Source organism: Myodes glareolus, chromosome 23, assembly GCF_982192425.1.
Source record: "Myodes glareolus chromosome 23, mMyoGla1.1, whole genome shotgun sequence".
Taxonomy (NCBI): Eukaryota; Metazoa; Chordata; class Mammalia; order Rodentia; family Cricetidae; genus Myodes; species Myodes glareolus.
Genome location: NC_142048.1, coordinates 50,332,592 through 50,393,539, shown reverse-complemented (window position 1 = coordinate 50,393,539; position 60,948 = coordinate 50,332,592). Strand labels below are relative to the sequence as shown.

Here is a 60,948-nt window from a genome sequence, read left to right as displayed (position 1 = left end):
TCCATAGATTGAAATTGCCTCTATAAGAAAGTCTGGTTTTCCAAATCTTTTTTTATTTTTTATTTTTTTCTGAGACAGGGTTTCTCTGTGTATCTCTAGCTGTCATGGAACTCACTCTGTAGACCATGCTGGCCTCAAACCCACAGAGATTCACCTGCCTCTGCCTCCCTGAGTGCTAGGATTAAAGACATGCAGCACCACCGCCTGTCTCCAAATCTTTTCTATACTCCTCTGGGCCTATTCTGTGCTTTCAAACTCCAGAAGACTTCCCTCTCTCTGAACTCTCCCTCATTGCTGATCCCCAAAACTCCTTTTTCAGGGTCCTTGGTCATAACCATCATTTTTCACTGGTGTTTTAGCTGTCTGTGTCTCCACTGCAATTGTGTAGATCTGTAAGGTGAAGGGGCTGGGAGAGAAGAAAAAATGGGGAAAGGAAGAGGGAGGAGGAGACAAGGAGGAGAGGAAAGGAGAAGGGAGGGAACAGGAAAGTGGGAGAGAGGAGGGAGGAGGAGGGAGAAGAGGGAGAGGCTGAGAGGAAAAGAGAGAGGGGGAGGAAGGGATGGGGATGAAGGGGAAGGAAACGCTGGATTTACCCCTCACAGTCTTCTGCTCACAGCAGGCTTTGCTGGGCTCTTTAACGGGAACAAGAGGTTCTTCCTGTAACTTGAACCTTGTGCCCTTTATGCACATCACATGGTTCCGTACCTCAATCTGCCAGGGCAACTGTGGGTAAAAGCAAGAATGAAAACTCAAGCTGTACTCAGCCATCAGGAGGCAAGGGGCCCCAAATTCAAGGCTAGCCTGAGAAATACAGTGATACTGTACCAAAAGTACTAACCACAGGTTCTGGTAATTAAGAAAAAAAAATGGTCCATCCTTTCTTCCCAGCCTGTGATGTCGCATCTCTCCTGCTCTTTCTACTTTTCCTTTGCTTACTCTAGGCTAGCTGGCCTGTGAACCGCTGGGCAATGCTCCCGCCTCTCTCTCCCATCTCTTACTAGAAGTGCTAGAATTACAGAGGAGAGCTACTGCACTCAGCTTTTTAAGTGAATCCCAAGCATCAGTCAGAGCTCTTCAGGCTTGCACAAGTGTCTGTACTCGATAAGCCATCACCCCCAAGCCCTATTTTTGAAAAATAGGCTTTTAAGATCTATTTATGTATTTTACATATATGGGTGTTTTGTCTGCCCATAAGGAAAGGTCATTGGATCCCATTGAACTACAGTTGTAGATGGTTGTGAGCCACTATGTGGGTACTGGGAATTTAACTCAGAGCCTCTCACTGGAAGAACAGCCAGTGCTCTTAACTGCTGAGCCATCTCTCCGACCCCTACTTTTGAAACTTTTATTCTTCTCTACCTGACTGTTGTTCATCTCTTAAAGTCTCCGGGTAGCGGCTGCTTCACTCCACGTTACTCATAACCAGTGAACCAGGTTGGAAGCAACATGCTTGTTGAATGAAAAACAGAGGTAAAGGCACTGGGTCTGTGAAGGTGAGCACCCCTTTCTTCTCCATGGTGACCCTGACAACTGCGTGCTCCATGGTAACACACAGAGACACACAGAGACACACACGCAGACACACACACACACACGCAGACACACACACACACATGCACACACACGCACACACATACATGCACACGCACACACACACGCACGCACACATGCACACACAGAGACACACACAGACACACATGCAGACACACACACATGCACACGCACACACACGCACGCACATGCACACACATGCACACACACAAATGCTGGATTTTCACTGTCAAAGGGAGAATGAGCAACAAAACATAAAAGTGATCAAAACCAGAGTTTAACTCAATTCATGCCGTGAGTCTGAAGGCGAAATGATGCTGGGAGAACAGATCTTTTGCTGAAGTCTTGAGGTAGCTAGCTAGAACCTTGTGGGCACGTTTAGGTTTTGGGAGATTTAAAAGAAAGGGTATTTTCCAGCTATGCTACTAACTAAAGCTCCTGCCAGAGCAGAAAAAAATCGAAGGTATATGCTGTTCAGGGGGAAAAATTGTTCTGCTGGCCTGAGTTTCAAGAGAACAAAATTTCATTTTAAAAAATCAAACTTTTAGTTTTGGGAATACAAAATCACCATATGTGGTATATCAAGTAATAGAGGAATCCTCCTGTTCCTCTAAATGACTCCTAGCAAAGGCTACCAGGAGGTGCTGGAGTCTGACCTAAAGAAGGGTCAGGGCTGCTCTGATGAAGCCATCAAAAAGCACACAGAAAGTGAAGTTAAACATCCCACACCAAGGCTGGAGACACATCTGGGGGCTCATGTGCAGAGGACTTGCACCAAACAGGACAGCCACCGGCCTCACTTGTCAGACAAGGGGCTTAGCATCGGGTTCTCCAGAGGGTGATTCAGTCACAGCAACCACCGCTCAGGAAATGTCCCCAGGAGTTTCCATACAGAAAGACTTGGGGAATGACCCACGCCCAAACAGGTCCCTGTCTACAGAACAGCTTGTGGGCAAAGATTGTTAGATTGCAGATCAAGCAGTATTTCTCAAATTATCCAGAAATTTCACAGTAACTTATAAGTCATTAAACACTGAATTGACAACTCCGTCTAGACTTAAAAGTCATAATAAAAAATATTAAGAGGCCAGTGAGATGGTTCAGTGGGTGAAGTGCTTGCTGCTCAATCCTGGTGGGTCTGGGTACAATCCCCAGAATCCAGGCGGAAGTGGAGAGAATGTATTCCACAAAGTTGTCTAGTTTTCTCCTTCTCCTTCTCTTTCTCCTTCTCTCCCTTCTTCTTCTCCTCCTCCTCCTCCTCCTCTTCCTTCTTCATTTTTGCATTTTTGAGACAGGGTTTCTCTGTAATTTCGGAGCCTGACCTGGAACTAGCTCTTGTAGATCAGACTGTATTGCAGGGAGCGCTACTTATTTGTTCCCGGCCGTCCAGCTAGCTTAGACCCAAAATAATGACACAGAAACCATATTATTTAAATTACTGCTTGGCCCATTAACTCTAGCTTCTTATTGGATAACTCTTACATATTAATTTAACCCATCTCCATTAATCTGTGTATCGCCACTTGGCAGTGGCTTACTGGCAAAGTTTCAGCATGCCTGATTCTGGCTGCGGCTCCATGGCATCTCTCTGATTCTGCTTCCTTTCTCCCAGGATGCCATTTAGTTCTCCCCACCTACCTAAGTTCTGCCCTATCAACAGGGCAAGGCAATTTCTTTATTCATTAACCAATAAAAGCAACACATAGACAGAAGGACCTCCCACACCAAGGTTGGCCTCGAACTCACAGAGATCCTAGTTCTGTTTTTTCTACAGTTTCAATTCCTTTTATTGTGACTTGTTTTTTTTTAAATCTAGCCATCCTATTTAATGTAAACTGGAATCTCATTGTAGATTTGAATCTCATTGCAGTCTCCCACAGAGCTAATGATGTTGAACATCTTTTCATATGCTTGTTGCCCACCTGCTTCTGCCTCCTGAGTGCTGGGATTAAAGGCGTGCATTACCACCACCCAGTTTACAAAGTTATCTTCTGACCTCCACATGCACTCTGTGGCACCTCTCTCTCTCTCTCTCTCTCTCTCTCTCTCTCTCTCTCTCTCTCACACACACACACACACACACACTAATGATGATAATAAAATAATACCAAGTGTCTAGTCAAAGTGAAGTAAAAATGGGGAAATACTTGATTGTGGTGTAAAGAGCTAGCGCAGGCTAAATGGAAGGTGTGTTGTTGGGACTGGGTCCTGGACCATTCCTTGGAAATATGGTGAGAGCTTCCTGAAGAACACGGTGGCCTGCAGGAGCAGCTCAGGCTGGGACAGACAAAGGACTGGGTGCTCTGTACAGGAGAGACTGTCCTATACCAAGGGGAGCAGAAGGGTTTAGGAGGAGAGCAGAGTGAGATCACAGCTTCATAAACTGTGGCTGGCAACTCCTTGTGGGATCATGAAATGGGGTCTGAATCTGGTGACTGCAAATTAACTTGAAAGCCAGTGTGTAGTGAGCCCAAGGTATTGTTCACAATACCAGGTGTTTGTGTCACGCTGATGTCACTGCAGGCTAACCCTAAACACGTGTGCCCTTTTCACAACACATGCTGTCCACACAATGACAACACTGCCTGAGACAGGCTCAGACCTGACTGTTGCATGCGATGAACCGCACTGCTGCTCTGTGCACGTAAAGTTTTCTGCCCTTGTAGAGACATGCTGGCTTAATCACGGAGAGAAAAGGCTTCTAATCTTTTTCTATCATCATTCCTCAGCATGTATCAAATTAGTATGTTTTTGATTGTATTGTGTTAGAATGTTTGATTTTAAAGATTACTGTTTGAAGTGCTGACTTGAGTTTCGAAAAATATTGTTAAATGAATTTTGTCTTGGGGGGTAGGGCAGAATTTTCAACACTTTTCTGAAATGGCCCTAAACGTATTTCTGCCATTTTGTATTACGTGTTTACGTCAGTGTTGATTCTAAAATCAAACTATGGATCAACTTGAGAAAACACTGAATATGACCCTTTAATTCTGAAGTACCAAATATTCAGCCAAGATTTAATTATATCAAAATAAGTATATTTGATGACATATTTAATCGTTGACAAAATTAAACATGTGCCAAAGAATCATTTTAAAAGGTAGCAGTGTAATAGCTCAGCTGGTAAAAAAAAGGTGCCTGTTACCAAACCTGCCAGCCTGAGTTTGATCCCCAGGATCTATATGATGGGAGAAGAGAATCAGCTCCTGCAAGCTGTCCTGTGACCTCCACATGTGTGCCAGGGCATTCATGTCCCCACCACCACACATACACTGAAAGCTTAATATAATCCAAAGAGTAACCGGAAATCCCAAAGGATTGCCTTAAAGTAAAATCCTTCATTACTTATTGTCAGTAAAAGTTTGATTTGTATACCCATCTTATTCCTATTGTCTTTGTCAGGGTTACTATTGTTGTGATGAAACACTGTAACCAAAAGTAGTTTGGGTAGAAACGACTTTATTTGGCTCCCATTTCCACATCACTGTTCTTCATTGGAGGAGTCAGGACAGAACTCAAACAGGGCAGGATCCTGGAGGCAGGAGCTAATACAGAGGCCATGGAGGGGTGCTGCTTACTGGCTTCCTCCTTACAGCTTGTTCATCCTGCTTCCATATAGAACCCAGGACCAACAGGCCAGGGATGGCACCACCACAATGGGCTGAGCCCTCCCCATCAATCACTAATCAAGAAAAAGACCCACCAGCTTGTCTACAGCTCAATCTTACTGAGTCTCTGCCAGCACACCTATTAAGATGGCTAGCGTATAAACTGTTGACAGCAAGCTGAACACTGGCAAGCCTGCACCCATTGCTTTTTTTTTTCCTGTGGATATAATGTGACCATCTGCTTCAGGCTCCTGTTGCCTTGACTTCCCAACTGTGGTGGACTGTACCTTGCACTGTTAGCTAAAACAAACCTTTTCTCCCTTGAGTTGCTTTTGAAGGGTACTTTTCATAGGTACTTTTGACAGAGGTGTTGACAACTACTGCCAGTCATCAAATCATGCATAGCATGGATGCTAACGATGAGGAACAGAGAAGGCTTTTAAAAACTTCCTCATTTTTATTTTTTTATGTATGGGTGCTTGCCTACATTTATGTCTATGCTGGGACTTGAACCTAGGTCTATCTGGAAGAACATGTCAGTGTTCTTAACCACTGAGCCAATTCTCTAGCCTCAGAGAAAGAGAGAGACAGAGACAGAGAGAGAGAGAGAGAGAGAGAGAGAGAGAGAGAGAGAGATTGAGATTGATTCAGAAGGAACATGGTGGAAGTTGTAGGTAGTAGTGGTACATTCTGCTATGAACCTTACTTTTTTTCTAAACACTCCAGGTTTAGATGTCTGGTAGGAAGATTTCTTTTATAAATGGTAGCAACTCAAGAGAACTACTCTGTGCATCAGAGAGCCAGCATCAATTATCAGAGCATCAGAACCCACAGCTGAGAATTAGACGCAGGCAAAAACACCTGAGTAGCAGGTGTGGCGGAGAGCAGCCACAGCTGGAGACTTCCAAGAATGAACTTAGCCTTTCCTGAGTCGGTTGCAGGTTGCAGGGAGTTATGGTCAGTCTTCTAGTGGAGACCCCCTACAGTGTTGTGCAAGCAGAGGAACTGGAGCAGATAAGCCTGGGCATGCTCTTGCTGGGAAGAAAAATAATGCGAAGTGATGTAGGTGGGCCTTCTCTCTATGTGTTATTTTCATTGGTTAATAAAGAGACTGCCTTGGCCCTTTGATAGGACAGAAAATTAGGTAGGCGGAGTAAACAGAACAGAATGCTGGGAAGAGGGCAATAAGGCAGATGCCATGGAGCCTGCCACCAGGTCAGACATGCTGAATCTTTCCTGGTAAACCACCACATCATGGTGCTACACAGATTATTAGAAATGGGTTAATCAAGATGTGAGAGTTAGCCAGTAACTAACTCTCTAGAGATAATGGGCTAGGCAGTGTTTAAATGAATACAATTTGTGTGTTGTTATTTCCGGAACTAAGCTATCCGTGCGGGAGCCAGGCTGGATGAAAAGCAGCCTGCTGCTCCTTCTACAGCAAAGGTGGCGGCAGAGTACAAGGCTGAGAGGAAGAGCTTGCCAGCACAGACTGATAAACTCACCCGCCTCCATCTTGGATTTGAAAGCCATATTATAGTAAAGACAATCTAGGTTCATTACTATTTACAATTAAATCTGTTTCATAAGGATTGGGCTATGTCTCACCTGTCACCTTAATTTACAACAAATGGCTCTGTACTGCCTGCCTGCCCTAGAGAGAGCAGCCATGCTTTTGTTTCAAGAGATTGTTATAACCACCTTGCAGCCATGATTTTGTTTCAAAAGGTAGTTATGACTAAAAAGTCAACTGAGGCCAGAGGTCATTTGGAAGCAGAAAGAATTTTTTTCGGCGGTTTCATCTAACTTGAAGATGGAGCGTGCTGGAAACAAGAAGCTAAGCAGCACAGGAGAGCCGAGAGGAGAGGAGTGCCAGATGTCTGGTCAGCCAAGAACATCCACTGTGAAGACCCCCGCAAAGGGGAAAAGACAGACAGCAAAAGAGAACAGGTGTAGACCAAAAGAGAAAGCGGGAGATGCTGAGACTCCAAGACCCAATCGTAGGAAGGTACCAGTTCCTCCTCTGCAGGTTCATCTGCCCCCCTACCAGTTTAACCTGATTGACTGAGATGTTTTGTGGGCATGGTGCCAGGAGATGAAGCTGAGCAGCAAAGATCAGAAATTAGAGGCTTATAAACGACCCCCTGCAGGGGCTTTCCCCAACCAAATGCCTGATTTTAAAAAATGTTCCTGACATACCAAAAGAGGTCAGGGTGAAAATATCTCAGAAAAAAAAATGAAGACAGAAACAAAGGAAGGGCAAGTGCCTTGTCCTCAGGTGACAGTTCCCCTTCAAGTGGTCCCTGTACCCGAGGAGCAGGTACTTGCTCTTACTGAACCTTCTGTCCTCTTTGAAGAAGTCAGCACCACTGTTGTGAGAACTGCCTCTGAGGCAGTGTTGGCGTCTGGGGCCAGAACTGCAGCCAATGCTAAGAACAAGGCCCTGCAGTCCATGGCAACACCAGAGACCTATGGGGAATTGTGGTGTGTGGTCCACGGCGGCAGCCTTCCTGCAGACTCAAGTGGTTGAGTTTGACTGCAGTTCCATGCTGGACGAGCCTGGGTACCTGAGAAAAAAAGGAAAGTGATTGCCCTCTTCCTGCTTCCAGCCTGCACCCTTCCAGCCCATACCTGGAGGACAGCGTGCTGTGCCCCAAGTGTGTTCACAGGAATAAAGGCTTGAATAAAAGCCTCCAACTATAAGGGAGGATCTCAGGCTTGGGCTAGCTGCTGTCATCACCCACTCTTGTGGCGTGGTCTACGGAACTGTAGCTAAGACTGAGACTGATGGAAATTCACATCTGTGTCCTTAAAGGTGCCCGTATAACCCAGAAACTATGGGACCTCGTTAGTCGTTGCTGTAGTACAACCAGCTTGGAAACAAGCCAGTGAAGCCACCAAAATGCAACAGGTCCACCTCTGCTCATTGTGGGGACTGCATACTCTTAAGTGGCTATGCCTCCTACTATTGTGTGAAAACAGGAAAGTGTCCGACCATAGGCTTTGCTGCCAGGGGTTCCTGGGGCGGGAATATGGCATCTCCAGATGTAGTACCTGTTTGTCCTGTCACCGCCAATGGGGTCATAGATACTTCTGTGGTCCACTCTAAAGATTTAGTTTATGCCTGTAGCCTCTGCATTTCCTCTTTCCGGGGTTGCATTATGTTCTTAGTGTGTAGTGCTTGGGTTTGTTTTCTGTTGTTGCAAAATATTAAACCAAATCTGGTTTGTGAAAGAAAAAAAAGGTTGCTATGACCAACTTGTCATGCTTATGTTCCTTATGTTCTACTTCTGCGATCCCTGCCTATTTGCCTAATAAATTTCCCATTTGGAACCCCCCAGTTTCCATATTATATTAGCTATATATTATTATATTGTATATTATCTATATTAACTATTAAAATCTAAATATTTATAGCTCAGGATATCTGAACTATTAAAACCTTATCTTCCTCACATCCAATGCTGACCACCTAACCCCAGCCTTAGTGGAAGACAGCCCATGTACAGGAATAAAAAATGATCAATTTTATTGGCCTCATTTGGGCCAGTGGGCTTTCTCCTTGCATCTGTGGGATTAACATGACAGTATGTGTTCAAATACTACAAGATGAAACAGTCTGATGTTTTTCTAGAGAATGAAAAAGTCTGTGTGGAGCATCACTGTTGGAAAAGCAGCAAGGATGAGAGCTCACACAGGCTGTGGAGAGCCGAGTGGTGTCCTAAGGGGCTTGTCTTAGTGAGGGATCGCTTCTGTGCTAAGATCTTAAGGCCACTCTAGTACAAGAGGAGAAGGTCATGTATTATGAAATATCAGTAACTTCCATGTAATGATGTTGCTGGCGGTCAACGGGATGCCTCAGAGCATGATTTCCTTCCTGACAGGCACACAGGCTGTTTCTCTCTCTCCAAGCTCGTCTCTTCTGGCCTTCTGTGGCATTTGTGGTTTGGGTTTGCATGGCCCTGTTCATGACTTGGAGTCATGTCCCTACTGAGATCCAGTGCTTAGCTGTGTGTGGCCATCAACGGTGTCTCAGCTGGCCCAGGACTTAATCACCTTGGATCCAGTTACCCAGGAAGAAGTGATTCTTTAGAACAGGATGACTGTAGTGCTGCATTGCTTGGCAGTGCCTTTAGAATGCCTTCCAAAAGAAGGCACACGGACAGAGAAAACACTCCATTAATGTCTCCCAAGTAGGGATTAGCATTTTAGGTGTGCAGCAACTGACCTGTCAGACTGAGTCAACTTCTTCCAGGAACTTCATTCCCAGAAGATAAAGCTGTTTGCCAAGGGCTTAAGTAACTCCCAGGAAAGCACGTCTTCCTAGAGTGCAGATTTCCTCTCTGGTTTGGTCAATGTGTTTTTATGGACTTACTTGCTGTGCATTGGTCCAGGCTACAGAAAGACAGTAAGAGCAAAATAAAGTTCTTCACGAGGATTCTCCATTCTCGCCATCATGTCACACAGAAATTATGCAGTAAGACAGAAGAAGAATAGGGGAGTTTATAATGGTGCTAGGTAGGACTGCAGCAAACTAAAACCTAGAGTAGGGATAAACAAGTGAAATTTTGATTTTTCTTTTTTAAGTTTCAAGAATCCTGAAGGCATAGATATGATACTCTGCCTCACAAATTCTAGTTCTAGGCTGAAAAGATGACTCAGTAGGTAAAAATTCATGAAACCGTGAGAAGATGGGCGAGACCTGACTCCATGAAGTCGTCCTCTGACCTACATACACATATTGTAGCATACATGCCCTCCTTATCATGCATGCACTGCTTACACCTTGATCTTCCTGGGGAATAGGCGCCTGGGACAAAAATTAAAGAGTGGAGGGTGGCTCAGTTCTGAATGGTTAGATGTTGTGCTCTTGAATCTGCCAGTCCCATGCCCATGTAGCTATAGATGTGATCCACAACACAGCACTGCAGATCAGAGACAGGACTTGGAGATTTTACTGAGGCAGGAGCATTTCCAGCAGAGAAGTCACAGGATCTGTGCCTCCTGTATTTGTTGGCTCGGTGTGGGTAACCAAGCACCACATACTGGGGCTCAAACAACAGAGGTCTACTGTTGCCATGCTGGGAGTAGAGGGCAGAAAGCCAGACTCTGGCAGGATAGAGTTCTGAGGACTGGCAGGGGAGGGCCTGTTCCTGGCTTCTCTCTTTGGCTTAAAGATGCCTTTGTTCTTTGTCCTCTTTTCCAAGACACCTGCTTTGAAAGTCTGTAGCCCAAACTTTGGTTGTTAAAGTGACTTGGAACTACCCTCTTCACCTCCTTTTAATTCGGTTACCTCTATGAAGACCTTCTATACAGTAAGGCCACTTTCCAAGTTGCAGGAGGGAGAATTTTACATGAATTTGGGAAAGTACAGTTTAGCCCCCACCAGCTACTATCCAGAGGATTTAGTGAACTGAGTGCAACAGGCACATTGGTGGGCCAAGGAGACTAGTTCAGAGGTGGTTATACTTACACCTATAGGACCAACTAGTGTCTGGGAAGCGTGGTCACTGATATAGGGTGGATAGAGTGTATGGTGATGGTGAAACCAGTAGAGCTTGCTGATGGGTAGAGGGTGGGGTGAAGAGTTGGGCATGTTGCTCATTGACCTCCTTTCTTCCTCAAGACTTCAACACTTGTGATTCCTCAGTTGAGAAGATGGCCTTTCATCTTTGTGTGACTATCATATCATTCCTAACTATTGTCCTATTCTGAACATCCTTTAGTATTAGAGTTTAAAGATGCCACTGTATAAACGCACTCTACTGTACACATCACTGTTTCAAATCACTGACTCTCATACATAGTTTCACCTTTTGTCTCTTACCATTGACATTATATTCCACCAAGCAGACCTTAGAAATCTGTTACCAGACTCCCAATCAGTATCAGGCATGTAAGTACTAACCATTCTCTCTGGTGCCAGCTTGAATATGGGCAAGTAAGAAATCAGGACGATACGGAATAAGCTGGAGGTTTTATCGTGGATGGTAGGATGAGTAATAATACGAAAGCCTACTTCAAACAGGGATTAATAATTGTTATGAATTATTCAGGCCTAAATCTGAATGTCCCTGCAGGGTCATGTTTGCAACGCCTGCTCTTCAGCTGGTGGTACTATTCTGGGAGGCTCCTGAATCTTTTGGCGGGAGTGTATCAATACAGACAGGCCTTTAAAGACTATAGCCTTGCCCTGTGTCTGGTCTTGCTCGTTACTTCCTCAGATGTGACAGCCTCCATATTCCCTATTACCATGGATTGAAATCCTCTGAAACCAGGGACCAAAATAAAACTTTACTCACTTATTTCTGTCATGTACTTCATCAAATTGATGCAAAATAAACAAATAACATAATAACCTTTTGTGTGTGTGTGTGTGTGTGTGTGTGTGTAACTGGAGGGTTGGGTTCCACAGTTAACTTAAGTAGCCTTGTTTCTTGTGTTGTTAGGGTTCAGGCTAATAAAATTACAGACTTGAGAATTTCATCAAAGGTTTCATTTCTCCCTTTTGTCTTCAATAAAAAACTGACTTCTGAGTCATGTGGTGGTGGTGTGTGCCTTTAATCTCAGCACTTGGGAAGTAGAGGCACCCAGCTCTCTGTGAGTTTGAGGCCAGCCTGATCTACAAAGTGAGTTCCAGGACAGCCAGGGCTGCACAGAGAAACCCTGTTTTGGAGGAAACAGACAAACAAACAAAAAACAAACCAAAAACAAAACAACAATAAAACCCCTGACTTCTGAGCCAGACACACTAGTATGTGCCTACAGTCCCAGAACGCAAGAGGACTGCTTGAGCTCAGGAGTGACAGACAGCCTGGGAACTACAGTGAGACTATCTCAAAACAAGAGAACCTCCAAAATGGCTTCCTCCTTCATGTCATTTATTAATTCTTTTAAAAATAATAATAAACCTTTTATATTTTAAATAGCATATATATGTACATATATGTATATATAAACTGTATCTTTAAATATGTATATTTATATGTACATATATATGTACACACACATATATTTATATATAGAAACTGTATCTTTAAAACAGCAAAAAGTTAGTAAGAATGATGGTTCTGCTTGTTTTTATTTCTGCCAATCTCCCTACTGCCAGGTGTAAAAGAGATACTGGGTGTTGTTCCCTGGTTGTGAACTGACACTGGGAGGGGAACACACTTATGTGAAACAGTCTACAAGTCTGATTGACTGATTAGAAGTTATTTGAATTGTGGAGAACTGGAATGTTGCAGATCTAGAGCCCATTATCTTGAGTTATCCTTAGCTCTCTAAATAGCCGTTTATTGCCCACCCGTGTGACCTAACATCCTCATGATGATCAGGTAAATACTTTTGTAATGCACAAGTAGTTTCCATAACTCAAAGATAACATCTGAAGCCTGCCGCAGATTTACCCATTTCCCTGAAACCTGACTACATCATGCATCCACCAAAGTATCTGAGAAATAACTTGACTGACCACTTTCCTTTTTGAGTACTATAAAAACATCATGAAACGGTTACCATGTTGAAGAATGGTATTTGGTAGTAACCCAAATCTGTGTTCCCTGCGTGGTCACTCTTATTAGCTCTAGAATAAATTGTCTCTTATTCCCTTTCAAGTGAGAGTGGAGGATTTTGCAACAGCTGGTTGGAGCCAATGAATAAAATCTGGCCCCATTCAGATATGGACGCAGATTTGGGAAAAAAGGAGAGAGAATATTTTAGTAGCCTTTTCAAATAATGTGAACATTCTCTTATATTGTACCAAAGTCAGGAACTCATAGCTTCTTCAAGATGAGGTAATTTTGGTACTGCTAATTAACAAATATAAGATATTCAGAAAAAAACATGCATTCAAGTATGGTCTGTAAACACTATGCTTGGAATATTTAGACAGTTTCATCACACATCTCTGAAAGTCACAACAGTTGCTATGGCAACATTATTCAAAAAAAAGTTCAAGTGTTGGTGACAGGGGATGCTAGGTAGTGAGAAGGGGAATCAAAAGGGCCATTGGTAGTCAGCTGCTTCACGGGCTCCATTTGGGACATGCAAGTATCAGTGTGGTAATGACAGACACTAAGAGCATCTTAAAGGTCACTAAACTCTCTTTGTAAGTGGTCAGTGGTTGATGACACATTCTCATGCAGAAAGCAGGAGCCTCTCTTAGCCAGGCAAAGCCAAAGACTTCCTGTGATGAGCAGAAAATCTGTTTTTATAATCTGGGGAAGACAGCTTGAAGTCAGAAGGGGAAAAGAAATGGTACACCTCAAAGCATGTCCTGACATGGACGTGCAACTCATAAGCCCTTCCCTCAACTCTTTACAGCCCCTCACTGCTAAGCCTGCCCACTTGAAACCAGAACATTTTCTCTTCCTCTAGCTTCCTTTTTAGATACCAGCCAAACTCCTACACTTGCTTGTTTTGACACTGTTGGGGTCTTTTGTTTATGCTGTATTTCTTTAACTCTGTGAAGCTGTGTTACTGTGCCTGTCTAAATAAGGTCCTAATAAGGAGATAAACGACAGATAGCAAGGCAGGAGCAAAGAGAGGTAGGACTGGCAGACAGAGAGAATAAATAGAGAGGGAGAATGAGGAACAAGAGAACAAGGAGAGGAGGACATCAGGGGCCAGCCACGGAGTAAGAAGGAAAGAAAGATAAAACCCCAGAGGGAAAAGGTAGACAGGATAACTTAATATAAAAAAAGTTGGCAAGAAACAAGTCAAGCTAAGGCCGGGCATTTATAATTAAGGATAAGTCTCCGCGTGTGAGATTTATTTGGGAGCTGGGCAGTGAGCTCTTCAAAAAAACAAAAGAATAAAATGTCCTACAGCATGATACTCCACGTTTTCTCACTTCCCAAACACCTCTCTAGCAACACCACCCCAGTTCCAGTGCTTGCGGAGTTCCACTGCTGAAGCATACTTTTTTCTTGACCTCTAACTCAGAAAACATCTTGTTTGCCTACCTTTTTCCCCCTCTGCAAACCTAACTGTCCTTGAATTTCCTCCTCGAGTCCACTTTGAAATACCCTGTTCCTCAGTGATAAGAGAAGGTGTCAGGCTTGTGGGAGCAAATACACAGTTACCGTCTCAGGAATGAGGAAACAGATAGTTTCACAGACACAGTTGGAGAGATTAGGAATTAGACAGACTCCCTGGTAAACAGATAAGGAGAGGGACCATGGCTAGATATTAAAGGTGGAGAATTTCCAAGATGGCTGGCTTCTTCCTGGCCCTCCTAGCTTGAGACAAAAGCCTGGAAGCTAAAAATAAAAGCCTTGTTGGCTTTTGTCCTGCAACAGCAGGTCCCCTACTGATGGATTAGCTCAACAAGTTCAAGGCTTTATGACACCCAATGGTGGCTGGCCAATCAACCATCCCATATTTCTTCAAACTGGCCAATCCTTAATTAGGAGAGGAAGACTCTTCAGAGACTTAAAATACCCCATCTCCAAGAAGAGATTTTTTTGTTTTGGCTGAGTCTCTGCTTTAGTTTGTAGTGCCTTTTTGTTTTTCCCTCTGTATGTCTGCTGTGTGCATGTATGTCCTCATCCCCTAATAATACCTTTCTTTAACTGCTAATTCTGTCTGTGTGGTGTTTGAGATTTTTCCAATGCCACAACAAACTGATTAAGACAGCTAGGCTGTATCAATTTGGGGCTACAGAGATAGCCAGGATTATACTCTGACAAGGGAAAAAGCCACCAAGGTTACATAAAGGGTTTAATACATGTCTTTTCTCTATAAATGAAATTTCTAGTGAGATTCCTAGAAGTGGAAACTTATGGTTGGGAAGAGAGAGGGCCTCAGGTACATAACTGTGTTGGAAATCCTGTGTCTCTGTCGACAAAGGCTGACATCTGACATTGAGATGCTAATGCCCCTACCAATGGGTCATCTAACTATCATGTGTATATCACTGGCCGACAGAGAACCCCGAACTTCCAGAGACCTTCAGGTTGGCTCAGTCCCTGCTTTTGATGTGGTTTACTCAACTGCTGGTCTGCCAATCTGGATCTGCTGTCCATCTGCCCAACAGTTCCTCGGTCTGGACTAAGTTCTGTCCTTTCACCGCTGCATCTGTAAACAGGACAGTTTGTCAAATTCGTGGCCCAACCATGGTAGCTTCTTCCCTGTCGCTGGGTTTAGGGCCATACGTTATCAATGCAGAGACTCTTGCATCCCTATCGGTTTCCCAAGCTTTGGCTTCCCAAAGCTTTTTAAACTCCTTGCCCTCTTTGAACCCTGGGTAGCCACATAACCCTACATAATGACATATAAACATATGTAAACACAGATGATAAACTGAGTGGTGTGTTATCCGAGAGATAATATTAGTAATTATTTCTGCAATAAAAGAACCTGGGTTGGCCTTAGCCAGGGCTACCACGTAAAGTGGGACTCTTTGGTCCCAGTGAAACCACTGGACGTGTGGAATTTGTTCTAGTTGAAAAAATCCCGACATTGTAAACACACATACGCATGCCCATCTGTTTCTGACATAGCATGCACAGGACAGCAGTCATCCGTTTGCCTTAAGCACATCTCGGAGGTGATGGGGAGTAACTTGGGGCAAGGGAAGAAAGAAAGTGCAAGACACGGAAGAAGAGACATGAGGTGGGAAAACGATTCCGGGGTCGGGATCGGAAAGGGAGAAAACAGGCAGTAACTACCTCAGCGTCACTCATAGAAATCAATACACACACACACACACACACCCCTAAAATTGACTTTATACAGATCTAAATCTGCACAGGGCTTGTTTTCTTCTATACCTTCTCGTAGAGAGTTGTCTGGTCTCCACTAGTTAGGGCAGAAGAACCTGGGCCTCTGAATAAGTTTTTACTGCTCCTTAACCTTTCTAGTTTTTGGCGGGAACAGAACTTATGGACTCTACGTGTATAGGAAAAGTACTTTCCTACACATTGGAAAAAAGAACATAGGCTATTAGAGGGGAAAAAGGCAGAAACCAAGGGCAAGGAGCTTAAACAAGTTAAAGTGAAGCAAGAGTGGAGGTTTGAAGGGTCTAATAGGAGGAGGGGACAGTCCTGCGGAAGGTGAACCACGGCTACGGGAGACAGACCCGGCCTCATCTTCAACAGCTGGGCGGGAAGGACGCTTCCTCTGCACTCGGGGACACGGGTGGCGCCCGGTCCACGAAGGGGCTGCAGCAGCCCGTAACCTGCGGCGCTGAGCTCCTCCTGCGCTCCACGACCCGAGTCGGCTCACGCGCGTCTTGCAGGGAGCACCCTCATATCCCCACGCCGCTCTCTTCAGTCTGGACCGAAGCCGAGAGCCCGCAGAGGCCTAAACCCATCTTCTCCCATCTTCCGGGACTCATCCACAGCCAATATCCGCAGCCCCGCGTGCGTAGTGACGAGACCGGATCCGGACCCATCAGAGCGCGTGTTACGTCCGTACATCGGCCAATCAAAAGACGTCTTATTGCCTCGGTCCCGCCTCCCGCCGCCTGGCCGCTGACAGGCAGGCGCGGTTCGCGCGGAGCCGAGCGAGCGCGCGGAGTCGAGCGCCCAGAGGCAAGCGCGTCGGACAAGCCGAGGCGTGCCCTTTCCGCGGCGGTGGCGGCGGCGAGCGGGGGCCGCCACAGTCCCCGCCGGGTCCCGGGGCCCCGCGGCCCATGCTGGGGGCGGAGCCAGGCCGGGAGGGCGGCGGCGCGGCCGGCCCCCGCGCGGTGATTGGCGGGCGGGCGGCCGGCAGCGGCTGAGATCCTGGCGGCGGCGCGGGCCGGGCAGGCGGAGTCGGCGGCCGGCGAGCGAAGAGGATGCTGCTGTCCCTGGTGCTCCACACGTACTCTATGCGCTACCTGCTCCCGGGCGTCGTGTTGCTGGGCTCGGCCCCCACCTACCTGCTGGCCTGGGCGCTGTGGCGGGTGCTGTCGGCGCTGCTGCCCGCCCGCCTGTACCAGCGAGTGGACGACCGGCTCTACTGCGTCTACCAGAACATGGTGCTCTTCTTCTTCGAGAACTACACCGGGGTCCAGGTGAGGCGCGGCCCGGACGGCGCAGCTTTTGCAGCGCCCCCCCCGCCCCGCCGCCGCGAGCACGTGCCACAGCACCCGGCCTCCCGCCGCGGGCAGCGGTATGAGAGGGGGGAGGAGTTTCTGGTGCTCACTTTCGGGGTCCTTCTGCAAGGTCCTGCTGAAGGCTGAGTGTGTCCCCGGGTGCACCCCACCCCCGCCCCCGGTCGGCTGTTCCTGTCCGTCTCGGTGCCCGGCAAAGTAGGACATGGAGTCCGAGGTGGTGATGGTAGGACTGGCCCCATCTGCACTTCCGAGGGCTTTTAGATTAGGAAGTCCTCTAGACGCTGACCGAAGTGACAGCGGTTGAAGGACACCTCTCGCCTCGCGTTCCACCCGGGTGAAAAGCGAGAGCCTGGCGAGGAAATGAATACATTGGTTACAATAGGAGCTTCACTCTGGCTCCAGTTCTCCGCCAGCTTCGCCTGGGCTTCAATGTGGGGCTGATCTCATGTCAGATTGCTTTCTGCCCGCTACTGTTTCTTTTTCCTGGGGAGGCTGAACTCGGAAAACAGCAAAAGTAGAGAAGCCCTCCTGACGTGACTTTGGTTATGTGAAGTCTCAAACTTACAGATCTGCTTCCCTTTGAGTTTTCAGTTTGAGAGAATGAGCAGAATGGAGCTGTATCATCTATTCCTTCCCCCTCCCCGCCCCCCCATTTCGCAGCTCTTTATGTGTCAGGGGATGCAGTTGGGGGCAGATCCCTTACTGAGTTTGCTCCAATAGGAAATTATGTCTGAGGAGGGGAGTTAGGAGAGGCTAGGAATCACAGAAATCACTTTCTTTTCCACGTCCAGGTTTTCTGAACAATTGACATTTAGAATGGGATTTCATTTAGAATTTTCAGGAATTCTAGGCTAATGGCTTCCTCCCTCCCTTTTACTTTACAAAGTTTGCCACGTGAATGTATGTTCAATCGTGGGTAAGCATTTAATTCCGCATATTTTCAGTAGCTGTTGGGACAGCTGGGAATGCCCCTTAAAGTTGCTGACCTTGCACATGGCAAGACCCCTCAGAGGCTCAGGGACCTCTGCTCAAGGCCGTATTCTTGCTGCAGAGACATTCGGGATGAGTCAGAGTGAAGCAGAGTTAGTGAGTTTATTGATTGGAAGGAAGGACATGCGTTTGAGGACAGCGGAGTGGAACGTGCCCCAGCGCTACAACCGCTGTTGTCGGGCGATTTTAGGGCTTTTGGAGTTACTGGTTTGAAGGAGGAAATCCTAAAGCTAAGATTAAGGGAAATAGAAAATGTGTTCCTGTACTCCTTTTCAATCTCGAGCTTTAAAGACAAAGCAGGGTCTCACCGAGCAGTCCCGGTTGTCTGGGACTCTTTACATAGATCTCATAGTCCTCAAACTCACAGAGATCCCCCTGCCTCAGCCTCCTAAATGCTGGGATTAGAGGCGTGCACTACCACCTCCCAGCCTGTATCTAAACTCTTGTCAATCGATTCCATTTGAGGAGGGAGAAGGTGAGGATGGGGGGCTTCTTTTGCTGTCCAGAAGCAGATTGTATGGCTATTACATTGGATCCTATGTAAATATAGGTTCTTTCCCATTCTCATTTCTGAGATCATATTCATTGCTAAAATTCTGAATAATTTGTGTATCCTTTCAGGTTAAAAAATCTGTGTGCATGTATGTGTGTATGTACAAAGGTATTCATATTCATAATTGTGGGGATACATAGCATGCGTATAGAGGTCGTAGGACAACCCTGGCTATTGAGCTTTTCCTTGTACTTTGAGTCAAGGTCTCTTGCTCTCCCCATGTGTGCCGGCTCAGCTGACTTTTGAGTTTCCAGATCCTCTCCTGTATCTGCTTCCATCTCATTGTAGGAGCAATGGATTGCACAGTGGCATGTCTGGCTTCATGTGGGGATCTGAATTTAGGCCCTCATGCTTGTGACAAGTGCTTTACCCACTGAGTCATCTACCCACACCATGTAGAGCTTCTCAGGTTCTGGTAGTCTGTCACTACTGAAAAGTGAGCAGTGTGTCCCCTGTACCATTTATTCCTTCAGGGTAAGTAATGGGATGTTTACGTTTTTATTAATCTAAACTCCACTGTAAAGGGACTGGAGGGATGAAGAGACATTGGTGGGTAAACAGACTGCTGTGTAGGCCTGAATTTGCTTCCCAGAACCCTCATTGGCTGTTTCACAGCTACCTGTAACTCTGGCCACAGGGTGGGGGTCGTCTGATACCTCTGACCCCCTTGGGTGCCAACACTCACGTGCATATATCATCACCCTTCAGTGTACATACTTTAACATTATTATTTTTAATCTTAAAAAAAAGGAAATGAAAGCAACTGGAGTCTTTTTTTTTCTTTTTTTGGTTTTTCAAGACAGGGTTTCTCTGTAGCTTTGGAGCCTGTCCTGGAACTAGCTCTTATAGACCAGGCTGGTCTTGAACTCAGAGATTTGCCTGCCTCTGCTTCCCAAGTGCTGGGATTTAAGGGCATGTGTCACCACCGCCCGGCCTGGAGTCTTTTTAACTTTGTAGAAAGTTCATTTCTTCTTAAGGCTACCACAGCAGATGACCTCAAGCTGAGTGGCTTAAACAGGTCCGGTTATTCTCACAGCTCTGGAGGCCAGAAGTCTGAAATCACGGTTTAGGTTGATTTCATTCCCTCTAGGATTTTTGTCTCTTTCAGTTTCTGCATGCTGGCCATTTTCTTTGACTAGAGGCCCCTCCATATCTGCCTCATAGTGTCGTTTCCCCTTTTCTGTCTCAAATTTCCATCTCCCTTTATATTGTGGCGACATTTGTCATTGGATTGTAACCTGTAGGCCCACCTAGATGATCTAGGCTAACTTTGATCTCCTGGAGATTCTTAATTACATCCTCAAGACTGAACAAAGCATTTATTTACTGTGTGGGTGCACGTGTTCCATGGTGTCTGTGTGTGGAGACCAGAAGACAGCTTTCACGAGTCCCTTTTTGCCTTCCACCATGTAAGTCCCAGGGATTGAATTTAGGCTGTCAGGTTTAGCAACAAGCACCTTTGCTGGCTGAGCCATCTTGCCAGCCTCAGAGATATCTTTTCAAAAGGGAATGTGCACAGCGTCTAAGGCTTGGGGACCACCGTTCAGTCCTTTATAGCAATGAGTTCTAAATACTCAATATTTTGTTGTTGTTGTTTCTCAGTCTAGCTTTGTAGCTTAGCATTTGTTTTTGCTTTCTTTGATACACAAGTAAAAGGCTGGCTTCCTCTGCTCTGGTTATTTTAAATAATCTCCTATAATACTTTAATCTCTATTTTATAAATTTGTAAAATAAAATAAAGGTGGTAATGCCTTAACCGTATACGTGTTAGGCCCAAGGGCCTCTTCCATCTTTGTCTAGGGGAATACTAACCTTCTCTCCTTTTCTTGAATGTTGTCTTCTGACCTTCATAGGCACAAGCTCAGGTTAGTCCCTCCCCATAAACAAACAAACAAACAAACAGATGTGGGACTAGAGTGATGGCTTAGTGGGTAAGAGTGCTTACCAAGTGGATGAAAAAAAAAGAAAAAGGGTGTGACTGCTTCTAGGTATGGGAACTTAATCACACTAAACTGGGCCATGGGGGAAGCTGGGGAAGGGAGTGGGAGAGAGGGGGGGAAATAGGTGCAGCAGCCTGGAGGCCAAAGGTACAAAAGGGGTGGCTAACCATAATATCTGGATTATATAGGGAAGAACCTCTGGGGGAAGGGCAGCCCAGACCAGGCAGAAGAGTTCAGGGTAGAGGACAGAGTATGCCAACCATACCATGTAACAGGTAGGGACTGAGGGATGCTGGGAGAACCTGGAGGCCAGGTCCAATTTGATATGTTAAATAGGCACCTCAGCCATTTGTCCAGGGTTTGACAGTTAACACATGAAGTCCTGAGTTCAAATTCCTAGGAACAACACAAAAAGCCAGACATGGCTATGTGTACCCGTAGCCCCAGCACTGTGGTGGGTGGAGACAGGAGGATCATTGGAACTTGCTTGCTGCCATCCTAGCTCCCAATTTTAGTGAAGGCCCTGACTCAAGGGAATAAGGTGGAGAGTGACAGAACAGGGCACTAGAGGTCTTCCTCTAGCCTCCAGGAGTGTGCATGGGCATGCATGGACACGCGTGTATACACCACTCACACCCACATCCCAAAATTAATTCATGCTTTCAAGTGTTAGAGTATTTCTCTTCTCGTTGCAATGAAATCCAATAGAAGTTGGTTATTGGTGTTTGCAGGCCAGCCTTCTAGTGATATGGTGCACGTGTCTTCTAATACCTGGTGAAAGTTTTTGTCAACATTGTATTTCTGCTTAAATTTGTTATTAACAGTTAGAATTTATTTTAAAATATATTTCTCACTAATGGCCTTGACTGCCAATTTCTGATTCAAATATTAGTATTGTAATAATAAAATTGTAAAAACAATAAGTCTTAGGTTATTTACTTACGAATTTATTTTGGGATATGGAGTCTCAGTTGGTTCAGGCCAACCTTGAATCTGAATATCCTCCTCGAGTCTCCAGAATAGCTGGGATTATAGGCCTGTGCCACCCACCACTTCTTGGCTGAGATCTTTTATGTAAAATAAGTTTAAAATTTTCAATGGACCTGTTTTACACTACAGAATAGTTTGAAGGTACTGGGAGCAGATGGTGTTTAGGTATGCGTTGCAGCTGTTTGTTCAGTATGTGCAGACTCCCGATGTCTCGGCTTTGTACCTTGCACAGAAGCTTCTTTCAAGTCCTCAGAAACACAGGCGTTCTACCTGGAGGCCATAGAAAGCTGGTTTGTTCTTTCTGGCTTATCAAGCATCCTAAACTTCTGAGTCAAGTTTGCATTGAATCTTGCTGAAGGCAGCTAAGCTCCTGGTATGAAATATGTTTACTTGGAGTTAAAGGGGACTTACAGGTCATCCAGTCTGACTCTTGTATTGGGTCTGAATTGTTTCCACATTCCACTATCAGTGATCTTTAAAAAATGCCAATTGTTTATGCCCTTAGTTTGTTTCTTGTGATTCTTAAACACACTAAACTACTTGCTTTCTTTAGCTGGGAGCAATAGAACTGGGTGGACCTGGGTGTGCCTTTGCTTAAGCAGAATGAGCAAAACCTTTGGTTCAGGATATTAAACATTTCTCAAGTTGTAATTTTAGTCTCACACAACCTAAATCTGGCTAAGAAATTGGCTAGACTTAAAGAGATTTACAAGACAATTTTTAAAAAATGTAACCAAAACTTTATTTTTATACATTCTATCAACATAAAACAAATTTGATATTTAATGTTTCATTTGTGGAGTCTTTTGTAAAATAATGTTTTTGTTTATTCTTTGAGAATTTCATATAATATATTTTGACCATATTTTCCCCTTCCCAATTCTTCCCAGATCCTTTGCCTTTGTGTAGTCTTTAACACCTCATTTTTCTATTTTAAATAACAGATGCTGTCTTAGCATTTCTAGTGCTGTGAAGAGACACCAAGACCACAGCAGCTTTTATAAAGGAAAACATTTAATTGAGGTGGCAGCTTACAGTGTCAGAGGTTTAGTCCCTTACAGTCATGGAAGTGTGCAGACAGACATAGTGCTGGCTACATATTGATCAAAAGACAACAGGAAGTCAGGCAGGCAGCCTGAGCATAGGAGAGCTCAAAGCGCGAGTCCCCACAGTGACACATTCTTCCAACAAAGCCTCACCTCCTAATAGTGCCAATCTTCAGGGCTATTTTCTTTCACACCACAGATGCAATGAAACATTCAGATATTTTGAGGAGGCCATGTTTACCCATCTGCTTACCCTACACACATCTATCTTCCTTAGGTCTGTAACTAGATTGGTGTGAAACTTTAGACTTCTTCCAAGAACTTTAAATAAACATTGGAGTTGGGGGAGTTGCCTCCATGACAGTGATGTCATGGATAAGTTTTGTTTTTTTTTTTTTTTTTTTTTTTTTAGTAAATTTTATTAAATTATAAAAGTTTCCATTTCCGCCCCCCCTCCCAATGGATAAGTTTTTATCGTGGTGTGTCATTGCATATGACCGTGTGCTTGAGAAGTTGATACTTTTAAATGAAATGAGGTTCTTTCTGTATTTTTGTCTTACAGTTTCTTAGTGGTTGATATTGATAGCTAGAGAATCCAGCATTAAGTAATATTCCCAAAGGGTTCTCAGAACTTAGGTTTTCATCTGGGTGTCCATACATCACCATTCACATGTACTCTTTGTTTCAGGTGCAGGGCTGGGCTCTAAGGGGTGAAGAATGAATCTCGAATTCTGGTGGGGAGACAAGCATAACAAGATGATTCTCCTTGACTGCTGTGTGATCTTGTTTACCCTAGTGGGTGGAGGGAGGGGTTTAGAAAGCTTTTCTGAGCAAGAGCCATTGAGAGAGAGAGAGAGAGAGAGAGAGAGAGAGAGAGAGAGAGAGAGAGAGAGAGAACGTGCATGTGGCGCTCTGAAAAAGGATCAGTTTGGAAGCTATTAGGGCCTTCCAGTTAGAGATGCTGGTCAGGGTAGTGAATGTACATGTGGAGAGAATGACAAGAGTCCTCCCAGGTCCCTTTCAAAAATAGCCAATATTTTTTGAATAAACTTGAGATGGCTCAAAGTTTAAGAGCAGGTACTGTATTTCCAGAGGACCTGAGTTGGGCTCCATGTCAGGTGCTTATAACCATCTGTGACTCCAGTTCCACAGGGATCCAGTGCCTCAGGCTTTCTTAGGCACCTGCACTAATGTGCACACGCCAATACAATTAAATACACACAATAAATTTAAAAGAAAATCTTTTAAAGAAGGCAGGTATGACTTTGTGATTAGTAGCAAAGGCTTTACTGAATGCTGCTGTATACCAGTGTTGTTTATGAAGATCGTTCATCCTTATACAGTAAGCACCATTCTTAGCTTTTCATAGACAGAAAACAGGTCCAGGCAGTTCACAGGTGTAGTCTTCGTGGCAGTCCAGTTTGGGGGCTGCGTTTGAAGATGCTTTTTCAATGGTGACTGAAATGAGTTCCCTGTTCTTGGGGTGTTTCTGCCATAAAAAGCATGGAGAAACAATTGCAGAAAAATGCTTGATATTTGAAAGTGTTGGTGGTTGTTTGTTAGCTCTTCCAAATCAGAATAACTTCTTCCTTGGGTTATTCAGCTATGTTTCACTGCTGATGACAAATTCTTTTGAGTCTTCATTTCCAATACAAATCACTTAGCTATATGATTGAGATAGGCACAGTGGTTCTCAGTTGATACCAGAGGGAAGGTGATACCAGAATTACTGTGCAGACTTCAGACATGGCATTTAAGGCTGTCTCAGTTCTGTCCTGCCCTGCTGTCCATTCTCTGGTTTCACTCTACCCCAGCTGTTCCTTTTTGCATTATAAAAATAATCTCTAGAGTGGACTTTTTATTCTCTTAAGGTGTAGCTCAGAGCTGTGCTTGTCCTCATCAGCCATCACCACACCCTACCTTTTGCATCATTAACTTATCATTTGACAGGAAATTAGTATTTTGTAATGTGTATATTGTCTCTTTTTCAAGATTGTAGTCTTTTGGAAATGCCAGTAAAGGCAGAATACCCTCAGGGAATCCCACTCTAGAGGTTCTGTGGCCTTGTGAGAGACCTTAATTTTAAGGAATGGGGGTTCTAGAATGGACTGCTAAGGTGGTTAAATGTTTATCTAGCAAGGCTCACATTTACTTAGACTACTTACAGTAGGTCATACATAGATGACAAAATAAATGAACTCTTCTTCTGAAGGACAGGGTCAAGAGATGTGCATGCTGATTGTATGAGTTTGTGATATGTAAATTCTCACATCACAGGGTAATTGCTTTGCATTCTGATCATTAATCAAATAATTGTGTTTACTCATTTAGTCTTGTTGCAAAGTATGATTTTGCTAATTAGTAATTTAATAAATTTACTATTTACTTAGTGAAACATTTCAAGTTGGGCTCAGAAAAAGACCACAGGTTTTGTACGTATTACAGTAGACATCTTTTAACTCATAGGTCAAAATCCTATGTTTCTTTACAAGGACATGCCTAGAACAGGTTCTTAGGTGATTTCATTAAGCAAACAGGAGAAGGTGTGGTCACACCAGTTAGCCTAACCAGTCAGCATGATTTCTTAAAGCCATAAGTGCGATGTATGAGCATGTTTTCTTCTAACATGTAGGAATTCTCTAACTAGTGTAGTAAGTACACAAACCAGTAAGTTATTACTATAAAATGTTGTGTAGTAGTATGTGCCATTCTTTTGTGTGACTGGCAGAGGCAGAGTAGGTTTGCTTACATCAGCAATCTCTAGAAGATGGCTTTGGGAGATTTTCAGCTCTTTTGACACCTACGACTGCTCTGGTCTACGCTGTCCATGGTCGGCTAAGGGTTAAATGGTGCATGACTGTTTCCTGGACAGAAAAGCACAGTTTAAGAATTCATTTCAAATGACCGTGTAACAGAGTTTAAATTGTACACACTGTCTTATTGTCCTTGTTGCTGCATTTCAGTGTAATTGGAGGGATGTGGACTAGTTAGCTGTTTCTTTCACTTGCTATCAGTTTTGAATGGAAAGCGTGTTAGATACAAAGAATAATTTTACTACTGATCCTCCCCATCCCCGCATGCCACCCTATTGAGCATTAGCCATTGATTTTTTGCTAGACGATAACTGTTCAGGTGTGCCAGGTGTGTATAAAGTAGTTTATGTAGTCTCATTTATGTCAGTGTAATCCTATGAGGAGCAATTAGTATGTTATAATTTATAGTTAATGATATAGGTGTGGAGAAAGCAGATACATCACATCAATGCTTGTGCAAGCTGGAAGACTGGAATTCAAATCTAAGTCTTTGTCCAATACTTTGCAACCTGTGGTCTCAGTGATCATATATATGAAGGGCAACCTCTTCTTCACACAAGACCTATGAATTAAATGGCCAAAGGCAGGTGAACTGTAGAAAATGTCAGTTTTACTGATGTTAGTATTTTTACCTGGTGGCAGGCGGGGGGACTTGGAAGAAATGAACCCTAGTTCGGTACTGATGAAATGAACAGTGACTGGTGTGGAGGAGAGAGTGTACAAGGGACAGTGAACTGCAAGGAATGTTCCACACCCGCAGGGTCTGAGGACCTGCATTCTCATACACGCTCATACTGGCAGCTCAGGGCTTCTGCTGTAGGAGGGGAACTGCTTTAGTTATAGGAACTTCACGTCCCCTTAATAGAAAGTCTGTTTCTAGGCAGAAGACTGAGGGCAGAGAACTCTACCTGTGCCTCTTAACTTAGTCTTCACTCAAATCATTCTTATGCTAAAGGAGCATATTTTGGGATGAGTTATGATTTCTTTCAACATCATTTAAATTTGAGAACAATGAGACATTTTTCTCACTATGTATTATATTTCAGCTTTTGCATGTTGAAAGTAATGGACCTTGCAGGGATAAATGATGAAGTTACTTTTAAACTTTTATGTCACTTTGACCAAAACACTTGACAGGGAAAAATGATTTACTTTGGCTCCCAATCATGATGATTTTAGTCCCTTATAGCAGAGAAGACTGGCAGTGGCAACAGGAGTGTGTTCACATGGTGGTAGACTAGGAAGTGAAGAGCAAAGCCTGAACTAGGGCCAGCTTATGACCTTAAGAGATTGAAGGTCCCACCTTCCACCTCCCCACCCCACCCTCAAAGCAATGTCATCAACTGGAGGACAAACACCCAAAGCATAAGCTAGTGGGGACCATTCCAGACTCAAATCATGACAGTAATAAAGCAAAAATGTGGTGTTAGATGGAGATCTTGGGTATTAAATTCTGTTTTACTGCCTGTTTAAGATAGAGAGAGGCAGGACAGTGGTGGTGCACACCTTTAATCCCAGCACTTGGGAGGCAGACGCAGGTAGATTTCTGTGAGTTCAAGACCAGCCTGATCTACAGAGCCAGTTCCAGGACAGTCAGGACTGTTATACAGAGAAACACTGTCTGGGCATGGTGGAGATAGAGAGCCCCCAAATAATTTACATATCATGGAATAAATTTAAAACTGTAGAAAACTGATCTGTGTGAGATGAAGAGATTCTGTGCAGGTCAACAGGCTTGACTAAAGAAGAAAATTATTTTAAAGTATTTGATTGTCTGCCATCTAATTAATTAATTGAAAAAAGGAATGAATCCGTTCTCTAAAGGGACTTTGGATGAACTTTATGTTTGCTGATTTATGGATGTAAGTATGTATTTGTGTGTGTATGAGAGAGAAACAGAGAGGGAGGACAGCTTTCAGGAGTTGGTTCTTTGACCATGTGAGCCCTAGGGATCAAACTGAGGTCATCAGGCTTAGTGACAGATGTCTTTATACAGAGTTTTGAAAAAGGTGGATGAATCTAAAGTTACTTAAATAATTATGATGTAAGGTTTAAAAACATATTTTCAAAATGCTTTGTGGAATATTTTGGTTAGAGTTAGTAAAGTAAATGAGAGCTAGAAGGTTCACAGAATAATGTCCTTAGAAGTCTCCAGTATATTTAGCATGTTCTATTTATGGTTATTCTAAAATGTCTTATATTTAAAAGGAGACAGTTTTACTTGGTGCAAAACAAAAGTGTAAACTTAATAATTACGTGAACATCTGTTTGTTGGAAACTATCCGGGTGCTCAAGTTCAGGCTAGAAAACAGGCCACAGGGATTGTGACTTGTAGTTAGCCTGTACAAGGTGTCCTTAGCCCTCTTAGGACTGTGAACAGGACAGGCTGTGGTGCAAAACAGCTATGATGAATGAAGCCTGTGGTCGTGCTGAAGGTGGAAAGACATCAGGGAGAAGTGAGTAACTTAGAGAGCCACCCCAGAGAGGATCAAAGTCAGGTGCATAGGCAACCTCATGTGGCCTACAGCTCTTATGTGTAGATAGTTGTAAGTTCTTAACCCTTAAAAAGAATTTTTCCTCAGTCTCACTCTAGGCCTAGGGCAGCCTCACATTCCTATAACCCTTTGATACATCCTCCCACGTGCTGGGATTACTATGCATGGCACTTAGCTTTTTAAAATTTGAAAACACGACAACCATCTAATTAGTTATATATTTGTTAATAAAATAGTAGTAACTGGGGTTGGAGGGATGGCTCAGGGATAAGGAACACTGGCTGCTTTTCCAGAGGGATCCAGGTTTAATTCCCAGGAGTCACATAGTAGCTTACAACCTGCAACTCTAGTTCCAGGGGATCTGATGACCATTTCTTGCTTCTGCAGGCCCCAGGCAAAAGTGTATACAGACATTTGTAAACAAAACATCCACACACATGAAACTATTTAAAAAATGATAGTAATAACATCTTGAAATTTTATATTTTTTGCATATATGTGGTGTACATGTATATAATAAGCATGTTTTCATGTATATGGGTACTTGTATGCAGGCACACGTGGCAACCAGAGGTTGATGTCACATGTCTTTCCGCATTTCTCTCCACCTTATATATTGAGACAGGTCTCTCATTCGAACCCAGAGTTCAGGCATTTGGCTAATACAGCTAACTGGCTTGCTCTAGAGATCCCTGTCTATACTTTCCTAGAGCTGGGATTACAGGCAGGCCACTATGCCTGCCTTGTTTTTATGAGCAGATTGGGGATCTAAAGTATAGTCCATATGTAGTAGTAAGTGCATTACCCACTGAGCCTCACCTTTAAAACCCTCAATCTTTTATGTATGTATATATGAATTATTTATTTATTTGGTTTTTCAAGACAGAGTTCCTCTGTGTAGTCCTGGCTGACCTGGAACTTGCTCTATACATCCTCCTGCTTCTGCGTGCTGGGATTAAAGCAGTGCACTACCCTAACACCCTTCCCTAGCTAAAATCTCTAACTTTGAAATGAAAACTTTTGGGGCTATAGAGATGACTCAGTGATTAAGAACACTTTTGCAGAGGATCGGAGTTCGGTCTCCAGAAGCCATTTCCAGCAATTCAGAACTACCCATAGCTGCAGCTCTGGGTGATGGGTGTTCTTTTCTGGACTGTCAGCAGCATTTGCATGAATATGTAAATATATGCATGCATATAATTAAAAATAAATCTTTAAAATAGTTTTTTCCCTTCATATTAATAAATATAAAATCATATCATAACCTTTGTTCTTCAAAGAATGGAAGAAATTTGAATCATTTTAGATAGAGGTGCTTATTCATTTTTGGAACTTTAGAAATATAGAATCTTTAAAATTGTGTATATTAGGTATGTAAGTGCTATTTTTGTATTCTTTTCTTAATTTATTAATGTCTATTCAAAGTACTAGTAATGATTTGCATCTGTGTAAGAATTGTAGTTTGTTTTTTCACTTTGCTTTCAGATCTTTTGTAGTTTGCACATCAAGGACTGCTCTGTGGTCTAACTTTTTATTTCTGTAGATTCCAAGCAGCTGTAGTCTAAATGAAATAGTTAAAAAAAAAAAAGAGACTAATGCTCAGATATTTCCTTAGATAATGGTTTTTGGCCTCTTTTCACGTTTCAGCCAGAAACAGTTGCTCTTTCAGTAAGCTGTTGTGCATATGGGCAAAAACCTAAAATCTATGTGTGCACACATACACACACTTGAGTTTCTTGTATGTTTGTATAAATAAGTACACAGATAAAATCTCTTAAAGGCGTGTGAATTAAGTTTTGGGGTGTTTGTTTGAGAGATGGGCTTTCTTGTATCCTATGTTTCTTGTGTTCAAATTCAGTATATATAAAGCTGAGGATATCCTTGACATTTTCTGATGCTCCCATCTTCATCCCCCTGGTATTGCTATTACAGGTGTGTATTACCGTGTCTGGTAAACAGGGGCCTTCTGAACCCTGGACTTAGCACTCAGCTAGCACTCAACTGAGCTACATTCTCAGCCTCATGAATTAAGTTCTTGATGCTACTTTTATTTCTTGTTTTCTTTCTTTAAGATTAGGAAATTCATTGGTAGAAACAGATCTAAGAATAGGTGGCCCTTTCTGCCAAGCTTTACAGTCATGCTTGTGTCCAAAGACAGTAGTAGATATTTGTGTGTTTTAAAGGTAGAGGTGTGGAATTGTTATTTTGGGGCAGGTGGGGAGGCGTGGAGGTTGAGACAGAGTTTCTCTGTGGAACAGCTCTACCTGTCCTGGAACTCACTCTGTAGGCCAGGCTGGTCTCAAACACACAGAGATCCACCTGTCTCTGCCTCCTGAGTGCTGGGATTAAAGGCATATGCCACCACTTCCCGGTAAGGTGAGGAATCTTAAACTGACCTTGCGATGAACTGATCTTTGGATTTGGTTTTTTTATTTTGTTTTGTTTTGTTTTTTTCAACAAGAAACTGGTGCCATTAACTGATCATGAGGTTGGTGTTTTGTTTCATTTTCCTGCAAGAAACTTTTTGCTTTAATGCTTTAGCTCACCTACATGTAAAATCAGTGCTGGATCAGGTAGTCTTCCTTTTTCTCCTAGTGTCCTTGAATGTATTGAATATATCATGGCTAGAGGGGCGTGCATGTTGCCGGATGGTGACCTCTAGCATGCACGGCAAGCTTTCTGCCAGCGAGTGAAAGCCACAGCTGTGGTGTTATTTCATGAGTATAGCGGGGGTAGCACTCACTTTGTGGTTTCTTCTCTTGTCCTCATTATGCTTGTTTTATTTTGAAATTAGATTGTCTCATAAAGGACAACCTTGAAGTTCTATGTCTTTTAATCCTGTGAAAACTGCCTTTTAGTAGCTTGTTTGCAATCTACACTCAAAAGATAGATTTTAGTAATCTCAACCAAACCATTCATAGAAAATGGAGAGTGATGAGTGGAGAGAGAAAGAGAGGAGAAGGGGAGCAGGTAGGCAGACAGTGGGTGAATAACTGATTCTTGGTATGTAGCCCAGGCTGCCCTCATATTCCTAATCCTCCTGCTTTAGCCACTCAAGTGTCCGGGATTTCAGGCACACACCACTACAACTGGTAGAAAGGTACCTTTGGATGGTTTGGGTGCTGTCTTCAGCATGGAAACAGACTTATCTCTAAAGAAACGTAGATATCTGATCAAAATAACAATAAAACCCAAAACACTGCTGTCTATCTATAGTTCTAAATCCAGTGTGTACCAATAGTACTCAAATAGCTCTAGTCTATTGCTAAGAGGAGGGTGATTGGTCATGAGCTGGCACCTCAGTGTTAACCCTGCACAGATCAACTAACCATTGGTTATTTACTTGTTTTATTTATTTATGCTTTTGTAAACTTCATTAGACATAATTGGACAAATGTGAACATAGTCATTGCAGTTTTCTAAGAAAGATAGCAGAAACCTTAGTCTAAGTCCTTAACATTCTAACTTTATACCATGTAGCTGTATTATTTTCATAAAGGGTTTATTAATGCCTTTTTATTTTTTGTTGTTGTTAAGATGTTAGTGAGTAGTTTCACAACCAAGAATGTAATCCCTTCAGGCATTGTAGACCCCAAAGCCTTAGCTAACTTTTGCATAATCATTAATGATGAAGTATAAGAGCAACAACCAAATAAAGACGCTCCAAAGAGAGAAAATAAGTGAGCATTAACAGTGATTTGTTCCCTTGAGGTCCCTTTATTATAAAGATTCTTTATCACTGAATACTTAAGATGCACACAACAGAATTAGTACAGTGTAAACCTGTCCTCAGTACTCGGTTTAAAATTAAGATCTAGCCAGGTGGGTATAGTGTCACGTGCTATAGTCCGAGCCCTCAGGAGGTGGAGGCCAGCCTGGGCTGCATGAGACCCTGACTTGAGTTACAGCTCAGAGAGACCCTTCTTGTCTCCCTGTTCTAGTGCCCTCGCTCCTCAACCTGAGTATCGTTCCACACACTGGTGTACTAACAGAGGACTCCAACATACGGCTTTCGTTTGGTCTTATATTCAGAAAACCTCTTCATTTCATTCGCTAAAACCATACCCAATGAATACACCAGCTCTGCATTTTATAGATCCTTAAACTATAGAATGTTTTCATATTATTTGTGTTATGTCTCACTATAGTTATTATGAATATGCCTGTCTCTTCCACTGTGCTGTGAAGTTTTATATATTAGCAATCAATAAGTTTTGTGGATTTCTTACAGGAATATCAATCATTCTGTCTTACCTTATGATCATTAACTGTCCTCTATTTAAGTACTTTATAAGCATGAGCTATTTATGGTGTGTGGGGCTCTCGAGAACTCTGATGTTTGTTAGTCATGGAAAGAGCTAGTTATATTGTGTGCTTGTCAATTTTCTTTCACATTCATTTTTTTTGTAATTTCATGCACATGCTTTAAATTATCAAAATAATGGTTCTTTTTGTCTTCTCTTTTAGATATTGCTATATGGAGACTTGCCAAAAAATAAAGAAAATGTAATATATTTAGCAAATCATCAAAGCACAGGTATGTATTTCATTTGCATGAAATTTGGGTTTTTCTGCAAATGGTAAATGAGCATTAAAATATACATACATATGTTTTAGAGACCAAATCTCCTGTAACCCAGAATGGCCTTATACTCTCTAAATAGCTGAGGATGATTTTAAGCTTGGGATACACCTGCCTTCACCTCCCGAGCATAGGAGTTATAGGTCTTTCATACACCTGGCTTAGGTGGTGCTGGGGATTAATTACGTGTGTCTGTGTCTCTCTGTGGGTTAGACTATGTGAGTTCACTTGCTTGTGGATACCAGAAGAGAGCACCAGATCTGCTCCAGAACTTTAGTTATAGGTGATTAGTAACTGCCTTGTGTGGGTTTGGGAAACTAAACTGTAAGAGAAATAATGTACTCTCACCCCTGACTTCAGCCTTAAAAATATTAATCTTTTATATTTAAACAAAGTAAGTTTTGTTTTTTGTTGTTAACATGAATTTTCTGTAGATATTGTGTCTGGCTATGAAATTTTATTTTACTTTTTTGGTAAAATCAATAATGTAAAAGGTATGGATTTTTTTCTACGCTTCTCTTTTGCATAGAATAGGTCATTTTTTCTCCCCATTTCCTGGGATAACTCTTTAGTATATTTAGTTTTCTGCTTATAAGTTGTATTTCTAGACCTGGAATTGGTAGATCCAAGTGTATAAATTTTAATTATTAATTCTTTGTCTGGGCTTTTATTTACTTTGAGACATATTCTTACTATGTTGCCCAGGCTGACCTCAAACTCACAATTCTTCTCCTCAGTCTCTGAAGTAATGAATTGCAGTTGTATGCCACTACTGTTTGCACTTTATATTCTTGATTATTAAGTTGCTTATTGGTGTGCTGGTGTGTGACCACTCATTTCCTGGACGCAGTGTTGTGTTATAATTAGCTTGCACATCTGCAGTTCCTGTTGCCTCTTGAATCCTGGTGGTTTAATTCTAGCTTAGCTTGCTAGTCTTCCATTGGAGAAGGCAAAGACTAGTTTCCAGAATAGAACTTTATTTACTTTCAGTCATGTCAAATATTTAAAAGTGTGTATTTTTAAGTAATTATCAATAAATTGTGATATACATTGAGTCCTGCAGTCCTTTCATGAAGTTCCTCAACATGGGGCGTCTGACAGGTGCAAAGGGTCCAGTGATTGGCTAGAGTGTGCTTTAAAGCTCCAATAATTCACTTCCTCCAAAAATCCCACTTCGTGAATGTTTCAAACCCATGGCTGCTTTGGATACCTTCTGTGTTTCATTTTTATTGCTTTGAGAAGTACAGTACCTAGAAGCCTAAAGCGAAAACCACAAACAGTGCTAATATTCTGAATGGAAAGTCACTGTGCCTATGGCCTTATTTCCCGCCCATCAACCATCTTGTCAGGATTTTGTTGCTTTTATACTACTTGTGCCATAAACAGTGCAGAGATAAAGGAATTGAAATGAGTTTTTCTCTGTTTGACACATTGGTAATTTTATTCAGATTGATTGGACAGTGGCTAAAGCTCCAAAGCTTGATAGGGACTTGATATCAAATATATTTTCCTGGATCATGTTTATGAGAATGGCTCAGACTCTGCATTTGACTTTGAGCAAAACCACAAGACAACTCAGGATGACTGTGTGCTTCTAATTGGCCTGTTCAGACATGCTGACTTTTTTCATCACAGTCTGGCCTGCTGTTGTTGTGGAGAAAAGGTTCTACCTGGCTCAGATACTCAGATGTCCCCAGGACAGGGTATGAGCTATGACAACATCCAGTCTCCCACCTCGCCCTTTCTGTTGATCAGAAGTTGATCTGGTGCAGGTTCCTTTCAGCTGCTTTCTTCTGAATAACCTTCCCCTAATGGAACTGCTGTCTTACCAAGGACATGTGAAACCATGTAGTCCATTCAGCACTCCTAGGGGCCATGCAGTAACAGGTGTGCTGAGGAGGAAGCTGCAGCTACCATTTCACTGTTGTCCGTGCTGGCCTCTCTGGGTATTCCTTTAGAGCAGCCCTCAGGAAAAGCATGTAAGTGAGCAGCAGATAAAAGTCCTACTTGGTCTTTGGAATTTGAAGGTAACCTGGGAAGCAAGAGATCCAAGCCAGGCCATACTGACTAAGCTAATTCCTTTCTTAGTCTAGAGGATCATTTCCCCCACCCCGCCTCCAAGAGACCTCTGCTCTAGGACTGATACCTGATAACAGCCAGCATTTGGGGGTTGAGAATGTTGTGGTCTGAGGCTCTGAATCAACCCAAGCAGACACAAGAGGTTACTACACAAGGCAAGATTTAATACAGGGCAGCACAAAAGAAGTGGGGAAGGAGAGGGTCTGATCAGTTGAGGCTGCAGACTGGGGAGCTGAACTGCTGTGCTGAATGTCAGCGGAAGCAGGTGTTTAAACACAGCAATTACAAGCTTTTGTTGCCAAGTTATAGCTGCAATTTTCACCAATCAGGATTTACAGATTAGGGACTCCCTTGAAGTTTCATCATTGTCAATTGTCAGACAATGCAAGCTTTTCCGTCCAACCAACCAGTCAGATTCATTTGTTCCTTCTGTTGTTGTTGTTAAGAACAGCCATAATGTTTCTAGAGAACCAAAGATACATAATGACTGTTTCTATGGATTAGGAATGAGGTGGGTCAGCTATTGAAAGGTTCCCAGTTCCCCTAGGCCTTGGGAACCTGAACTTTGTTTCACCCTTCAGGTAAAATGGAGTCTGAAGTCAGAATGGCAGTACCAAGGACAAGGTGATTTTTTTTCTTCTTTCTAACAAGAACATCCCCCACCCCCAACAGGGTTTCTCTGTAGCTCTGACTGACCTGGAACTCATTCTACAGACCAGGGTGGCCTTGAACTCACAGAGATCCACCTATCTCTGCCTCCAAAGTGGTAGGATTAAAGGCATGTGCCACCACCGCCCAGCAAATACTTTTTTTTTTTGTCAACTTGAAGATAGTGCTCAGAGTGCTTTGCATGTTAAGCAAGAACTCTGCTGAGTCACACACACATGTACCACAAACTAAGAAGGCTACATTTTGAGCACTCTTAAAAAGCCCACAATTTGGGAACATACCAATGGGATGACTTTGAATTGCATGTTAGTCTGTGTATGATGGAGAAAGGTGTAGAGTCTGCTCTGAGAAAACTGCACCTGTAAGAATTTGCATGTAATTCTAGGTTTGCAGAGGCTTTGAGAGCTCAGCCACCCAGTGTGGGTTGGTGTCTTTAGGAAGAGAGAATCTAAGAATGTTGGTGCAACCTTACTCACCCTCACTGGCACTTGCTGGCCTGATGCTCATGTAGAGTTGACATTTCCATTTGTCTCTCAGCTATTGCTTTTATTTGATGTCCTGCTGTCTCTGCATTCTTACGGAAACTTTGACTCCGGAAGTGTGATCCTCCCCCTTCCTCTAGTCTGCTTTTGACATTGTTTTCCTTTTAAACTTCATTACTGCTCATTTAGTTTAGATGGCAGTTTCTTGACTAATACTATGTATGGTTGAGTGGATGGTCATAAACCCCTGTGGGTTTGCAGTTTGGGAGACCCTGTGTTTGTGTGCTCCCGCTGTAGACTCTGTGCCAACGGGCAGAGTACTGGGATTCTCTGAGCCTGTGGGTTAGGTGTGAGTGACACCTACTGATTGAGGCTTTAAGGGAGTATACAAATAGTTACATTTATAATTCCAGTAGAGTGCCTGCACATGGGTGGTATTTAGCAGTAGTGTGGATGATGGTGGCTATAGCACAGTGCTGGATTTTGGGTATAAGCTCTTATGTACCATATTTTGTATGTAACCCTAAGAATTAGAAACGAATGAGACACAACTATACAGATGAGGAGAATAAGATTTATTTTTTTGTTCTCTCTTCCAGAACATGCTTCTTAAGGGAAGCGTGGATTCTGCTTATCTACATCACTACTGAAGAATCCTAACTTAACCAAATTAAATTATTCTTGCTAGAGCCCAAAATGTAAATATTTATGTGAATATAATACTTTCCCTTCTATGTTTTAATCCAGCCTCGGTGTAAATGGACATGGTGAATCTATGCGGTGTCATCTAACTAAGTTACATTTTTATTTGGGACCAGGTCTTACTATACAGCCCCAGCTGACCTGAAGCTTGCCTTGTAGACAGGCTGGTCTTGAACTCATCGAGATTTGCCTACCTCAGCCTCCGCAGCTCTGAGATTAAAGGAATTGCCACCATACCCAGCTTGTAAATTATTTAAGTGGTTTTACTAAATTTTTCAAATTTAAAGTCATGGTTTAGGGCAATTTATCTTGTACACATGACATATTTTGAAATATTTATATAGTCTCTTAATAGTTCTTAGAAGGTACACTGGAGTCCAAAATATAACTGCTTATTTAAATATAAAAATGGATTTATTATTCCCTAAGCTTAAAAAAAACAAAATATGAGGAAGAGATATCAAATTTGGCTTTTAGCTATTTATCTCATTTAAATCCAGGATATACACTGGCAAGGAAGCACCATTGATTAGTGTTTCTCAACCTGTGGGTTGTGACCCATTTGGAGTTGCATATCAGATATTTACATTATGAATCATAACAGTAGCAAAATTATAGTCGTAACAGCAATGAAATAATTTTATGGTTGGGGGTCACCACAGCCTGAGGAACCATGTTAAAGGGTCATAGCATAGGCCCGTTGAGAACCACTGCCATAGAGCCTTCAGAGAGTAGGTTCTCAGTGCTTATGAAGACAATACATTAAGTATCCTTCTCATAGGCTTGGTTATATTTCTAAAATATAACTAGAAATAACTTTTAAGACTTTTCTTGAAAGTTGATTATTCATTTAAAGGGATAAAATCTTAGGATATTCCATTTGTACGTGCATTAGGAAAGAATTTTAAATGATCAAGAATTATACCAGAGTTGTAGAAAAGTGCCCCATTTTGATAAGATTTTAAATTCCATGCTTTATAATATTTTCTATAGTTTGCCAAACCCCCCCCCCCCCATCCCCACACACACTTTCTTTCATGCTGTGATAGAGCCCAGGGCCACACACAGGATTAGCACTTACTCCATTGCTTCATCCCCAGTCCTTTTTATTTCTTATTTTGAAGCATAGACTCATTAAGTTATCTTGGTGGGCCTTGAGTTCACGATCCTTCTGCTTCAGTCTTCCAAATAGCTAGGATTGCAGACCTGCACTGTTGGACTGACTGGAATCATTTGTTGCTTTAAATCAAATATTGTCTCCTCTAATTGACTCCTTTTGGTCTCATTTTGATGGCCCCGAATACACTTCATTTCAGATTCTCAACAACATCCCTGTTGTATACCCTAGAATTCCTCTTTAAATCCCAGCAGACTTTTTCTTACCTATTACCCTGATGTTTCCATTCTCGAGGAGTTATCCATTTAGTGGTCCCAGCAGCCATTTAGTCTTGTCTTAAATTTTTCTGCTTTTTAGGACACTTTCTTATTTTTCTTTATTTATTTCACCTGAGAAAGTTTATGTGACCCCCAAGTATATAGTATAATATGGCCAACATTCACTAATAATAAATAATAGAAAGATTTATTTTTAAATACATATAATTTTAGCATTTATTAAAGATGAAAGGCAATCTGCATATTAATGATATGGGTAAATTGTATATAAGGAATTAGTTAACTTTGGTTGAGTATTTGATACTACAAGATGTAGGCCATTCCAGTGTTTTTCAGATTTTGTAGTTGTTATTGCTAAGAATGTTTCCATAAATGCACAGTAGAACATGCACAATATGTTTAGTGCTGTTTCAGAAATTGTTTGAAATTCCATTCTATTACTAGGCCAAAATTCATTTAATGAAACTCAAACTAACAAGCAAGTTTTTAAAATCAAACATTCAAATGCAGTAGAATTGAAAGATATACTAGTTTGGTACTTACAGTCTGAGGAATGGTAGTGGTGAAATATTAAATATTTTCTGTAATTAAGCCATCATATTTTTGTGTCTGCAGGAAACTGTGTATGTATGTGTCTGTCTGTCTGTCTCTCTGTTAAATGCACTACATTTAATGTTCTACTGGTCTTGAATCTGAGTCATGTTTCTGGCACCATTGGTTGGCATTGCATGGTGTGACAGCATGCGCGGTAAGAATCACATGTGTCTCGTGTTCAGAATGAAAGCCGCAGTGGCATTGCACAATACAGCGTCAGGGAGAGATGCCAGAGACACCTGGTTCATTGTGCATTTGATTTTGAATTAAGTTTTGGTCATTGTTAAAAACTTTTATTCCCAAAGTTTTTTCAACCCCTACAATCAGTTACATGATTCCTTATGAGTATGCAACCCACAGTTTCAAAAGCTGAGAAATAAGGAGTGCGTATCTACCCAGCACTGTTGTAAGTCACATGAGATCCTCCTTACAATTGCACACTGCATCTAGGAAGCCACTAGTGAAGATGCAGTGTGGTAGCCTCCTGTCAGACCTTGTGTGTATAGAATATTTAGCTGCACTTGTTTCATTTGCCATTTTTGTTGATGATTTCCCATTCTTCATTAAAAGAGAAACATTTCTGTTTTTTAGCCTTAATTAAAAGTGACTTTATTCTTTGTATATTCTTTTGTTGAATTCCTTAATATTTTGTATGTTTTTAAACATTGTTTTTTTATTTTTATGTGGATGTGTGAGTCCCTGCATATATGTATATGCACCATATATATGTCTGGTACACTTGGAACTCAGAGGAGGGCGTCACATCCCCTGGAACTGGAGTTAGAGGCAGAGAGCCACTGTATAGATACCAGACCTGTGTCCTCTGCAAGAGTAGCAAGTGTCCTTAACCACTGAGCAAAATCTCACCAGCCGTATGTAAAAAATAGCTTTTGTGTTTTATTCCTGAAATAAAAGGCCTTTTAAGAAATGGGAAAAGATAACTTCTCTTTGACTTAAGGTTTATTTATGTATTTTTAATGTGTCTGGAGTTGGCTTTGTTTTAAGCATTTTAATCGTATTTTCTTTTTAAAAATTAAAAACAAAAAACTATTTTAAGACAGCTCTTATTGTGTTGCCCTACGTGGCCTGAACTTGCTGTGTAGACAGACTGACTTTGAGCTTGTATCCTTCTGCCTCTGACTCCAGTCATGTTTCCAATTATATTGTGAAGAGTTTTTGTTTCTGCGAGGGGAAGACTGGAGTTGACTTTGGCTAGTACTGACTGGGTTCTGTCTTACAGTTGACTGGATTATTGCAGACATGCTGGCTGCCCGACAGGATGCCCTTGGACATGTGCGCTATGTGCTGAAAGACAGGTTAAAATGGATTCCATTGTATGGGTTTTACTTTGCTCAGGTAACCTTTGTCTTTGCTCTTTTATTTCAAATTTAACACAATTTAGTGAAAATGTATCTGATTTTCTTTGTTTTATGTATGATACTAGTGAATGGACGTGGGGCCTCGTGCATACTAGGCAAATAGCCTTCTGCTGAGTTACAGCCTCAATACAGATGTTTTTAAAATGATTTTTTAATGGCTTATTTTAAATTTAAGTATTTTTATTTAGAATTCTGTGTGTGCGCACACGTGCATGCTTGCGTGCATATATTGATGCATGTGGAGGTCAGGACGATTTTTGGCACAACTGTCGTGCTCAGGCATCTTCCACTCTTTGTTTGAGACAGTCTCCTAGACAGATCTTTGCCGTGTCGGCCAGGCTAGCCAGCCAGCTAGCCCCAACTACCTGTCTACCTCCTTGCCATTACTGACATAAAAAGTGTGGACTGCTGTGCCCAGTTATCCTTTGGGTCCTCATACTTGTGAGACAGGTGCTTTCCCAACTAAGCTGTCTCTGCAGCTCTCATTCTTAGTGGGGACTCTACATGTCTGGTTTTCCAGAGAGTTAAATGAAGTAGCAGAAAGACAAATACCTAGATGCCAAATAGAAAATTAAAAGGCATAAAATTTGACAATCAGTTATGTTAATAAATTGATTCAAGGGGCTGGAGAGATGCGTCAGCAGTCCAAAGGCACCAACTGCTCTTCCAGAGAACATGAGTTCAATTCCCAGCACCCACATAGCAGCTTACAGCTGTCTGTGACTCCAGTTCCAGAGGATCTGACACGCACACACAGACAGACATGAAGGCAAAAGCACTAACACATATAAAACAAAAACAAATTATTTTTAAAAAGCTAAAAAATTGATTTAAATGTAATTAGTGATCTGTAGGAAATAAAACCAGAAACTGAGCTCAGTAGATGAAGTGTGAATGCTTTCTCACAGTTAAGATGGTTGAAGTCTCCTCAAGATCAGGGTGTGTGTAGTGCTGCTTTCCCCCAAGACCCACATTTTTGACTTGCAGACTCGCCTTCTCCTTGTGTTCTGAGCTGGTCTTTTTCCCACGTATGCACATTCTAGCAGGGCCTTAGCTAGTGTATTTCGCTTAACTGTAATTATTTTCGTAAGGACCTTATTTCCATATACAGTTGCTATGAAAGTTTGGGCTTCAATATAAGATTTTGGGGGAACAAAATGTAGTCTGTAATGATGTCACATAAATCTCTGTAGCTGAGTCCATATTTTAATTCCCTAAAGGTTGTAAATGTAGACTTTTTATAAAATTATTTTTTAATGCCCTTCCACTTTGGCCAGTAACCAACTTGCTTACTTGCTTGTTTTCTTCCTTTCTTCATTTCTTCATTTCTCCTTCCTTCCTTCCTTCCTTCCTTCCTTCCTTCCTTCCTTCCTTCCTTCCTTCCTTCTCTCTTTCTTTTACTTCCTTCTTTCTCTTTCTCCTTCCTTTCTTCTGTCCTTCCGTCCTTTCCTTCTTTCCTTGTTTTTAATTTATTCTGTATGCTTGACTGTCTTCTATATATGTATTTCTGGCACTTTGTCCATATTTTAATTTTCAAAGATTGTAAGCGTAGTTTTTTTTTTAATTTATGCTCTTTCCTCCTGGCCAGTGGCCTCTTTTATTTATTTATTATTTTTAATTTACTTTATGTGATTGAGTGTCTTGCATATATGTATTCTTTGTGGTTATGGAGGTCAGAAGAAGATGCTAGATCCCTTGCAACTGGGTTAGAGATAGTTGTAACCATGTGGGTGCTGGGAACTGAATCCTGGTCCTCTGAAAGAGCAGCAAGTGTTCTTATCCACTGAGCCATCTTTCCAGTCCTGGGAGTGTGGTCATTTTAAAGATACTTTTAATTAACTTTGTTAATGACAGTAGAAATCAGTGAGTTAAGTTCCATCACAAAAAGTTGTTGAATTAAATCTTTTAAAGAAAGAATTTTTTTTTTAGAAAGAAAATTTTAACTGCTGACAAAATTGTGTATTTTTTCAGCACAGTGCAACACACATTTTTATTCAGGTTCTGTAGAAATAGAATTTCCTGTAATCAGAGACTGTTCTGTGGTTTCCTGGCCACCCAGACCTGAATAATCACCACAAAAACTTTATTAATTACAACACTGTTTGGCCAACAACTTAGCCATATTTTTAGCTAGCTCTTACATCTTAAATGAACCCATTTCCTTTAATCTGTGTATCACAGCGAGGCTGTGGCTTACCAGAAAGGTTCTGATGCCTTTTTTCTTCAGCAGCTACATGACATCTTCCTGACTCCACCTTCTTTCTCTTTCTCTCTGCAGTCAGTTTAGTTTTCCCGCCTAGCTCTGTTCTACCCTGCAGTAGGCCAAAGCAGCTTCTTTATTAACCAATGGTAATAAAGCATATTCACAGCATACAGAGGGGACTCCCACATCAATTTTTATGGTATTGTATAGATGGTAATACTTAAATATTAACTGTAGCTTGAGTTCTGAGATGTAGTTTCATTCTTTACTTGTTGGGAGTAAAGTTGCCTTTTTGATACCTATGACAATTAGTTATTTAAAGAGTAATTGCTTCTTTTCTTTTTCTTTTTTATGTATCAGCATGGAGGAATTTATGTAAAGCGAAGTGCCAAATTTAATGAGAAAGAAATGAGAAACATGCTTCAGAGCTACGTGAACGCAGGAACACCAGTAAGAGTGCCCTTTTCCATTCCTCAACTCAGTTTGCAATTTAAGAAGTTAAAATCTCAGTCATTTTAAAAACATATTACCACACATGAAATAACTAATTCAGAGTTTTGTTGAGATAAACTGTCCTCTTAGCTGTCAGGAAAGATTGCTACTAATGATTTTAAGGTTTTTTCCTAGTAACTATCAATATTGACTCAGAAAGGCAAGTGTATGTCTTCTACTCTCCAGAACGTGGAGGTTCATTGGCTGCCTTGCATTTAAGCACCGAAGAGCTAATCTTCATATTTCATTCAGTTTTAGAAGAACAGCTGTTTTTGTTTGTGTAAATTTAGATTTTTATTGCATAAATTAAGGTTTACAAGAAATAATGAGTCTCCTGATGAAAAATCGTTTAGAGTGAATATTTTACAGAACTTTTTCCCTTAAAGGGGAATAAATAAATAAATGAATGAATAAACAAACAAACAAACAAATAAAAATTTCGGCCTTCTATTTCAAGATTGCTAATTGCTGCCGAATGCCTTTTTCCATGACTCCTCTGTAACATGACTCTGGTGAGAGCTTGGAGAGTTCTTTTCCTTTTCCTCTCATCTGCTGCTTCCCTCATGCCCTTCACTTACCAGGCAACAGCCAGAGCTGCTTATTGGCTGGTATGATCATTGTCTACTTCTGAGTACCTTCCAGAACTTTCTGAAGTAGGAAACTGCACCTGATCTGGAGATGGTGGAATGGGTGTAATGATGAGCAGTGGCCCTTTCCGCATTTCCAGCACTCTGTAGAGATCAGCTGTAATATGGAAAAGGGGATGCCTTAGTTTGAAGTGTTATAAAGTTTAGTAGAATTGAGGTTTGTTTTTTTTTTTTTTTTAATCTTTAGTAGTCAGAATTGTGCTTTTTTTGAAAATGTAAAATATGAAGGTATGGACTTGAGTGACCCTTCTTTCCTCTAACTTGCCAGTCAACCCAACCAGAGATGATTGCTTGAAAGTTTCTTGTGTATTCTGCTGTGGGGTTGTATTTATGAAGTAAATAAACCACCTCATTTTTACATGGATGTTGGCCTTGTATTCACAGTCTGCCTGTTTTTTGTGTCTTCTAGTAAAGTGGCCATCAGCGTGCTGAGTGTGGAGACTGTTCTGTGTGTTGGGTCCCGTTCTCTGGCTGCTTTCATCAGTTGGTCTTTGCCTCTGTCTTAAGCAAAGTATTATAGGTTTGTGTGTTTTTGTTTTAAGCCTAGATGAGCCTCTCTGAGCTTGGTTTTGTGTTTTGATATCACTTGTTTTGGAAAATTCTTGGATGTTTCAGATTCTGTATGCCTGATCTAAAAGTTATAGTTCTTTCTGGAGACCGTAAAGAATAACATTCTTGACTTTCCAGCTTTTAGCTGTTGCCTGTCGCATAGTTTCAGGACATATCCAAAACTAGCAGCAACTGCTCTGTGTTTTCCTTAATGGCACTTTCTTGGTCTGATTCTTCACTAGTGCTTTTCCTTTGGCAGATCCTTTGTGATTTTATTGGCCCTCCTTCGTAGTTTATGGTAATCTGTCCTGTATGGTCCATTGAATTCCCCTTGTCTTGTCATGTGACTACGCTGTTGTCACAAGTTTCTGAGATACAGGCATAGACACCTCAAAGAGGCAGCTTACTGTTTTTCCTTCCATAATATGTGTGTGTGTGTGTGTACATGTTGCATTTCCATGGTTAATAATAAGCTTGGTGAGGAAGAAAATTACATTTTGCAGTTTTCTTGTAAACGTATTATAGAGTAAATCAAGATTTAAACTTCTAAAGTTACTGCTGTATAAATGTGTTGACTTTAAAAGCTAGTAAATTAGTTTTTTGAACAAAATTAGAAGGCAACTTTAAGAACATACAAATTGCTGCTTGGAGTTTCCTAGTCCTTTAAGAATCTCTCACTTTGAAATAAGAGACTGAGACTCTGAAAAAGTAGGTGAATCTATGCAGTTCTAGAGAAAGGCTGTTTTTAATAGAAAATTACATTTCAATAATAGGCTTTATTTAAATGTATTTAGAAATCTGATAATTATTAAATAGCTCTTTATTTTGACTAGTTTTTAGTGTAAAACAGATGTCCACTTTTCCATCAGAGGCTGAAGCATCTCTTTAAAATGATACTTTGTGCCTTGAATACATATTTTTAAAATTACATAGAAGATCATCATAGAAGAGAATGAAGCTGGTTCTTGTAAGAATTCAACAGATAAAAGCAATGAATGGGTAGTAACAAAAAACATGAACATTTCTGTGTGATGTAGTTGACAAGCTTTCTCTGTGGCTCTCATTCGTCCTGTTCTTGAGTAGGGATTTTATGTACAGAGTCTCAATTGAGAAAAGATGATAAATACCAGTTTTTGGTCAGTGGCAAAGAGGTTCGTACATGTAGCCAACTTTAAAAAGATTTCTTTGTTCATTTATTTTTTTCTCTTTTTGTGTTTTGGGTTTTTTTTTGAGCTTTTTTTTTTTTTTTTTTGGTATAGCCTTGTCTGTCTTGGAACTTGCTCTGTAGACCAGGCTGAACTCGAACTCAGAGATCTGTCTGTGTCTGACTCTCAAGTGCTGGGATTAAAGGCATGTGCCACCACTATTTTTAATAAAGAGGGGAAGAAAAATATTGTGAATATAGAGGAGGTACAAAGGGAAAATCAAGATTTTCTATTGGAATGGTTGGCCTTATTTTTTTAATGGCTTTCTTTTTGCTTTGTTTTTTTTTTAATTGATTTTTATTGAGCTCTATATTTTTCTCCACTCCTTGCCTCTCCCCTCCCATTCAACCCTCTCCCATGGTCCCCATGCTCCCAATTTACTCAGGAGATCTTGTCTTTTTCTACTTCCCATGTAGATTAGATCCACGTATGTCTCTCTTAGGGTCCTCATTGTTGTCTAGGTTCTCTGGGATCGTGATTTGTAGGCTGATTTTCTTTGCTTTATGTTTAAAAACCACTTATGAGTGAGTACATATGATATAATTGTCTTTCTGGGTCTGTGTTACCTCACTCAAAATGATGTTTTCTAGCTCCATTCATTTACCTGCAGATTTCAAGATGTCATTTTTTTATGCTATGTAGTAAGTGTAAATGTACCACATTTTCCTTATCCATTCTTCAGTCGAGGGGCATTTAGGTTATTTCCAAGTTCTGGCTATGACAAACAATGCTGCTGTGAATATAGTTGGGCATATGTCCTTGTGGCATGATTGAGCATCCTTTGGATATATACCCAAAAGTTGTATTGCTGGGTCTTGAGGAAGGTTGTTTTCTAATTTTCTGGGAAATTGGGTTGGCCTTATTTATATAGTACAACAAGCAAACTTAGAAAAAGATTGTTGGAATAAGATATGAAACTAGCCCAACCTTGGCAACTGCCCTAGGAACACTTATTTTGCCTGCTTCTTTTTAAATTTATTCTTCTCTCATACAATACATCCCCAACTGCAGTTCGTCTTCCCACAACTCCTCCCAGTTATCCACCACCACCACCACACACACACACACACACACACACACACACACACACACTCCTCCCCATCCCCCAATCCATTCCTTCTCTGTTTCTTTTTCAAAAAGACCAGGCCTCTCAGGGATACCAACTGAACTTAACAAAACAAGATACAATAAGACTAGACACAGACTCTCACATCAAGGCTGGGTGAAGCAAGCTAGTAGGAGGAAAAGGGTTCCAAGAGCAGACAGAAGAATCAGAGGCACCCCCATCTCCACTGTTAAAAGTCCCACAAAAACACCAAGCCGTCAACCATAACATATATGCAGAAGACCTAGTGCAGACCCATGCACTGTCTCACTTTCTGCATACTACCATAAGCTAGGAAGTCCCAACATGTGTGTTTACCCAACTTATGGACAGACCCAGTTAGCCTCATTCCTAGCTGGGTAACCTGGACTCCTCAAAACCATTCCATCCATCAAGACTGAGTTTCTTTTACAAACACACACCAGATTCTGCCCATCTGAGGACTCTTTTCCCATAATTTATAGGACTGACTGCCTCTCAGCAGGGCGGGCATTAGACCCATACCTGAATCTCCTTCCACCCTCACCAGCATCTTGGGGACATGCACACATGCCTCTGTGGGTCATTTGCATTTATAGTAGGGAATGCAATTTGCCTTGCTAACTCTTAACGCACTTATGAAGAGCCCTTGCTTGCCCTTGTATTTAACTGGGGGAGATAATCTACTCACCAACTCCACTCTATGCAACCCAGACAACTCTACCTAGTACATTTGTTCTTCTAAATCAACAGTTCTGGCCTGAATGCCAGACTCTGCGCCCAAGCCTAGTCCTATCTGTCCTGTCCAGAATAACCCTAACCTTCAGGATTAGACGAGGATCCACATTCTGTTCACCAACCTAGTTCCCTTTGTCTGTCTGACTTCATCTTTTCTATGCTATGCCCATTGTTCAGGCTCAATCCTCCTTCACATACTGTGGGCTTTCCCAGCTTCCTTCACCCATATCAAATACAGAAATAATAAAAGAGGTCCACATGCTCAGGTCACATCACATAAACAAAAACATTATGTGTGGTAGTTTGCAAGGCAATCTCCCCTTGAGGCTCAGATACTTGAAAACTTGGTTCTCATGTAGTCATGCTGATTGGATCAGTTTAGAAAGCATGGGTTTTCTGGAGTCAGTATATAACTGGGAAAGGACTTTGAGACTTAAAAGCCCCACACTGTTCCCAGTTAAAACTCTGCTACCTGCTCAAAGTTGGAGATGCGAGTTCTCACTTTTCCTGATGCCATATCTCCTGTCTGCTTCCACAATTCCCTATCATGTTGGACCCTTTTCCCCCTGGAATCCTAAACCCAAATAAATACTTCTGTCTAAACAAACAAACAAACAAACAACAACAACAAATTTGGCAGTAAAAATGAATTCTAAAGAGTCTTCTCTGGTTGAGCAAAAACTAATGTATTTGCATGGGCACTGCATTACTTTCTCATAGATATGACCCAATACCTGACAGGAAGCCATGTAAAGGAAGAAGGGTGTCTTTTGACGTGCGGTTTGACAGTATCATGACTGAGAAGCATGGCGACATAGCTGTGGCAGCAAGAACATGAGGCTGCTTGCTCAGATCTCTGTAGATCTGGGGACAGGGCAGGGAGCAGGGTCAGCCTGTAAATCTCAGGACTCACTGCACAGAGTTCCACTTCTTCCAGCGGGGCTCCATGTCTTGAAGGTTCCACAGGATCCAGAACAGCACCTGCCACCTGGAAACCAAATGTTCGCATTCCTGAGCCTGTGGTGGATATTTTACATCCTAACAGGCACATTTCATCCCTAGCTCTGTAGGTTCATGGCTATCTTATGATGCAAAATCTAGTCCAACTTCAGTAACACCACTCTTTGTATTAATTTTCTGTATTACCCACTCTGCTTAGTACCCTAGTTAAATTTCTAATAAGAAGCAGCTTGAGAGAGGCTTTATTTTGGCCTGTGCTTTGTTGGTATATTCCATCATGCAGGGCTGGTACTCTGATAGAGCTGAGGCCACCAGAGGATGTTTGCTCCTGTCTGGGTGGGACAGGAAGTGGAACTGGGTTACAATTCTCAAGGCCTGCCCTTTGGTGACTTCCTTCAGTTAGGCCCCATACTTTCAAGGCCCTACAAGCTCCCAGCATAATGCCACAGCTGGGGATCAGCTGTTTACAGTGCCAGCCAGCGCTTTGGGACAAAAGGAGCTGAAAATGGAGAATTGCAGAGATGTTCTTGTACATTATACCAGCTTTTTAGATGAATCACTGCACTTCTTGTGAACTTATTCATAAACAAATTTATATTCTCCTATAGGTTCATTCAGTAGGAGTTTTATATCCACAGATTGCTTAGAAAAAAACGTTGCTTATAACTAGCTGTGTTGGGAAATAGTATTGTTCGGTGTCATTTGAGCATGGATAAATGGGTATAGTTTTCTCTCATGAATCCCTCTTCTGTTGTTTTCTATATTATTCTTTTTACTTGATGAGTTTGTCTGTTGGCCATCAGTTAAATGTTTTTACACTACTCAGTTCTCAAGAAGTTTTCTTATTATGTGGTCATAATATTTTTATTTTCCCAAGATATTAAGCATAAAATCTTCTATCAATTGATGACTTTATATCTGTCTGGCTACCTCATTTTGTTTACAATTAGTGTATTCTCAGCTTTATGTAATGAGTATGAGGTTGCTGTAAAAAGAAGTGATGTAAAATGCCCTCAGGGGGCTCTATAAAATGGACTATTGTATGAGACTTTTGAAACACAAGTATTAAATTTATAAGCAGTTTTCAAATAGATGTACTGTTAGCCTTGACACTTAAGGACATTGCTAGCTGCACCCATGTATGGTGGAAGATTGAGGTTGGATATGATGAGTGTGCTCTGTGTGTTTGTGCAGATATATAGCAGATTCCACTAACATGTACAGTTAATATGTGCTAATAAAATTTTAATATGTGCAAAAATAAAATGTCATAATTTATTTTGGGAAACTGAAGGGTCATTAATCACATAGCAGCATTTTGTGTCCAAATTTTTTCTTAGTGACTATTAGCATGTTCTAAAACTAGTTCTTAAACAGTCATAGCTGTTTTTTAAAAATTTATTTATTTATTTGTTGGTTTTTTGTGATAAAGTTTCTCTGTATACCTTTGGAGCCTGTCCTGGAGCTCACTCTGTAGACCAGGCTGACTCATAGAGATCCATCTACTTCTGCCTCCTGAATGCTGGGATTAAAGGTGTGTGCCACCACTACCTGATATAGTTATAGATTTTTAAAGGTTTACTTTACCATAAATGTAGAGCTATGTTTTATTGTAGTCTATGTTGTGGTCAGCCTTAATTGAATCTCTACATTTTGGTAACTTTGCTGAAAGTAAAGGTTGTTTGTAAATAAATACACATTTTCTCACCATGTGAAAATCTACTTCAACAGTCACAGTTTAAATTGCTACGTTAGTGGTTACAGCAGTGGAATCACACAAACTGAAGTTTATTTATGCTCCACAGATGTATCTTGTGATTTTTCCAGAGGGAACAAGATATAATAGAACACAGACAAAAGTCCTTTCAGCCAGTCAGGCATTTGCTGCTCAACGGGGTAAGTAGAATTTTGACTATATTCAGAAAAGTACTTTTTAAAGAGAACAATCTTTGTTTTCTTTAGGTTCTTACTGGAGAATATGGGGGTTTTTTTTTCCTTTTTTAAGATTACTTATTTATTTATTATGTATACAGTGTTCTGCCTGTATGTCAAAAGGGGGAGCCAGATCTCATTATAGATGGTTGTGAGCCACCATGTGTGGTTGCTGGAGATTGACCTCAGGACCTCTGAAAGAGCTGTCATTGCTCCTAACCTCTGAGCCATCTCTCCAGCCCGTGAGAATATGTGTTTCTTATAAGAACTGAATGAGAAAGTGTCTGAACTTTTACAGAGTTAAGTAGATTCTTAGTAATTTGTGTCGCAGAGGTTAGATTCACATGCTTGCTATGGCATATACTCCCACGCTGTGAATTGGAGATGAAAACAAGACAGAGTCAATGCCAGAGCAAGTACTAGATAATCATCCACAAGGAGAGTTTGTTTGTTTATTCTTGTCTACTTTTTAGACAATTTTCTTTTTTTAATTATTACTTTTTAAAATTAGTTCATAAAATACGGGTTCATTGTGACATTTTCATTCAAGTTCTTTGAGTATAGATCTAGGAGTTGGATAAATACACTAGGAGGAATCAGTTAGTTTCAGGATAGTGTGTGCCAGCCATATCATGCTTCAGAATTGAGAAGCACTTGGTTGGGATCACAGTTCTTTCTGCATGAAGACTAGAGGAGATGCTTTCTGACATCCCTGAAGGATGAGAATTTTCTTCTGGTCAGTCACAAAAGGCTAGGCTTTGTCTGATTTCTGAGCATTGTTGGTGTGGTTGTAATAATTGGACACTGGAGGACTGGGTGTTAATAGGTACAGACAGGCATGCATACATTTCTTCTTATATGTTGCTATACATCTAACCTGCTTTTTGGGCTTCCAGTTCTAATCATCTAATAGAAATATTGGTCGAGCCAGAATTGGTAGTGCGTACCTATGAACCCAGTGCCTGGGATCTAAGGTGGGAGGCTTATTAATTTGAGGCCAGCCTGGGTCTGTCAAAAAATTAATAATCCTGTTTAAGGTAACACGCAACCTGCAGGTCTGACAGGGTAATTCTATATAAAGTCCTGAGATCGGATGGCCTCTAGTGGCAAAGAAGGACTTAGCTGACAAGAAAAGTCTCTCAACTTGGTCGACTTTTCAGACTTTGGTACAAGTGTGTGAATAAATTATACTCTTTCTGCCCTGGGGACTGAAGTCAGATATGTGGTTGTGGGAATCGTTTTCTTTCCCACACCACCCTGCATTTTAAAAATTCTTCTGTAGACAGTCCCACCATACTGCAACTGTTCTTCTTCCTTATGCAGCACTTTCCCTGGAGAGAGGCAGTAGAAACTTCCAGTCGGGTTCTCCCTAGTCACTGTTCAGATTTCACAGTAAGACCTCGTGTTTCCTGTGAAATTGTCAGTACATACTCGAGTCAAGCAGAGAACACATTAGAAGACAGTGGAGGGAGTGATGAATTCTACTCCTAGAAAAAGTTGAGTGATTGGCAAGATGTCGTTGCCTTTCTGTGTATCTTTTCTCTCAGGGCTTACCAAAGAGAAGGGTCCAAGGGAGTCATGAGCTTCCTGAGGCCAGCCTTTCCCAGCTTCCATTAGAGTGTCTCATTCATGTAGATGTTTAATGGATATTTGTTCAGTGCAGTTTGACCTAGTGAAGATGGAAATGCAAGAGAGCATTCTAAGCCCGTAGCCAGCTCATAGATGTGAGGTTAGGGCTTTAAACTTTTAATTCCTGTCTATTTGCGGTAGTTGATAAGTAATATAGATGTTGAACTTAATGTATTCCTAATCATGACCACACTGAATCCTCCTGCTTTCTAGGCCTTCCAGTATTAAAACACGTGCTGACACCAAGGATAAAGGCAACTCATGTTGCTTTTGATTCTATGAAGAGTCATTTAGATGCAATTTACGATGTCACAGTGGTTTACGAAGGGAATGAGAAAGGGTCAGGAAAATACTCAAATACACCGTCCATGACTGGTAAGTCCATATTTCTGTGTATTAGAGTCCGAGCAGTACATGGTACAGGTAAGATACAGACTCGTTTCTCTCTCTTCCTTTTTCAGTTAATCAGTGCTTTCCTGTGGAAGAAGTGTGGTGCTTGCTATTTAGCTCTACCCTCGAATTAGCAGTCCTCCTGATTCAGCCGCCCTGTGTTAAGATGTTCTAGCCCTGCAGCTGGCCTTCCTTTGTTTCTCTCACTGGTGGTTACTCATGTATAACATTTGAAATTTCACCCAGCATTCTAAATTTTATGTTTCTGATGAGTCTGTGGAGGTCGTTAGCCTGGCTTCTTCCTGCCAGAGGCTCACATGTGAGACTGGGAAGATCTACAAGATGTGAGGACAAGCTGCTCAGCTAGCAGTGTCCGGAGGCGCAGCGTGGTCAGTGGTAGCCTTGAATCTCCTTTTTCTTTTTCTTTTCTTTTTTTGTTTTTTTTTTTTTGTTTTGTTTTGTCTTGTTTTTCAAGACAGGGTTTCTCTGTAGCTTTTTTTGTTCAAGAACTTGCCCTGTAGACCAGGCTGACCTCGAATTCACAGAGATCCACCTGCTTGTGCCTCCCGAGTGCTGGGGTTAAAGGCCTGCGCCACCATTGCCCAACCCACCTTGAAACTTCTTTTTCTGTTTTTGTTTTGTTTTGATTTGCTTGGTTTGGTTTTATTTTTCAATGCAGGGTCCTACTGTGTAGCTTTGACTCTCCTGGAACTCACTGTGTAGACCAAGCTGGCCTGGAACTCAAGTCACTATATTAGCTTCCCTCTTCTCCCACCCTTTGTTAAAATGTTTTTTGTCTTAAGCCTTCTTTATAGCATGCTTGGGAAGGACATTTGTATTATCGGACAAGAAGAAATTGTACCCTTTTCAAGCATGTACTAGATTTTAGGAACTCAGAACTGTTGCCTGTGTCACAACCAAAGAGTGAGAATAGCTTACGTAACTGTAGCCACAGCCTCAGCATTTGAACATGGGGCAGAAGAACAAAGGAATGCTGGAAGCTTCTGGCCCCTTTCAGAGTATTCATCTTAGAGGGAAGAGAGCAGAGAGGGGGAGAAACACACGTTTGTCACAGACAGAAGAGCTCTATTGTAATCCCCAGTACTAAGGAGGAAGAAGCAGAAGGAAGACATGCAATCCTAACCCTAGGAACATGAAGCGGTTTGATGGTCAAAACCAGCCAGCTTTCATACATACTTTGACAGTAAAAGAGGAAAAGCACTACAATATAAGAGATTTTTAACTTTTAAATATTTAAAAAAACTTTAGTATACAAAGTGATAGGTTTCATTTTGACACTTCTATACCTAGATGAGAGATGGCTGCTTCTTCAGTCCGGCTGTTAGAAGTCAGTGATAACTGACTCGGGGTTAGCAAGTGCTGTGTGTTAATACAGATTTTAACCTGAGCTTAATACTGTAAGTCATAGTTTATAGGGTTTTTTCCAACTTTTTGGGATCTTTATCGCTTTGTTTTCATTGTAAGTTACATTATATAATCATGGATTCTAGAGTAGTAAGACCTGAAATCTTTTTCTTCTTTGTTAGAGTTTCTCTGCAAACAGTGTCCCAAACTTCATATTCACTTTGATCGTATAGACAAAAATGAAGTTCCAGAGGAACAAGAACACATGAAAAAATGGCTTCATGAGCGTTTTGAGATCAAAGATAAGTAAGTGGTAACAGTTCCAGCATTCAGAAACTGCAGTGCAACTCAGTTTCACTATAGTAACCAGTTTGAAAAGAGGTGTTTCATTATTTACGAAATACTAATCAAACTCACATGGATAAAACCTTTCATATTCCTGTGTAACATGTTTAATTGCTCTTGTATAAAAATGAACTTTACCGTTTCTGCATCAGTACGGCTGTTGGTTTCTGTACAATGACAACTCAGCACGGTAACTAGGAGGCTTCTTTCAAAGCTAACGGCACAGCTACAGTGAAACTAGACTCTTGTTTCAGGGATGCTTTTCATGAACTCAGGTTAAAACTTACTCTCTCCTTCTGTGCTCACATTTTAAATGTTAGGAGCTACTGTGAAGATTGTGTGCAGGTGGCCTACCTGCAGTGTTTCCTGAGTAGACTGCTGTGTGAGGTAAAGGAGGAGCCTTTCCTCTGTGCTAGCTGCACAGGGAACAGCAAGACCGTGCAGGTGGAGACAGTGAAGCACAGTGTGCTTATGGGAAGAGGAGGGGGCAGTTGATATTTTCATAGTGAAATTATCACCTTTTTTTGAGTTAGTAAAAAGTAGTTAGTACTTTACGTAATTTTTTTCAACCCATCAATTCAGGATTGTTTGCTGATAGGATCAGTGTAAGAAGACCTATGTACCTTCATATGAAAATGTGTTTTCAGAAAAGGACTGGACAGTGTTTAATACCCACCTGTTTCTGTTATAGACACTTAACATGTGTTTTTACTCTTTGACTCTTTCGCTCTTTGGGGGGCCTACCACCCAACTCCCAAATAAATCACATGGAGACTTATTGTTTTTTAAGAAGATGAAGCCTTGGCTTGGCTTGTTTCTAGCCAGCTATTCTTTACTTAAATTATATCGTTTACCTTATGCTCCCAGGCTTTACCTTTTTTTACTTCTCACTCCATAGCTGGCTGTGTAGCTGGGTGGCTGCCCCTGGAGTCCTCCTCTCCTCCTATCTTTTGTTCCTCAATCTTTTCCTCCCAGATTTCTCCTCCTATTTATTCTCTCTGCCTGCTAGCTCTGCCTATCCTTTCGCCTATCTAGCTGTTGGCCGTTGAGCTCTTTATTAGACCAATCAGGTGTTTTAGACAGGCACAGCTTCACAGAGTATAACAAATGCAACATAAAGAATGTAACACATCCTTGCATCATTAAATAAATGTTCCACAGCATAAACAAATGTAACACATTTTAAAATAATATTCCACAACAAACATGTACTCGTCATTACCCCTATGAATGTGCCCATAGGGCAGTGGGAACGCTTCCTGTGCTGTCGGTCCTGTCCTGCTGCTGTGTCCTTACATGTTTAAGTCAGATGAGAATTAACACACTGTGCTCTTTATTTGTCCCCGCTGTTTTTATAATTACGTGGGAATATGAACTTTTGGGAGGTGTCTTAGTCAATGTTCTGTTGCTGTGAAGAGTCACCATGACCAAAGCTACTCTTGTAAGAGAAAGAATTTAATTAGGGACCTCCTTACAGCTTCAGCAATGTAGTCCATTATCATCATGATGGAGAGCATTGGAGCACTCAGACAGGATGGTGCTGGAGAAGTAGTAGAGAGTTACATTCTGATCCACAGGCATAGAGACTGAGAGAGACGACCTGGATGGACTTTGGAAACCTCAAAGCCCCACTCCCAGTGGCACACTTCCTCCAACAGGGCCACACCTCTACAATCCTTTTCAAATGGTTACCATTCCCTGGTGACTAAGCATTCATATATATGAAACTGCGGGGACATTCTTACTCAGACTGCCACAGAATGAAAACTCAATGTATATTGTAAGAATTTCTTTTCTTTAACTTCTTTGAAGGCTTCTTTTTGTGAGATTGGATCCAGGGGCTCACACTTGATAGGCAGGTGCTGTACCATTGAGCTACAGCCTCAGCCCTTTTCTTTAGTCCGGACGGAATGAGAGCTATGAGAGGAAGGAGTGAGGCTGGTAGGCCACTGGTCACGTGAGTCAGGGTGCTGTAAGTTCTTACAGATGCAGAGGTGAAAAACAAAAATGGAACTGGAGTGATGACTCAGCAGTTAGGAGCATTGGCTGCTCTTCCAGAGGACTTGGGTTCCTTTCCCAGCAACCATATGGTGACTCTCAGTTGTCTGTAACTCTCTGACACCCTCTCTGGCCTCTGCAGACACAAGACATGCACATGGTTTACACACAAGCAAAGCACCCATACACATAAAATAAAAGTAAATAAACATACTCACACATCTCCCTCCCAAAGTCCTCATCAAACACTTAAACCAAGTGTTTTGACTTTCACTTCCCATGTGGTAAGGAGAGACTACAATGATACCGTAAACTAGTGGTGGATTCCCTACCACACTGTCTCTAATATCTCTCGTGGAGTTCTAAGGAACTGTACTTGCTCAAGCAAGTAATTAGTATCCAATAGATGATTTTTTTGTTTGTTTCAAAAACCAAAATGTCCAAAACTGAAAGTGTTAATTCTGTTGTTTTTCATTCTGGCCATAGGTTGCTCATAGAATTCTATGATTCACCAGATCCAGAAAGAAGAAATAAATTTCCTGGGAAAAGTGTTCATTCCAGACTAAGTGTCAAGAAGACTTTACCATCAGTGTTGATGTTGGGGAGTTTGACTGCTGCCATGCTCATGACAGAGTCTGGAAGGAAACTGTATGTGGGCACCTGGTTGTATGGAACCCTCCTTGGCTGCCTATGGTTTGTTATTAAGACGTAAGCAGTTGCGGCTCCAGTCATTGTCTCTTACGGATGGCTGCACATTACGTCACATTGTTTCCTGAATTAAGGAAGAAGTTTTTTTTAAAGCCTTGGTGATTGAACTCTGGATAAAATAAAAATAATTCTGGATAGAATTAGTGACCATAGCCAACAGGCAGTTGATTTGGGGCAAACACACATGGCTTTTCAGGTGCTGGGGTTGCTGGAAACATGAAAGCTAAGTGGAGTTTATGCTGTTTTTGTGTTCTTCATGAACTTATGTCCACTTGCAAAGATCATTTGGATTGTGTAATTTGATGTTGTTTATAATTCAGATGGCTGTATTTTAACATTACTTTTTAGCATATTTCACTATATTGGTTATCTCCCATCTTGATTACTTGGCAGCTCAAACTCTTATCACTAAAGTATTTTATATTTTGAAGCTATGTGATACTGGGTTTTTGTTAAATTCTACAAGTCATGGAAAGATATTGTAATTATGTGTTAATGTTCAAAGAAAAAGGTGAGAAGTATTCATGGCAAAAAAAAAATCTGTCTAGCATATATTTTTATTATATTGCTCTATTTAGCTAGTTTTCTTTATATTTACAAAATAACAAGCATTTCTAATATTTATTAAAATTGCTTAATTTGCATACCCCTTATTCTACAGAGAATAATATGTAGTGTCAGAGCGGAGTTGAAACTCTGTTGTGAGTGTCTCATTTGGCGGAGCTTTAAATAGCCCAGCATCTGAGCTACTGAGTTAGTGCCTCCCAGTGTCTGTGCTGTGAGTGCTTATAAACATAAGGGCCCTGTGATTTTCATAACAGAACGGACAACCACAGTGATGGAAGTCTGCCAGCATCCTGATTGTCTGTCCTAGCACGTGCCTTCAGCCTGTCTCCTTTGCTTTCGCGCTGCATTTGGTCTGGAGCGTGTGCGTTCATGGTCGCTTGCTGCTTCTCCCAGCCCTTGCTTTCTAGCTTGGTGTCTTCCAGTGGTGCTGTTCATTGTTGGGGTGCAGGCCGTGCTGCTGCGTGGCTCAGAGCGGCATTTCCCTGACTACTGTGGGTAAGCCTCCTTGGCTACTGAAGAAGTGTTTTGCATTTGTTCATGTCAGGTAACATCAGAATTGGGTAAATATTATTTCTCTTTAGTTTTAATGAAGCTACACTGTTGATACATACATATCACCTGTGAACAAGAGCTACCTTCCAGGACCAACTCACATTCTTCTCAGTCATGCAACAGTGTATCCTATGGAAGAAGGCTTTCTAAAGTTTGATTTGCTGTATTCTTAGTTGTAATTTAAGTGTGATTGCCTATGAGTCCTTTAAGGTACCATTTCTGCATACAGATTTTTGTCACAAAATTATACCAATGATCGAGTTGAAATAGACCATTTGAATCACAATAAATAAATTTTTTTAATTGAGGGAAATTTTGCCTCTTATATTGTTTTCCTGAAACCAGAAAATGAGCCATTTCCAACATCTTTAAGAGTCATGCTGTCACTTGGTTTCTATGTGTTTGTATATTCATATATGGATATGTATATTCACATGAATATATATCTGTTTATGAATATGCATATTCACATATGAGTATGCATATTCACATGTGGATATGTATGTTCACATGTGGATATGTATATTCACATACAGTACACATACATCCAAAGAATATAGTGGCCTAAAAGCAAATCAAAAAACTTGTTTATCATGTTACTGTGCCGAATTGTAATCATCTTTTACTTAAAAAAGTGAAGTTGAAATCAATCTCACATTTTGGTTAAATACATTTTTTAAACAGTCCTATTAGAGCTGATTTTGACTAGATCAAAATAAGTACAAGCTAGACTGTAAACATGGCTGAGGACAGGAGAAACAGCTCATCAGTTAAAAAGCAGTTGCCATTTTTGCAGAGGGTTCAGTTCCCAGCACCTGCATGGAGGCTCACAAAAGCCTATAATTCCAGCTTGATTGGAATTGGACATATTCTCGGGCCTGTGTGGGAAGCCACATGCACATGCATACATACATATGTACACACACATTAAAACAAATTATGTATGTGCTGTATATTTGAATTTTAGAAGACAGTACCATTAGAATTACATGGATGTAACTGATTCTTTTTAAACAGGGCAAAGTGGTCTACATATGGTCTTTTGAACATTAGAGCTGTATTTACTCTTCTCGAGAGCAGTCTATAAAATATCATAATTGGAAATAAATTATATCAAAATGTTTGGAAAACTAGAAGCATCTCTTAAACATGTTAATTTTGACTTGACATAACTATTTTCTGAAAATTAACAGCTTAACTGTGAATCCTTTCAGATACTATAATTTAAGATTTTATTTATATTACTGTTATATTAAATAAATATTAATGTCGAATTGCAGCTTAGGGGCTACTATAGCTTTCCTTGATAAGAGTGCCATCACTGTGCATGCTTTTATGTTTCTTGGAAAGGGTGTTTGGATGAAAGTAAGGAAATAAAATCTCTTGTTGTCTCATGTCTGTGCTGTCTAACATTTCATGGCTCAGGGTTCACCTGTCTTCTAGCATATAAAAGGTTTAGTGATTAGCCCTGCATTCTGAATTTATAAAGCTACAATATTTTTTAAGTATTGAGCAAAGTTTTAAAAAATACATTGAAAAACCCCAGTTGTGAAGCAATGTGATAGTTGGGCTATATAAGCTAATTTTCCTACTTTAGAGGGTGTGTGCCCTATGCTCACAGTTGTCAGTTTGGTGATCAGCAGGTGACCCCCTAGGAAGCTTGTCTTGTGTCACTCAACAAGGCTGTAATAAAAGTGCCAGGCTGACCAATTCTTAGACACTTGGTGATATCTTCCATATTTCATTTCTGTGTAATTTTTTCACTTAATTATCAGTTTTCTTTGTAGTTTGTATACTCATTACTTTTCCCTTTACAATATTGCATGCTTAATCAGTCAAATGACTGAACTAGATTAGCTATTAAGAAAAAATTAGAAATTAAAACCTGCCAAAATGTAGGCATAAAATAATTGACTCCTAATTGTGTACCAGATCCATATTTGAAAGGACGGAAATGTCTCACAAGATAGTAAGATCAGGTGTAAAATACTAAAAATGAGTTTTAACCTTGCAAATTTTTGTGAAGTGCTGAGATTGAAGACTGGGTTTCAGGTCTTCTGGCAGGTGCTCCAGCACTGGCATCTGGAATGTTAGAATATCTATAGGCAGGCTGGTTTCTCCTTTTTGTCCTTTAGACTAAGGATTTTCTGACTTAAAATATTACCAGTTCCATATAATTTGCATTATAGGCAGAATACATAACATTCCAGCATTAGTGTGAAAACTTTCATCAGTACTCTGATGAAAGTAACATTTGGTATATTCAGATAATTTGATATTATGTAGGTAAAGTATTTGTGTGATTGAACTGAATGCAAAATGTTTTATTCAGATACCATGGATAAAAGCTGGGTGTTGTGACACATGACTGCAATCAGGGTACTTGGAAAACCCAGGCAGGAGGATAGCTGCAACTTGGAAGTCAGCCTGGTCTACTTAGCAAGTTCCGGACTTGTCAGGTCTCTGTACTGAGATCTTCTTTACCCTGACTGCACGGGCGAAAGAATCACTATCAAAAGAATCTGTATCAGAGTGACACAGAGAATCACTTTGAATTTAGCTGCAGCATTTGTGTTGAGATTTCATTTGAGGGACTGGAGAGATGGCTTAGGGGTTAACAGCACTGGCTGCTCTTCCCAGCACCCAGGTGGCAGTAATTGAAATTACTGTTTGTAACTCCAGTTCCAGGAGATCTAACACCCTCACATAGATAGATACACATGCAGGCAAAACACAAGCACGCATAAATTAAAAATAAATAAATTAAAATTTTTTTTAAGATTTCATTTAATATATATTTTTAGTTTTTGTAAGCTAGTAGAACTGATGCTTTTGGTAAATGGGGAGCCATAATGTGGAATTTCATTAGAGGCCAGAAATCTACATGTTATATAATGTACCTTATATAACACATATACATACTGTGTATCTAATTTAACTATACCTGATTGTTACCCAAGCAGAGAAATTCCTTGGAAAAACTCCTTCAAATAGAAATCTGACATCAAAGCAGATCCTCTGTACGTGCCTTTTGCTGATGAGACAGGCCAGTGTTTCATCCAGACGGTTGGTTTGTGATTTATGTCTGAATAAATAAATAACAAAGATACTCTACAGTTTCATAAATCCTCATATGTAAAATAAAATGGGAATGCTACTGACACAATCTGTTTGTGAAGTGATCAAGTAGTCAGGGTCTGAGATAACCAAGAACTCGATCACTGCGTTTCTTTATGTAGCTTCAGAATAGATTCTGAAAGTGTTACTGGCTTCACTGGTGCTTCATAATTCAGCACAAAGGGAAAATACAGGCCTCATATATTTTTATAATAAAAACCTGGTAAAATGTTACATTGTTATATGAAATGTGTTTATGTTTTATGTGTCTATGTATGTTTTATTGCCAGATGTCGCTGTAAAGCTACATTATTTCCAACATGCACTTTGTTGGGGATCTGTTGAGTGCTCACTGTACGCCAGGCACCATGCTGTCTGATCCGTGAGTGGTGAGTCTGTGGGCAGCCACCACATGCTGGGTCTGTCTACCACTGTTAGCTCTCCACTCTCGGACAGCCTTATATAAACTGTGCCCAAGTTTATCCCTGTAGAACATTGCTAAGATGTTAGCCACAAAGAATTGTTGAGACCAAGTGAGCTCTTTATTGCAAGCAAAGCA

The 60,948-nt window shown here is 41.3% G+C and overlaps 1 protein-coding gene, 1 long non-coding RNA gene and 2 pseudogenes across 2 annotated transcripts; 2 read left to right on the top strand and 2 right to left on the bottom strand.

The window, feature by feature from the left end:
• The first annotated feature begins 6,827 nt into the window (after positions 1–6,827).
• Positions 6,828–8,483, top strand: LOC125414316 (developmental pluripotency-associated protein 4 pseudogene; annotated as a pseudogene).
• Positions 8,484–13,014: 4,531 nt separating this feature from the next.
• On the bottom strand, positions 13,015–16,507 carry LOC148118363 (uncharacterized). Its single transcript, XR_015736215.1, has 2 exons — positions 16,240–16,507; positions 13,015–15,236 (listed from the first exon to the last, which is right to left on the bottom strand). It is a non-coding gene; the product is annotated as an uncharacterized LOC148118363 (long non-coding RNA).
• A 305-nt stretch (positions 16,508–16,812) lies between these two features.
• Agpat5 (1-acylglycerol-3-phosphate O-acyltransferase 5) lies at positions 16,813–58,666 on the top strand. The gene is made up of 8 exons (XM_048456130.3): positions 16,813–17,157; positions 32,494–32,563; positions 39,770–39,885; positions 42,472–42,561; positions 49,592–49,682; positions 51,561–51,722; positions 53,285–53,408; positions 55,932–58,666. The coding sequence occupies exons 1-8, from the start codon at positions 16,939–16,941 to the stop codon at positions 56,155–56,157; spliced, it is 1,098 nt and encodes a 365-aa protein (XP_048312087.2). The 5' UTR covers positions 16,813–16,938; the 3' UTR covers positions 56,158–58,666.
• On the bottom strand, positions 20,476–20,576 carry LOC125414575 (U6atac minor spliceosomal RNA; annotated as a pseudogene).
• Positions 58,667–60,948: the final 2,282 nt, after the last annotated feature.

Excerpts from the sequence above, each read along its gene's own strand:
- Agpat5 (XM_048456130.3), top strand. The coding sequence starts at position 16,939 with ATGCTGCTGTCCCTGGTGCTCCACACGTACTCTATGCGCTACCTGCTC. Across the intron at positions 39,886-42,471 it reads ATGGGTTTTACTTTGCTCAG|CATGGAGGAATTTATGTAAA; the intron begins GTAACCTTTGTC and ends TTTATGTATCAG. Across the intron at positions 42,562-49,591 it reads ACGTGAACGCAGGAACACCA|ATGTATCTTGTGATTTTTCC; the intron begins GTAAGAGTGCCC and ends TATGCTCCACAG.